The following is a 72,089-nucleotide window of genomic DNA, read 5'->3' as shown; positions in this document are numbered from 1 at the left end:
TTTTATATGAATGTGATTCATTGTTGTTAAATTTAATATAAATGAGATTTATATTAAATGTCATATAAAAGAAAAAAGAAACTATAGTTTATATTGTATGTGATACAATATTAAAACTATAGGTTATATGTTATATTTGATATAACATATAATTTAATATAAATATAATATGATAAGTTAGTTATCATATTTATTTATATATTATTATTATTATTATTTTATTAATATGGAAGGGAGTTACAACTCCATTCCTCATCTTTTCTCTCCACCCATTTTAGTGGGGGTGGTTATTCTTTTTGGCAAAAGGAGAATAAAAGAAAATCGTTTTCTTCTTCTCTGTGAACTTAATTGTTGTTGAACGATCGAGAGAAAGAAAAGACAAAAGTGTTATGTGTTTTCTTCTTCTTCCTCCACATTAAAGTTTCCCTATAAACCAAAATAGTCGAAGCCCACCAGTTCTTACCCTGAGAATACCAAGGTAACACTGTGGTAGTGTCCGAGATTTAGTTCGAGATTATCTTGAACAAGATGTTCAAGAAGTTCGTGATTTTGTTCGAGGAAGAAACACAAAGAAATGTTCTTAAAAAATGAGGTTTCTTAAAACTCACTTTCGTTTAAAGCATGTTATAATTTAATTGTAAATGCATATCTAGTTGTATATTTACTGTAAACTTTGTATTCAATAATTAATGGAATTTGGTCGATCTGCTTCTGCTCAAGGTTCTCCTCATACGAGTTCCTTCAATTATATCATATATAATATCATAAACTTAATTATATCATATATAATCAATTCCCTCAATTAATTTGAAAAATTCAAAGTAATCCAAAACTTGATTCTCATAAAATCCGATGAGCTACCAAGGGGACATCATGGACCTGTAGTTTGAAGCCCCAACGGTTCGTGAATAATTAATTAAACTCTTTAATTAAATTATTCATCATCAGTTAACTTTCGGGCACTCCAATAAAGACCGACAAGTGCACTATTCGCACTACAGGTATATTTCTGTGTCCATTGGATATGACCAATTCAAAGTACGATGACCATTCATAAATTGCTTGTAAGTACAGCTGGGCCAAACCATCGTTTTGCCCTTGTAGTTACATCTAACTTCTTAAGTATTGATTCCTCTAATAAACAATAAATGATAGTTCCACTATGACTATCCCCCTCTGGCCAGGAGAGGGTGTGGCACCACAATGTTCAAGCCCCAAAATCAGCCATTAAGGGAGCAATTTATTTACTTTTCTCAACATTGGGGAAAGAGTGAATTCCGTCTTGTGTAGCTGTGTTCCTTGCTCCCCAATCAGACGAATCCCCAAAATGGTAGACATGTTGAGTCAGCGATCTGGCCGCTCTCACCCATACAAATTAAAGGACCGCCTTCATGGGCAAGAGTTCACAACTCACTCAGGATTCAGGTCGTGTTACCTATGGTCATCCTGATGAAATGGAAGTCTGAGACTACTCATTTTGTGGTCCAGTCTTATACAAACTTCTTTGTATAGAATATCCTTGCTCACATGTCTCCACATGAATGATCAGGATCAGATGACTTGTAGCATGTTACAACAATTGTAACATCTACAAAGCAGGCCATACTCGTAGTGTCACCAAGATAAGATATCCAACCTTATCCATCTACTACAAACCATTTAGGTTATCACTTAAAACATGGTCCATCTGTATGTCTCTACATACATGTTTAAGTTATGAGATAACCATGGAACTTAGTTTATTGGTTTGTGATTAACGCAACAAAAATTGGAATAAAATATCATATATTTTATTAAATAAATAATGGGTTTGTACATAATATTTAGAAATTATAGAATCCTACGAGATTTAGGGCATCAAACCCAACAATCTCCTACTTGACCTAAAGCTAGTGGGGTGTACAATATAGTCAAAATACAAAGTACACAAATAATAAACTATGGCATAAACACGCGCCAAGTACAAAATCTCCTACTTGCCCTAGTCTAGACGTGGCCTGTCCTGTAGTCCCATACTCTAGAGGTGACCCTCAAACACCTTAGCCATGAGGGCCTTTGTAAATGGATCAACAATGTTGAACGAATGATACTTCCGCTCTATATGCTTCCCGAGCTTGTGACTTCTAAGCTCTCGGGAATTAGCCACACCACCACTATTATCACTATAAAGTGTGATGAGCTTCGACATGTCTGGAACGACTTTCAGATCAGTCAAGAACTTTCTAAGCCATGTAGCTTCCTTAGCAGCTTTACAACCCACTACATATTCAGCCTTCATGGTGGAGTTAACGATGCACCCTTGCTTGGTACTTCTCTAGACTACGGCTTCTCCATGAAGAGTGAACACCGATCCTGATGTAAATTTCTTAGAATCCTTATCAATTTCAAAATCAAAGTTCGTGTATCTTGTAAGGATTAAATCCTTTGAACCGTACATGTGTTGGGGTTGATGCCCTAAATCTCGTAGGGTTCTGTAATTTATAAATACTTGTATGAACAAACATTTTGTGATTTATAATATATGATATTTTATTCACTTCAGTCTATGAAATATGAGATATTTTAGTTGCATTAACCACAAACCAAGTTATCGTTGTAACTTAAGCATGTATGTGGAGACATACAAGTGGATCGTGCTTTAAGTGATAACCTAAATGGTCTGTAGTATATGGATAAGGAGAGATACCTTATCCTTGTGATATTACGAGTATGGCTCGCTTCGTAGGTGTTACAAATGTTGTAAAGTGCTACAAATGATCCAATCCTGATTATTCATGTATTAGACACGCAGGCGGGGATACTTTATACAAAGGAGTTTGTATAAGACTGGACCACAAAATGTTTAGTCTTGTTATATAACACCGTTCATAATTGAGACTTTCATTTCACTAAGAAGACTATAGGTAATATGACCTTAATCCTGAGTGAGTTGTGAACTTCTGCCTTTGAGGGTGGTCCTTTGATTTGCATGGGTGAGAGTGGCCAGATCGCCGACTCAACAAGCCACCATTTTGGAGATTCTTTTGATTGAGGAGCTGGGAACTCAGCTACACAAGATTGAATTCACTCCTTCCCCGAAGCAGAGGTAAGTAGATAAATTGCTCCCTTAAGGGCTGATTCCGGGGCTTGAACAATGTGGCGTCACACCTTTTCTTGGCCCAGGAAGGATTTAGTCATAGTGGAACTATGATCTATTGTTCATTAGAGGAATTAGTGATACTTAAGAAGTTAGATGTAACTATAGAGGCAACGGTAAATTGGCTTAGCTGTACTTACGAGCGATTTGTGAAGGGTCATCGTACTGTTGATTAGTTATATCAAATGGACATAAAAATATATCTGTATTGCGAAGAGTGCAACTGTCTATCTTTTGTGGAGTGCCCAACAGTTAACGAATGGTGGATATCATGATTAAAGAGTTTAGCCAGTTATTCATGTACCGTTGAAGCTTCAAGCTACAGGTTCATAAGGTCCCCTTGGTAGCTTAATGGATTCAAGTTGAGAATCGGTTTTTGGATTAGTTTGAAATGCTCAAATTAACAGGAGGGAATTTGATCATATATGATATAACTAAATTATATATGATATAATTGATACGATGTATTTGATACATTATTATTTGATTAGAGGAATTAATATAAATATGATTTATATTAAATGCCATAAAATAGAAAAAGAACAATGGTTTATATGTTGTATATGATGAAATATTAAAACTATAGGTTATAAATATAATATGATAAGTTAGTTATTATATTTATTTATAATTTATTTATTATGAGATAATTGATAATTCTTTTTCTCCAATAACCACCCTTAGTGGGTGTTGTACACAGTTATTATGGCAAAGTGGATAAAATGAAAAATAGTTTTTCAGATTCATTCTCCACGAAACAAGTTATCGTTTTCACCATCGAAAGACTAAACGATAGAGCATCGAGTTCACTATATGATAGTGCTTTTACTACACGATCAAACGTCGAGTCTATGTGATAGACTTCCATTTGTTATACGATCCTTCTGTCCAACACTCGATCGTTTACTCCTTCATTTCCTCCTTCCCTCTATCCAAAATCATACAAATCCTGGATTCTCACACTGAGAATACCAAGGTAATCGAGTGATGGTGTTTAGTTCTGTTGGAGGATCGAGTTTTACTCGCTGGTGATCGAGGAACTTCCAGTTGCTCGTTGTGTTCGTGCTGTTCAACGCGTTGGTGACTGATCGAGGGAAATACGTGAAGAAAGAGTTCTTCAAAGGTATTGTCACTCGATCCCTTGTCTTTATTTAAGAAGCATGTTTTAATTTATTTTTAATGCATTATCGTTTCTATATGATTATAAATGTATGTGTTCTTTCACAATGGAGTTTTGAACGATCCGTTTCCGCTTATAGGTTCTTCAGTTTTAGAGTTCCTTCAACACGAGTATGTAGTCCCTCATTCTCTGTAGATACTTGAGGATGTTCTTGACAGCGGTCTAGTAATCTAATCTTGGATTAGATCAATCTACTTACTATCCCTACTGCATAGCAGATATCAGGTCTAGTACATAACATTGCATACATCAGGCTGCCAATAGCCAATGCATAGGGGATCCGTCTCATTTCCTCAACTTCTTGAGGTGTCTTAGGACACTGTTCCTTAGACAATGTAACTCTGTGACTAAAAGGCAATACGCCACTCTTAGAGTTCTGCATCGAATATTTGACAAGCATCTTGTCAATATACGACGCTTGAGATAGAGCTAGCACTTTGTCCTTTCGATCCCTAAAGATCTTAATACCTAGAACAAATTGAACCTCTCCCAAATCTTTCATTTAGAATTGGGTCGCTAGCCAATTCTTAACCTCAGTTAGTAAACTTACATCACTTACAATGAGTAGGATATCATATACATATAATATTAGAAAAGCTATTGAACTGTTGATGATTTTCATGTAAACATAAGACTCGTCAATGTTTTGATCAAAGCCATAAGATTTGATATCTGTATCAAATATTATGTTCCAAGATCGAGATGTTTGTTTCAGTCCATAGATGGACCGATTAAGCTTGTAAACCTTTTGCTCTTGACCTTGGATTATGAATCTCTCGGGCTGCACTATGTAAATGATCTCTTTAAGATTGCCATTCAGAAAGGCAGTCTTGACATCCATTTGCCAAATCTCATAGCCCTAATATGAGGCAATGGACAGGAGTATCCGGATAGATTTGAGCATGGCAATAGGTGAGAAAGTCTCTTCATAGTCGACTCCCTCAACCTGGGTATAACCTTTTGCAGAATCTAGTCTTGAAGGTTTGTACCTTCCCATTAGCACCCAGTTTCCTCTTGTAGATCCATTTGCAACCTATAGCTTTAACCCTATCAGGTTGATCCACAAGATCTCATACTGAATTGAAGTACATAGACTCCATTCAAGATCCATTGCTTTGATCTAATCATCTCCATTAACATCCTGGCCTACTTGTATGACAATGGATCCTCAACTTCACCATCAGCTACCATAGTCAGGATTTTTGTTAAACCTATATAGAGAATAGGGGATGTTGCAACCCTTCCACTACGTCGAGGTTTCCTCAACACTTGAGGTGGATTTGACCTACTAGATGATTCTATTTCAACAACTCTTGTTGAGGTAATGGGTTCTTCAATAACTCTTGTTGAAGATTCAGTAGTTTCTTGGAAATTTTCATTCAACATGATTTTGATACGTGGCTTGTGCTCCTTTATGTGGTTTTCTTCCAAAAATTTAGTGTTTTTCGATACAAACACCTTGTTCTCTTTTGGATCAAAGAAAATACCACCTCTCATTCCTATAGGGTAGCCTAGAAACAGGCATAATCTTGAACGTGGTTCCAATTTATTACGATTAGCCTTAAGCACGTGTGTTGGGCAACCCCAGATTTTGAAATGACGTAAATTAACTTTACAACCATCCCATAATTCCGAAGGTGTTCTAGCAATACTCTTGGATGGAACACAGTTCAGGATATACGCTGCAGTCTCTACTGCATAACCCTAAAACGAGTCAGGTAAGGAAGCTTAACTTATCATAGATCGAACCATGTCCAACAAGGTTCAATTTCTTCTATAGATCCATAAACTCTCCACCTCGATTAGATCGAAATGTTTTAATCATTTTTTTTAATGCATTTTCAACTTCAACCTTGAATTCTTTAAACTTTTCAAAAGACCCAGACTTATGTTACATTGGAACGTCGCTCAAAAGTATGTCTATTTATAAGCCATCCTAAAGAGACAAAAGGTTGTTTCTTTTATGATCCTAAGGAAGATAAAGTATTTGTATCAAAAAATACAACATTCTTGAAGGAAGACCACATTAAAAATCATCAATCTCGCAGCAAGCTAGTATTAAGTGAAATGTTTAGGGAAACTATAGATAGATTAATAAGAGTTGTTGATCGAACAGGTCCTTCAACAAGAGTTGTTGATCGAGTAGGTCCTTCAGCAAGAGTTGTTGATGAAAATAATGAAGAAAATCAGATATGAGGATTTCCATGAGCAGCGGAATGATCGTTCTAAATTCCATTCGTATTTGAACATTGACAATTTCAATCAAGAAACGGAGACATACAGGCTATGTACAAAACAAAATTACAGCATGCTTATTCAAGAGATCAAGGGATAAAATACACACACATTTGAAGACTCATCTTCAACCTCCCTTGGTCATGAACGCTCGAACACTTCGACCATTACATTGCACGATCATAGTGACCACGAACACAGCGATCTCCAAAACCACGAACACAGTGAACAACCTCCGAAAACCTCGACTATGTTGAGTTGAGTACGACACCACCACAATGGCTAACTTGGTATTCTCGGTGTGAGAATCCAAAAGTGTGGGCTCTGTATGGACTTGGTTAGAGGATGAGACCAGAGGAAGAAGAATCGTGTAAACGATTGAGCAAGTGGGAGATGACAAGGTCTATCATATAGACGATGCCCAATGGTTTAGTAGAAGCTCCGCGATCGTTTAACAAAAGCTCCGTGATCGTTTAGCTATCGGCCAACTGAGTGAACTATCATATAGAATCATTCTATGATCATTTAGTCTATCTTCAGTTATCGTTTAGTGAATCTTATTCACTTGACAACCACCGTGAGTCTTTCCGAGAATAGAAACTCTCACACATCAACTACTAAATTTAGGAAAACATTTTTCTTTTTATCTCATGATCATATCATATATAATCAAATTACTTCTTATCAATTTGAATATTTCAAATCAACACCAAGAACTGTTCCTCAACTTGAATCTATTGAGCTACCAAGGGGACCTTATGGACCTGTAGCTCGAAGTTCCAACGGTATGTGAATAACTGACTAAACTCTTTAGTCACGGGATCCAACATCCGTTAACTGCCAGACACTCTACTAAAGATCGACAGCTGAACTCTCCTTACTACAGATATATTATGTGTCCATATCAACTAATTAGCAGTGCGATAACCTTTCACAGATCGCTCATAAGTACAACTGGGCCAATAACCGTTATGCCCATGTAGTTACATCTAACTTCTTAAGTACCACTAATCCCTCTAATGAACATAAGTCATAGTCCTACTATGACTGAGTCCTCTCTTCCAAAGAGAAGTTATGGCCATTATGTTCAAGCCCTGGAATCAGCCCTTAAGGGAGCAATCTATCTACTTACCCCTACGGGGAATGAGTGAATTCCATCTTGTGTAACTGAATTCCCAGCTCCCAAATCAGACAAGTCCCCAAAAAGGTAGGCATGTCGAGTTGGCAATCTGGCCACTCTCACCCATACTAATCAAAGGACCGCCCTCAAAGGCAGAAGTTTCCAAAACACTCAGGATTGAAATCATGTCACCTATGGTTGTTTAGGTGAGATGTAAGTCTCTAGATCAACGACGTTATACAGAGACTAGTCATTTCGTGGTTCGATCTTATACACTCTTTGTATAGGACACCCTCACTCGCTTGTCTCCACATGAATGGTCAGGATCTACCATCTGTAGTAGTTCACAACACTTGCATACCTCTACAAAACGGGTCGTATCCATAGTGTCACCAGGATCAGGTATCCCTTCTTAATCTTTATACTACAGACCTATTTAGGTTATCACTTAAGGCATTATCCACTTGTATATCTCATTTATATGCTTAAGTTTACATATAATAACCATGGAGCTTTGTTTATTGGATATGAGTAAATACCAAATAAAATAACTCTTATTTTATTCATAACAATGTGTATATATTACAAACTACGAGACTCCGGGAGAGTTAGGACACCAATCCCAACAAATAACACTTCACATCATTCTCAAGACTTGAGAAGAATGCCTCGACATAGTGGAAGGGTTTGTGCAACAGTCTGACTGGTACATGGGTTTAACCGTAACTCAGGTCGTCATACCTGATGATGACTTAGAGGATCCATTGACTTTTAAACAAGCAATAGATGATGTAGATAAGGACCAATGGATAAAAGGCATGGACCTCGAAATGGAGTCAATGTACTTCAATTAAGTATGGGATCTTGTAGATCAACCACAAACAATGGGTGATGTGGATAAGGACCAACGAATGATTTCTTGAACAATCTTGAGCACTACCATGAGAGTAACCTCGTTATTCTCTAGGATTCCAATAGAGGGATATGTGGTATCCAACTATTGGGAGAGGAAGTTGAGAGAAGGGTTTGGAAAGTAAAGAGGATTCTCTTGTGGCTTAGGAAAAATTTTGCATGATAACACCCATGTGTTGTGTGTTGTCAGTGTCTATATCTCTCAAATGGGCCATACAGATGTTTTTATATATAGAAGGGTCAAGCCCTTTTCCTAATCATTTTCCTATTTCCCTTTTCTACAATTAATTAATTAATTAACACTTATTTAATTAATTAGCACAATTAAATAATACTTATTTAATTTAATTTGTACATCAACTAAATAACTATTTATAAATTAAATTTAGTTTAATGTATATGTACTTAATTATCATAAACATCGTATATATATATATATATATATGCAATATCTCTCTATTAATTAATGTGAATTTAATTCACTTGAATTAATTAATGGAATCTTATTCAAACATTACTTTCCAAATTAATTTGAATTATATATCATATTCATAATCAATTATATATTAATCACATTAATATATGGTTTCCTCAAATTAGTTTGAACAATTTAAATCATCCCTCTCAAATATCCTCTAGTGACCTAACAAGGGGATCTGGTGGGCATGCAGATCAAAAGCTCCAACGATATGAGATTAATTGGCTACTCATTAACCAAGTAAATCAATATTCGTTAACTACGGGTACACTCCACTAAAGACCCACAGTTGCACTTTTCTCACTACAAATGTATTTTTGTGTCTACGAATATAGACCAATAACAACAAGTCAATTCTTCACGAGTGTTCGTAACTCCAACTGGGTCAAATTACCGTTTTACCCTGGGGTTACCTCTGATTTCGTAAATACTAGTGCTTCTATAATGAACAACCTGTTTATGGTCTAACTAATAAACAGAAACCCCTCTCGGACCAATGAGAGTGTAAGAGCCCTTTATTTAACTTAAATGGTGTCTTTGATTCTTGAACGAAGGGCCCTACCTTCTCATTGGCCCGAGAGGAATTTCTGTTTAATAGTCGGACCATAAACAGGTTGTTCATTCGAGGAGCACTGGTACTTAAGGATAAATAAATAACCTAGGAATAAAACGATAATTTTGACCCAGCTAGTGTTACGAATATTCATGAAAGACTAACTTGCTGTTATTAGTTTATATCCATGGATGCAAAAATATATCTAAAGTGAGAAGAGTGCAACTGTGAGTCTTTAGTATTGTGAACCTATGGTTAATGAATATTGATTAATGAGGTTAACGAGTTTAGCCAATTAATCTCATATCGTTGGAGCTTCTGATCTGTAGGTCCATGAGGTCCCCTTTCTAGCTCGTAAAGGGAATTGAGGTAATTATGTCTTGAATAGAGTTTGAAATATTTAAATTCACTTAGTATAATGTATAACGATACATTATAATATAAAGTTTTATTAGTTAAACTTTATAATATAAATTTAATTTTGGATATGATTCAAAATTAATTTATGAGAGAATTAAATAGTTGAAGAAGTTCAAATATTAAATTAATATAAATTTGATTCATTTTAAAACTATATGTTAAAATTAATGCATATTAGATGTACATTAAAACTATAGGTTATGAGAGAAATATAATTGAATATGATTGAAATATAGGCTAAATTAAATATTTGATATTTAAATTGGTGATTAATTAATGATTTTTTAAATAATGTTATTTTAATAAAAAAAATAGGGTTGGGTGGATAATATAACAAAAATATGTTTTTTAATCATGTACCTGGTACACGATTACGTTTAAATCGTGTACCCGGTACACGAGTTTAGGGTTGGCAACGAGGTTGGGGTGGGGCGGGGGAAGGTCCCCCGTCCCTGGCCCCGTGGGAGAAATTTCCCCCATCCCTGCCCCCGTCCTCACCATTTGAAGGCAGGGACGGGGGCGGGGATTCCCCGTCGGGGAAACGGGTCCCCGCGAGGCCCCATTCCCCGTTTCCCCTACTAATTCCCTGCGAGGAATCCCCTATTAGATCCCCGCGGGGATTCTCCATTTTTGCTTTTAATTTTTTAAGTTTGCGCTTGACTTTTAAACTTAAATTTAGAATTTATATATTCAATATTGGGTTCACAACACTATAAGTCTATAGTATACATTATAAATATACATATAAATAAGTTATTTTATATATTATAAATATATATTTATAAAATATTAAAAATATAACTATATAAAATCAGGGTCGGGATCGGGTGGGAATACCATCCTCGTCCCCACTCTGTCTTTGGACGGGGCCCCGAAAAAATTCTCCGGTTTGACCCCATCCCTAGTCAAACCGAGGATTCCCCACCCCGCGGGGAATTTTGCTAACTCTACACGAGTCCCTGTGATCTGGCAGACGCAGACTGCCAATGTGGCAGTCATGCAACATTGACTTCCAATCCACGATTACCCTAAGTCATGTACCCGATACACGACTTAGTGGTCCCGTAAATGCCGTAGCCCCTTCTTCTTCCCCCATCAAGACCTTTTTCTCCTTTCTTCCTCCCCACTATCGCCGGTTGCCAAATCCACTGTCGTCCACATCTTCATGATTACCTTTTTCTCCTCTCTTGTTGCTGTCATCGTGAGCCGATCTACCATCTACGCTGTCTCCAGTCTTTGTCATCGTCCACCTTAAGTAAAGTTTTTTCTTTATTTTTTTTCCTAATATATGTATTTGTTTATAAAAATGAAGATTGCTTCATATATATATATATCATTTTGTTTTTATTTGGACTAATTTAAATGTATGATTCATGGATATACTATTTTGTTTTTATTTGGGCTGCTTTAAATGTATAGTTTATGGATCTTAGATTTGAGTTGATTTAAATGTATAATCTTTAGATCTTATATGTTGAACATAGAAATTGGATTTTGTTGGGTTATTTTTTTGGATGATTTTATTGGGCTATTTGTTAGGTTGACTTAAGAAAATATTTGGATTTCTTAGGAAATAAATTTTGTTATGTGATGGACTTTGTTATGTAATGTAATTTGAACTTCTTAGGTAATGGAGCATGGTTCTTCTAATCATGTACAACTATATCAACAAAATACGCATCGTTCACAATCGATATGAGATAGTTCTTCTACCGTAGTTTTGGGTTATTGGAGAAGGGAGGCATCTGCACAACATACTATCCCATTTGATCAACGTATTATTCCTTATGTTGAACAGACAGGTTTTCTTGGGGTTGCACAGATCGAATTTATCCAACTTGATTGGCACCTCATTACTGCTTTAGTTTAGCATTGGAGACCAGATACCCACACATTTCACCTGCCTTGTAGAGAACGTACAATTACGTTTCGAGATGTTGCCATTCAGTTTGGGTTACGAATGGACGGAGAACCATTGACAGGTTCATTACAATATGATTGGAAGAATGTTTGGCATTCTACCAGATGACCTGAAAGGCTCCAGATTGAGTATCTCGTGGTTGACATCCCAGTTTCCAAAATTACCTCTTGATGCCAATGACATCAGCGTACGTAGGTATGCACGAGCATACATTATGCAACTTATTGGAGGACTTTTGTTCGCTGACAAGTCGAACACTCTAGTACATCTCATGTTTCTTCCGCTACTGTCTAATTTCAAGCATGCTGGTACGTACTCGTGGGGTGGTGCCTGTCTTGCATGGTTTAGAGAGAGCTTTGTCGGGCTACCAATGCACAAACGTTGGAAATAGCAGGGCCGCTGATACTACTAGGTATGGGCTTATGATAGATTTCCAATTATAGCATCACAAGTCCAGTTACAGGGCCCAGGTCATCGTCCACTTAGTGTCAGGTATTATTTCATTTATATATTTATTTTGTTATCATTTTATGTAAGAATATAAATTAATTGTATTTTTTATAATTTTAGATGGAGTGGTGTATTAGCTGCCTCTGAACAGTCAGCAAATATGTTGCTAGTATATCGAAAAATATTTGATAGACCGATGCACAATCAGGTAACAAATGTATATATAAATGAATATTTAAAACATTTTGGGTGTATAATTATCTCCCTTTTTTTGTTAGATTAATTAGATGCCATATACACAAGATATTTGGTCCTTACTACCTGATTACTATCGTGATGGTGAAGACATTTGGTTGACTGTTAGCACTCTTATATGCTTCCATATAGTAGAGTGGCATCATCGAAATCGTGTGTTGAGACAGTTTGGTCTGCGACAAACGATATCTTCGTTGTGCTATATACTCTCAGCACTACACCAGATTAATTTGAGAGGTAAGCACGACTAAGACTTGTTGGGAATGTCCTAGAACTTGCAGTTCGTAAATTTTGTGTTAAACATTCTATTTATCAATAAAATATTATTGAGTATGTTATTCAATAAAGTAGTTGATTTTGCATTATATTATGAAAATCCAATAAACATATTCATGGTTATAGTATGAATACTCTAACTTTATGTGGTGACATAAACGAGATCAAGTTAATAGTACATAGCCTAAGTGGTCTATAGGTATATGAATTAAATTGGATAACTCATCCTGGTAACACTATTGGATGCGGCCCATTTGATAATGGGCAGAAATGTACGTTATTACAGCGTAAAGTTGTAAAACAATGAAGGATTGCGATGGTAAAAATATATAAAATTGCGTTCAAAAGCATTAAGTTCATAACATTGCGATCGCATGTGTCCATCACATTAAAAACAACTAACTTATTTATTTTGTGCAGAAAATGCGTTGGCACAAGGCGGAATTGCGATCCAAAGAAATTAACGCTCAAGCACATTAAGAGATTGCAACCGCAAGGCTATGCGATCGTTTATGTTCACGAAAATATGCTCAAGAAGGTTGCCGCATAGAGCCGACGTATGATAGTGAAAGCTTAATAAATCACGATGGGACAGAAAATTGATGATGATCGATTCCGAATTAAGTTGACAAGCTATTAACGACATTATAGCAAGTACACTCAACTTTTCGGTGACAATTATTCGGCGCATCAGACAGAGAATTAATGACATCCCATCAGTGCAATCATTTGAGAGAAAAAGCTCTTCACCCTGAAGCTCTATAAATACCGAAGGCCACCTTCGTTGAAGGAGTTCGCTCAATTTGAAGAGTTCACCATATAGAAGATAGTTAGCCTTGTTCATAGTTTTCTTATACTTAGAAGGCGGAGGTGAAAGAAAAGAAAAGACGCCAAAAGATCGTCCTGGTCAGCTCGAGAGAGTGCCAGGGAGCGTGGAAAACAGAGAGAGGGCCGACTCTTACGAGAGCAAGAATATCTTTTGAGCAGAGTAAAGAAGAACAATGTAAAAGCCTTGGGAAGCAAGAAATTGCTACCAGGTTCCTTATCTTTCTTCCACATTGTCATTCTATATTTCGATTTCATATATAGAATGGAACTTGCATTTCTACATTTGTTCACTCTCTTTACAATACGCATGGGTAACTAAAATTTTGAATGGGTTGAGAAGTACTTAGCTAACGTGACCTAGGATCTTCATTGCATGCGATAATCTTGCCTTATGGTACGTCCATCACCCCTTTAGAGCTACTCGAGAGAGAGTCTAAAGAAAGAACCTAAGACTTGAGAGAGCTAGGTTAGAATCTATACTTGAGAAAGCAAGATTAGATCTGCATAAGCAAGAGATAGAGACTTAGAGATAAGCTCTGTTTGTCAACATGCATCGCATGCACCCTAGAAATAGGTTATGGTAGTATGCGGTCAGCTTGTGTATGTGTGTGCTATTCATCATCGCATAGACAAGAGTACAAGCTTAGACGTAAGTCCTATAGACATCATCACATACATTGCATGCATTCTAAAACTAGAAGCCATAGCATTTGCATTGAGCGATGACTTGTTGTTGTATGTAGTAGCATGATTGCATAACATGAACGCATTCTTAAGAAGTATTAGCTAAATCCTTTCTCAACCCATTCCCCCGCATATTCATCGCATCTTTTGTCTTATTAACTCTTTTCTCAACTCCACCGCATAAACTTTATACTTCAAACAACATATCAATCAACGCATTGTTTTAATTATCAATGCAAAGAAATCCGAAATTACCATCGCATACTGTTTCCTTAGTTCCTGTGTTCGATCCTGGGCTTACCAGGCAACTCAGTAGGATTTATACTTGGATCTTGCTGAGAAAACTTGCATGCACAACGCATATTCCACCATCGTATTCTACGCCATTATTTCATCGCATTAAGCACGCATCAAGTTTTTGGCACCGTTGCCGGGGATCGAAGGCCAGCTTCGTTGAAGGAGTTTGCTCAATTCGGAGAGTTCACCATATAAAAGATAGTTAGCTTTGTTCATAGTTTTCTTATACTTAGAAGGCGGAGGCGAGAGAAGAGAAAAGACGACGGAAGATCATCCTGGTCAGCTTGAGAGAGTGCTAGGGAGCGTGGAAAATAGAGAGAGGGCCGACTCTTGCGAGAGCAAGAATATCTTTTGAGCAAAGTAGAGAAGAACAGTGTAAAAACCTTGGGAAGCAGGAAATTGCTACCATGCTTCTTATCTTTATTCCACATTGTCATTCTGTATTTCAATTTCATATATAGATTGGAACTTGCATTTCTACATCTGTTCACTCTCTTTACAATACGCATGAGTAACTAAACTTTCGAATGGGTTGAGAAATACTTAGTTAACGTGACCTAGGATCTTCATTGCATGCGATCATCTTGCCTTATGTTGCGTCCATCACCCCTTTAGAGCTACTCGAGAGAGAGTCTAAAGAAAGAACCTAAGACTTGAGAGAGCTAGGTTAGAATCTAGACTTGAGAAAGCAAGATTAGATCTGTATAAGCAAGAGATAGAGACTTAGAGATAAGCTCTGTTTACCAACATGCATCGCATGCACCCTAGAAATAGGTTATGGTAGTATGCGGTCGCCTTGTGTATGTGTGTGCCATTCATCATCGCATACACAAGAGTAGAGGCTTAGACATAAGTCCTATAGACATCATCACATACATCGCATGCGTTCTAAAACTAGAAGCCATAGAATTTGCATTGAGAGGTAACTTGTTATTGTATGTATGTAGCATGATCGCATAACATGAATGCATTTTTAGGAAGTGTTAGCTAAATCCCTTCTCAACCCGTTCCGCCGCATACTCATCACATCTTTCGTATTTTTAACTCTTTTCTCAACTCCGCCGCATAAAATTTATACTTCAAACAACATACCAACCAACGCATTTTTTTAATTGTCAACGCAAAGAAATCCGAAATTACCATCGCATACTGTTTCCTTAGTCCCTGTGTTCGACCTTGGGCTTACCAAGAAACTCAGTAGGATTTATACTTGGATCTTGCTGAGAAAACTTGCATGCACAACGCATATTCCACCATCGCATTCTACACCATTATTTCATCGCATTAACCACGCATCAAGTTTTTGGCGCCATTGCTAGGGACTACGGTAATACATTGTGCTAACGGTAACTTTTTGGTTTTCTTTGCAGAATCTCCGTCTCTGTGCACTAAGGGAAGAAGCAAGCGTCGTATGAGCAAAGGACAAAATCCTGAGCCCGATTACGACCCAGAGATTGAGAGAACCTTCCGAAGAAGAAGAAGAAACAACCGCTAACAACAACAATAACAAGAGAAAGATCCAAACATGGTAGAACAACCAGAAAATGGAGCACCAAATGCAAATAATATCATGGCGAATCCCATGCTATTGGCGAACGACCGCAATAGGCCCATCTGGGACTATGCGTCGCCCAACCTCTATGATTTCTCACTAGGAATCATGAGGCCAGCTCTTGACGGATCGAGGTTTGAAATGAAATCGGTGATGTTGCAGATGATCCAAACTGCCGAACAGTTTGACGGTAGGCATGGCGAGGATCCGCACGCCCACCTCCAGAGTTTCATTGAGATCTGCAACCCGTTCATGTTCTTAAACATCTCCGCTGAGGAGGTTCAATTAACATTGTTTCCATTTTCGTTGTGTGACCAGGCATGAAAATGGGCTTATTCTCTCGAACCAGGGGAGATTATATCATGGGAACAAATAGTTAAGAAATTCATGAAGAAGTACTTCCCTTCGACGGAGAACGCCAGAAGGAGGAAGTGAACAGGATATTGACGAATCGCTCAGTGACACCTAGGCGAGGTTTAAGAGGCTGGTAAGAGATTGCCTGCATAACGGCCTACTAGATTGTTTACAGATAGAAATTTTCTACCACGGATTGAACCCTACATCGCAGATGGCTGCCAATGCAGAAGCAGCTGGTGGTCTACTCGACAAAACATATGACGAGGCGAAAAATATACTTGATCGCATTTCAAAAAATCACGAGGGCTGGAGAGAAAGCGATCAAAGATTGAGAATTAAAGATAGTGACGTAAATAATGGGGCCATCGCATCCCTACAAACCCAAATGAACGCGATGATGAATCTAATACAAGGCATCACAATCAATAGCACGGTAACGGATAAAGGGCAAGTCAACGCAATCGCTTAAACGACCACGAGTTGTGTCACCTGTGGAGGAGCACATTCGATTGAAGAATGCCCAAGGAATCCGCAATCAATATGCTTCATAAAGAATAACCCTTTCTCCGATACGTACAACCCCGAGTGGAGAAACCACCCTAATTTCACGTGGAAAAATACACAACAAAGCTATCAACCTATGGCGTAAAAGGAAGCCCCACTAAGATTTTTCGTGCGAGCAAACGCTCAACCGCAAAATCAAGCCACTAGTTCGCAGGCACCACAATCTTCATCTCTAGAGAGCTTGTGAAGTAGTATATTGAGAAGAATGAATCAATGCTTCGGAATCAAGCGACGTTCATCCGAAATCTTGAAATTTAGATAGGATAGATTGTGGGCGAACTCAAAAATAGACCGCAAGGAGTGTTCTCGAGCTCAACTGAGCTCCCTCGCAACTCTGGGGGTACAGAAAAGGAAAAATGCCTAGCAGTCTTCTTACTAAGTGAAAAAACGACATCGGAAGTCTAGGAAGAACCCATCATGACCAACTTGAATGAGGTAAAGACCAAGAACCCGTTGACATATGATGCAGAAGAGCTCGAGAAGATGAACCCAGAAGTTGTGCCCACCTAAAAGCCTCTAGAACATGAGATAGAAGAAGTACATCTACCACCATTCCCGCAAAGATTGAAAAAGAAACATAATAATGAAGAAAAGATCGTTGCAGTGGCAGTAATGCAAGGGTTACATATTATGGTCCCACAAAAACTGTGTGACCCAGGAAGCTTCACGATACCATGCTCAATTGAAGAAGTCTACATTGGTCAAGTACTATGCGATCTTGGGGCGAGTATAAAATTATTGCCACTATCAATCTTTAAATGATTGAATATGGGCAAACTAATACATCCCGAGGGAGAGTTGAAAGATGTCGTAGTCTCAATTGACAAATTCATTTTACCGGCAGATTTCATCATTCTAGACTATGAAGCGGATGAAGATGCGCCCATCATATTGAGACAACCATTCCTCTCGACCGGTCGCACTCAAATTGATGTGCACAAAGGGGAGATCATGATGAACGTCAATGAGGAAAAGCTTCAGATTGAGGCAATCAAGACCCCAGAAGATCGAGAAAAAAAGAGAAAGCCACCTTGGACGTAAAAAATCCCAGATTGAATAAGCAGTCCCTGCATTACTATGCGACTCAAACTCATCAGGGACGCAATTCTTTTGGAATATCCTTTTTCCTATCAGTGATTCATGAACTTTTGCTACCCTTCTTTTTTTCTGTTATCGTATATTTGCCTTTTTTCTTCTATAAAAAAAAAAAAGAAAAATTTGGTTAACTTTGTTTTTTATTTGACCCTCTCAGTGTTTTCTTTGCAACGATCGTAGTAAATGATTGCGGAGGAGCTACACGAAAGACGCAACTAGCTTAGTCCCCCACCGCAATCGAAAAGAGCAATTCGCCACAAAGAAGGATGCGTTCACAAATAATGCGGGTGACTGAGAAAATTTGGGGGTTGTATCTTTCCTTGACTTTGTTTATTCCAAATTTTGCTCTATCGCATCGCATTTTAACTTTGATAATTTTATCATTGCATCCTCTAGTCGGCGCAATCATATAACATTGATTAATTTAGTAAGTCACCGCATTATTTCTCTTTGCCAATTATGATTTCAATGATGAAACGTATGCCTCTATTTTTTCGTATGTACTAGCATCAACTTAATTTTAGGACAGTCAACTCATGGAATATTTCTAGAAGTTAGTGGTCTGCCAGCTTTCTTTCAAACTGATTTTTTACGAAACTTTCTAAGAGCGTCGCATGACTTCTTTCAATCTTTCAGCAATGAGGATATTGCTGCGTTTAAATTTGGGGGTGCGATATTCATTTTCAACCTTGCTATTTTTAGGCTCTACAAAAAAAAACCATAACGTTATAATCAGATCCTATTCGTAGTTGGATGTCCGCATGACACATGTGAAGGAAAGTCAAAGTCAAAACGAAGGTAGGAATCGTGATCAACACATAAATAAATGATCGCAACTCCACTGCCAAATGAGCATGAGTTTAAACTGAGAAAGAACACCTTGCTCGTAGTTAGATGTCCGCATGACACACGTGGGGACAAGCCAAAACGAAGGCTAGGCACTCGGATCAGCGCAAGGTCATAGAAAAAAATATATGTCTAAAATACGCAAGGATAAAAATCATTTAAAAATACCTCAGTTGAAAAAGGTTTTTTATATGAAATAAATCATGCGATGCCCTGTAAACAAGTAAAGTCTTTTTGAAAGTTAAACTTGCGGTCCCTAAATTTTAGAAATATTTTAAGAAGAGACCCGAATAAGAATTAAGGAGATTTTGGTACATAAGATTTGAATAAGGCAACCTTGAGAAATCTAGGAAAGAAGAAGGCGGTCGACTTTCTAGAGAAAATCTTTAGCTTATGCTTAAGGACAAGCATTGTTTTAAATTTTGGGGTGTGATAACGGTATAAATGCACATTATTACGGCGCAAAGTTATAAAACAATGAAGTATTGTGATGGTAAAAATATATAAAATTGCATACAAAAGCATTAAGTTCATAACATTGTGATCGCATGCGTCCATCGCATTAAAAACAACTAACTTATGTATTTTGTGCAGAAAATGCGTTGGCGCAAGGCGGAATTGCGATCCAAAGAAATTAACGCTCGAGCGCATTAAGAGATTGCGACCGCAAGGCTATGTGATTGTTTGCATTCGCGAAAATCTGCTCAAGAAGGTGGCCGCATAAAGCCGGTGCATCAAGGTGAAAACTTAATAAATCACGATGGGACAAAAAGCTGATGACGGTCGATTCTGAATTAAGTTAATAAGCCATTAGCGACATTGTAGCAAGTACACTCAACTTTTCGGTGACAATTATTTGGCATATCAGACAGAGAATTAATGACATCCCATCATTGCAATCATTTGAGAGAAACATATCTTCACTCTGAAGCTCTATAAATACCGAAGGCCACTTTCGTTGAAGTAGTTCACTCAGTTCGGAGAGTTCACTATATAGAAGATAGTTAGCCTTGTTCATAGTTTTCTTATACTTAGAAGGCGAAGGCGAGAAAAGAGAAAAGATGTCGGAAGATCATCCTGGTCAGCTCGTGAGCAAGAATATCTTTTGAGCAGAGTAGAATAGTGTAAAAGCCTTGGGAAGCAAGAAATTGCTACCAGGCTCCTTATCTTTATTTCACATTGTCATTCTGTATTTCGATCATTGCATGCGATCATCTTGCCTTATGTTACGTCGATCACCCCTTTAGAGGTACTCGAGAGAGTGTCTAAAGAAAGAACCTAAGACTTGAGAGAGCTAGGTTAGAATCTAGACTTGAGAAAGCAAGATTAGATCTGCATAAGCAAGAGATAGAGACTTAGAGATAAGCTCTGTTTGCCAATATGCATCGCATGCACCCTAGAAATAGGTTATGGTAGTATGCGGTCACCTTGTGTACGTGTGTGCCATTCATCATCACATAGACAAGAGTAGAGGCTTAGACGTAAGTCCTATAGACATCATCGCATACATTGAATGCGTTCTAAAACTAGAAGCCATAGCATTTGCATTGAGAGATGACTTGTTGTTGTATGTATGTAGCATGATCGCATAACATGAATGCATTCTTAGGAAGTGTTAGCTAAATCCCTTCTCAACTCATTCCCCCGCATACTCATCGTATCTTTCGTATTATTAACTCATTTCTCAACTCCACCGCATAAACTTTATACTTCAAACAACATACCAACCAACACATTGTTTTAATTGTCAACGTAAAGAAATCCGAAATTACCATCACATACTGTTTCCTTAGTCCCTATGTTCGACTCTGAGCTTACCAGGCAACTCAGTGGAATTTATACTTGGATCTTGCTGAGAAAACTTGCATGCACAACGCATATTCCACCATCACATTCTACACCATTATTTCATCGCATTAACCACGCATCAGTAATACAAATGATGTGATTCACAAATCATTCATGTAGAGACATGTGAGTGGAGGCATCCTATGTAATGAATTTGCATATAAACTGGACTACGAAATAGTCACTCTTCTTTATAACAACCGTTTATTAAAACTGACTATTTCATACTAAAGTAACCTAGGATAACTCGATCTTAATCTCGAGCTAGCTATGAACTCCCATTTATTCGAGATTATCATTTGATCTACATGGGTGAGAGTAGTCCAACAACACTGCTCAATAAGCCTTCCATTTTGGGGATAAGACCAGATGGATAGCTAGAGACATACTGCGAGATGGAATTCACTCCTACCCATTTTAGGGTTAGCAGATAGGTTGTTCTCTTAAGTGCTGATTTCAGGTCTTGAACAATCAGGGCCCTGCCTTCTCACGATAGAGAAGGACATGATTCATAAGTAGTATTATGAATCAAATTGTTCATTGGAGGGTCAATGAAAACTTAAGGAACAAGATGTATTTACAGGGATAAAATGGTAATTTTGACCCAACTGTAATTACGAACAACCTGTGAAGGATCAACTTACTGATTATGGTTTATATGGTATATCTACTGTGAGAAGAGTGCGACTATCGAATTATAGTGGTGTGTCTTGATAGTTAATGAATAGTAATTAATTTGATTAAAGAATTTAACAAATTAATTATAGATCGTTTGAGCTCATGATCTGTAGGTCCATTAGGTCCCTCTACTAGCTCATTAAATTGGAATAACAAATTGAGTATTGGTGTATGAAATTAGGGTTATGAATTTGAGATGTTCAAATTCAATTTTAGGGTTTTTGATTGATTGTATATGATACAATTAAAAACGTTTAATTTAATTGAAATTAAACAAAATTGGAAAATCAATTAATATTTAAATTATGATTTAAATATACAAATTGATTTATTGGCAAAATTGATATTTTATTGATTTAATACTAAGATATTAAATTAATATTATATCTATATTTTAATTAAAAAGTTTAATTAAAAAATTAATTAAAATTAGTTTTATTTAAATTAATTATTTTTAAATTAATTTTATAAAACTAATTTAATAAACAAATTAATATGATTTTTGAAATCATTTTTAAGTTAATGGGTTTTTTCAATTTTTGGGAAAAAACCCATTGACAAATATGATGGATTGTCACCAAAATCCATTTCATTTTTGTGATGATCTTCAAGCTGGAGCTACTCACCATGCAACCCTATATAATTGCATGAGTTCTTCCTATATATAGTAGCTCCATGCATAAAGATCAATAATGCAATATGAGTTTTACTTGCTGAAGTGAAAACCTGAAAACCCTACACATCCCTCACTAGTTCTTCATCAATTCAACTTGATTTAAGCGTTTTCACTACACGTTCTAGCTTGAGCATAGTGGAGAAGATCTCGGTGGTAGTCCTCTTGAAGATCAAGCTCTATCTTGGTGATTTTCAGCTGAATTCGTGGAGGAAATCTTCAAAGGTAATATGTGTTTCAAACCCTTCTATGAATATCATATGAACAACATGCTTAAAACTCAAATTTAATATAGTTTAAGTGCTTATTGATTTTGAAGTCTTCCGTTGCATGAATTATTACTCCTACAATACTGGCGTCGAATTCATGCAGAATATATGTCCTACTGGCATGCACGACATGATCGTTGTGCACAAGAAAAAATAACAAATAGGCCACCTGTATTAGATGACTACTTTTCCTGCTATGATTCAATCACGAAGCGATTTATCACACCTGATGGCGCTTACTATTACTGCATGGAGAGATTTAAAATCAGACATTTTTCAAATATATGATATGAATAATTTTTAATATTTATTTTTTTCATTGTACAGAATAATTTTATCGGAGATGTACAAGAATATTCAGTACAACACAATTTACCAGAGTTAGGTTCAATATGTCACCAAATATTGGTCAACGTAGAAAGTATTATTCAACAAATAAGACGACTTAATGTTGCTGACACTGATCGAAGACGTATTTGTTAGAGACAATGGCAACAAGGAGAAGCTAATTTAGAGGTACACGAAGACAACCCCCATGTGGAGTAAGGGCCAGGGTGGTCATCTTTAAATTTCACGTAAACTGCTATTTTCAAATTAAAGAACTAATTGCAAATCTTCTTTAGTATCATGACATCTTTTTTTTTTTTTTTTTTTTTTTTTTTTTTTTATAATATGAGTACAGAATAATTATGTTTTCATTGCATATTAAATATATAATTAAGTTTAATAATGAAGGAATTTGTTAGTTAAAAATTAGAAAAAAACACTTCAATTGATTTTTTTTAAAAAGGAAAAAAAAATCGTGGACTGGTAATCATGGACCTGGTCCACAAATCCCTCTACGTCTGGTCCATCAACTGAGCCGACGTGGTGCTGACTGGATTAAATGCAGGGTACACGATATCCTTTCAAACCAAAACTACCCTATTTTTGTCAATACTTTCCATTCTCACCTATTTTCAAAAATTCTTTCCCATGTACCCCATTTCTGTCAATAATTGTAAAATCCGCAATATTTTTTAACTTGATCCTTAATTAATTGGAGAATTAATTGAATCATTGATTTAATTTGATTTGATTTAATTAAATTAATTGTAACTATAATTTATATGAAAAATGTTTTATTTAAATATGATTTAAATGAAATTATTAATTAAATTAGATTTAGTTAATTATTAAATATTTTAAATTACTTAATTAAATTAAATATTTGATTTTGTTAAATCAAATACATAACTTCGACATAGGTGAGTTATCAGAAATGTGAGATGACTCCCACATTTCTGAAGAACGAAAGATTTTCTTCAAGAACGAAATTTTTGTAGAAAGGTTATGTGAAAGAAAAAAATTCTCTCATTCTTTCCCTAAATTTTGAGATTAGTTCCCACAAACCAATACCTAAATTCTTAGAGAATAGAGAGGTCTCCCAGTTGGTGGTGTTCGTGAAGTCCATACAAAAGAGAGTTGGAGTTTTTTTTTTCATCAACAAAAGTAAGTTTTGTTTCCCTTCCTCTTTCTAATTGAATCCCTATTTTAAAGCATGCTTAACCTAAAAATTTTATACTAGGTTTGATTTTTAAGCCTTTATGATATTTTTTTTCAGTGTCTTGGCATTTCAAATTTCTCACTTAAATTTCGAGTTAGTTCTAGATTTTTCCGTTGCGTTAGGGCTTTCATCTCTATAGATTTATGTTCATTAAATATTTTAACTATTTGGGTTGATGCCCTAAACCTCGTAGGGTCCTATAGTTTGTAAACACTTTATGAACAAACATTCTGTGATTTATAATATATGATATTTTATTCACATTATTTATGAAATATATGATATTTTAGTTGCATTAACCACAAACCAATAAACTAAGATCCATGATTATCGTTATAACTTAAACATGTATGTGGAGACATACAAGTGGATCGTGTTTAAGTGATAACCTAAATGGTCTGTAGTATATGGACAAGGCTGGATACCTTATCCTAGTAACACTACGAGTATGGCTGGTTTGTAGGTGTTACAAATGTTGTAAAGTGCTACAAATGATCTGATCCTAATCATTTATGTATTAGACATGCAAGTGGGATATTATATACAAAGAAGTTTGTATAAGACCAGACCACTAAATGTTTAGTCTCGTTATATAACATCGTTCATAATTGAGACTTTCATTTCACTAGGATGACCGAAGGTAACATGACCTTAATCCTAAGTGAGTTGTGAAATCCTCCCTATGAGGGTGGTCTGTTGATTTTCATGGCTAAGAGTAGCCAGATTGCCGACTCAACAAGCCTACCATTTTGGGGATTTGTCTAATTGGGGAGTTGGGAACTCAGCTACACAAGACTGAATTCACTTCTTCCCTGAAGCAGGGATGATTATGAGTCTTGAACAATGTGAGGCCACATCTTCTCTTGGCCCGAGAGGACGTTTAATCATAGTGGGGCTATGATATATTGTTCATTAGAGGGATCAGTTGTACTTAAGAAGTCAGATGTAACTAAAAGGGCAAAACGGTATTTTGGCCCAGCTGTACTTATGAGGGATTTATGAAGGGTCATCGTACTGTTGATTAGTTATATTCAATAGACATAGAAATATATCTATAGTGCGAAGAGTGCAATTGTTGGTCTTTAGTGGAGTGTTCAACAGTTAACGAATGGTGGATAATGTGATTAAAGAGTTTAATCAGTTATTCACTTACCATTGGAGCTTCAAGCTATAGGTCCATGAGGTCCCCTTGGTAGCTCAATGAATTTAAGTTGAGAATCAGTTTTTGGGTTAATTTGATGTTCAAATTAATAAGAGAAAATTTAATTATATATGATATAATTAAGTTAATTCAATTATATATGATATAATTGATGTATTGTATTTGATATATTATCGTTTAATTGGAGGAACTAATATTTGAATATGATTCAAATATATTTTCTATGAATAAGATTCATAGTTATTAAATTTAATAGAAATATGATTTATATTAAATACCATAAAATAGAAAAAAAGAACTAGAGTTTATATATTGTATATGATGCAATATTAAAACTATAAGTTATAAATATAATATGATAAGTTAGTTATCATATTTATTTATATTTATTAATTATTTGATAATTAAATTCTTTTTTCTCAATAACCACCCTTAGTGGGTAGTTGTTCGGTTTTATGGAAAAAGTGGGATAAATGAAAATCGTTTTCTAATTATTCTACTAGATATCAGAGACGCGATTAACAATCAAGTATCTATACGATTGCTTGAGAGACTATACGATAGCCTTATTATCTATACGATCGAGAGACTTGTCTATGAGATAGACTTGTTCGTTTACACGATAGTGTTGTTCGTCTACTTGATCATCTTCTTCATCCAAACTCCAAACTTTCCCTCTAACCAAAATTAGCCAGAGCCCACCATTCCTAAATTCTCGAGAATACCAAGGTCACCAAGTGGTAGTGTCCTGTTGGCTAGAGAACGCATGTGTTGAATGCAAAAGTGTCCATAGAGCTTATTCCTAAGTCTCTACTCTTTTCCTATGCGATGATTGAAGATGCACAAAGGCAAGGTGATCGCACACAATCATATTCTATCTCTAGGATGCATGGGATGCATTAATAGCAAACAGTGCTTATTCCTAAGCTTCTATCTCTTGATTATGCGTTCTAATTTGACACTCCCGAGCCAAGATTCTAATCTGACTTTTCCAAGCCTAGATCCTGTCCTTAGGCTACCCTCCCGAGTATCTCTAATGGACGAATGAAGCATACATAATACAAGATAATTGCATAGAATAAAGATCCCCAGTTGTGCTAGCTAAATGCTTCTCAACCCATTCAACAGATTTAGCTACTCATGCGTGATAAACAGAGAGTGAACAGATATAGAGAAGTATATTCCATTTCTATAAATGAGTTCGAATACACAATAACAGTGTAAGATAAAGGTAGAGAGTCTGGTAGTAATCTCTTGCTGCCCAGGGATTTTATACTGGCAACTCTATTTGGTTCAAAAGACATTCCTGCTTCCACAGGATTTGGCCCTCTCTCTGATTTTGAAGCTTCCGGTGCTCCCCATAAACTTACCGAAACAATCTGTTAGCACAACCTCCTTCTCTCGCGTCCGCCTTAAAGTAAAAAAAAAAAAAAAAAATCTACGAACAAGGCTAAACTATGAACAGAACTTCTGACTCGTGAGATGGTGAACTTCGAAACTTTCGAACCCCTTTTCTGAAGGATGCCTTTGGTATTTATAGAGCTTCGGGGTGAAGAGCGACTTCTCTCTTATGATTGCTCAGATGGGATGGCTTTAATTCCCCGACTGATGTGCCGAATATTTGTCACCGAAAAGCTGAATGTACTTGTTATCATTAGCGGCTGCCAACTTAATTCGGATTTGACCGTCATCAGCTTTCTGTCCCATCGTGATTAATTATGCCTTTCACTCAGATGCACCCACCAAGTTGCGTCGACTCTATGCGGAAATCCTTCTTGAGCAAATGTTTGCGAACAAAATCACCGCAAAGCCTTGCGATAATGCTGCGCTCAACCAATGATTTCCTGTTATCACTCTTTCTGCCTTTCGTCAACGCATATTCTGCATAAAAATACAAAAATCAACTATTTCTATGCGATGAATGCATGCAACCGCAATGTTATGAATTTAATGCTTTTTGGATGCAATCTAACATATTTTATCAACGAAGCCAGCATTGTTTAAGAACTTAGCACTGTAATAACGTGTATTTCTGCCCATTATCACCCAGTAGCCTAGATCATCTGAAACATTATCGGCTTCATTTCAAACCTCAATTCGTCTAACGTTGGCCTCATGATTCCTAGAGAGAAATCATAGAGGTTGGGCGACATAGAGTCCCAAATGGGTCTATTGCGGTCATTCGCCAGAAGGATGGGGTTGGCCATTATATTGTTCGCGTTCATGGCCCTTTCTGACGGTTGTTCCGCCATTCTTGGAGTTCTGTCTTATTGTTGGCAGTTGTCTCTCAATCTTCATCTGAACGTCCTCTCAATCTCCGGGTCGTAATTCTCTAGAGATTGAGAGTCTGCAAGGAAATCTGAAAAATTATCGTTAGCACACTATTTTGCCGAAGTCCCCGGCAATTGCACCAAAAACTTGATGCGTTATTTTATGATGTGAAATTATGGAGGAAATGCAGTGATGGAATTGTGTTGAGTACTCAAGTTTTCTCAATGGAATCCAAGTGTAAACCTCACTGAGTTCCTGGTAAGTTTAGGGTCGAACTCAGGGACTTGGGAAAACAGGTTGCGGTGGTAATTTTTAGAAAACTTTGCAGTAACCGGTAACTCAAATATTTGTTTGGTTTTGTTGATTGTGGTAATGAAAAATAAACAAATGCGGCGGATTTGAGAAAAGTCTGATTGTGTGATAGATGCACTGAGTATGCGGATGAACAGGTTAAGAAGGTCTTTAGCTAGTGTTACTTGGGAATGCATCAGACTATGCGACCATGCTACACCTATGCACAGCAAGTCATTTTCCAATGCAAATGCGGTGCTCCTAAGTCTAGGACGCATGTGTTGAATGCAAAAATTTCCATAGAGCTTACTCCTAAGTCTCTACTCTTTTCCTATGCGATGATGCAAGATGCACAAAGGCAAGATGACCACACATAATCATATTATATCTCTAGGATGCATGCGATGTGTTAATAACAAAGAATACTTATTCCTAAGTTCCTATCTGTTGATTATGGGTTCTAATCTGACTCTCCCGAGCCTAGATTCCAACCTGACTTTTTCAAGCCTAGATCCTATCCTTAGACTACCCTCCCGAGTATCTCTAATGGACGAATGAAGCATACATAATACAAGATAATCGCATAGAATGAAAATCCTCAGTTGTGCTAGCTAAATGCTTCTCAACCCATTCATCAGATTTAGCTACTCATGCGTGATAAATAGAGCGTGAACAGATATAGAGAAGTAAATTCAATTTCTATAAATGAGTTCGAATACATAATAACAATGGAAAATAAAGGTAGAGAGCCCAGTAGCAATCCCTTGCTGCCCAGGGCTTTTACATTGGCAACTCTATTTGGTTCAAAAGATATTCCTACTTATGCAGGAGTTAGCTCTTTCTCTGATTTTGAAGCTTCCGACGCTCTCCCAAGCTTACCGGAACGATTTTTCGGTACAACCTCCATTTCTCGTGTCTGCCTTAAAGTAAAAGAAAATCTAAGAACAAGGCTAAACTATAAACAAAACTTGTGACTCATGAGTTGGTGAACTTTGGAACTTTCGAACCCCCTTTCCAAAAGATGCCTTTGGTATTTATAAAGCTTCAGGGTGAAGGGCGGCTTCTCTCTTATGATTGCTCAGATGGGATGGCTTTAATTCCCTTACTGATGCACTGAATATTTGTCACCGAAAAGTTGAATGTACTTGTTATTGTTAGCGGCTGTCAACTTAATTTGGATTCGACCGTCATCAACTTTCTGTCCCATCGTGATTAATTATGCCTTTCACTCAGATGCGCCCACCAAGTTGCACCGATTCTATGCGACAATCCTTCTTGAGCAAATGTTTGCGAACACAATCACCGCAAATCCTTGGAGTAATGTTGCGCTCGACCAATGATTTTCTGTGATCGCTCTTTCTACCTTGCGTCAATGCATATTCTGCATAAAAATACAAAAATCAACTGTTTCTATACGATGAACGCATGCGACCGCAATGTTATGAGTTTATTGCTTTTTGGACGCAATCTAACATATTTTATCAACGAAAGCCAGCATTGTTTAAGAACTTAGCATTATAATAACATGCATTTCTGCCCGTTATCATTTAGCATTTCCTTTTCGATTTTTTTAGATAAACTATCTTGGTCCATTAATTTTTATTAAATGTGCATGTAATGTATGTTTATCTTATATGCCATAATGTATGTCATATAGTTTTAAAACCGACCATAGGTTATACAGTTTTATTCATACATCATCTTTATATTATAAGAGTTATAATATATTAGTTTGCATGATTAGATTTCTTAAAGCATGCTCATGCATCATATAATATAAAAATTATAATATATGCATGCATTATAGCATCTCCATGCATCATTTATATTATAAATGTTATAATATAAGGTTGTATGGTAGCATGGAATGTGTGCTTAATTCATTACTTGGATTATATAAAAGTTATATATATTTGTAATGAATAAACATTGTATGAAGCATGACACTTAGGTTTATTTATAAAAGTTATAAATACCTTATGTATATCTAGCTAGCAATGTAGAATGATTTTAGTTGTTTCATTTTTATAAGAGTTATAATTAATGAAATTAGAATTAGAACCAATAATAAAGAGTTGCATGCAAACCTTAGGCTTTAATCATGTTTTAAATTTTGATTAAGCTAAACCTAAGATCACGTTTCTAATAAGATTAGAAACCTAAGTTTAATCTTTTAATTTGGTTTAATAGAATTAAATTGATTAATAAAAGATTAAATATGTAACAAATGTTCTATATGGGACCTTTTGGCTAAGGCTGGTTCTGGCTAGCTGGGGTACTTAAGTTGGTGGAAACATCGCACCCCTACCTGGGAACCTACCTGGAAAAGTGAATTAGATAGATTTGTTACATGCATGCAATTTTGATGAAAGTCTATTAAAGCGTTTAGTAAGACTTGAATCAAACTTGTTTAATCATAAAAAACAAGTGTTTTTTTTTAGAAAATTAAACAAACCACTTAGTTAAAATCAGTAGCCAGATTTTCTAAGTTAATGAACCTTAGGTAGAACATTCAGTGGGTGGTAATTGGGGTATATGATACTTCACTTTACTTCTACACGTTCTCCCTTAAAAGTTCACATCGTGAGATCTATCTTCGGCCTCAAGGTACCTCTGGAGTGTTCTTCTATAGGTGGCATTTGGGTAGGTCAATAACAAGGTGAATGGAGAGAATGTTCATAGTAAATGGGAGCGGGACGTGTGACAACATATCCCTCAGTCTCTCTTATTAGGTTGGATAAAGTTTTAGTGTATCTCCTCGTGGCACCCTGGAAGTGTACCCTAAAGGATGGTTGTTTTGCACAACACTTTATTTGATCTCCATAAATGGATAGGGTTGCTTTAGTCTCTTGTCCTAATTGGCTTTTTCCTAAAGTTGACTCATTAGGCGGGACTCTAGGTCCTAAGATGGGGGGTTACACTTACACATAATTGTTAAGGATGTTAACAAATTACGAACTGAACACTAGTGAATGTTAGATTAAGTTACAATGAGTTGTTTCTGTCTAATGGTTGGGATTGTTTCATTCTAGTGAAGGGGAACTTGATCATCCTACGGTGACTTTTGTCCTGCTTCACTGAAGCATCATTGCAAAATAGATATCACTTAGGGTACACTAGAACTATTTTGCTAAAACTTGATTGGTTCTAAAAGTGGTTTAATGTAAGTAGACTTATTAAGTTTGTTCATTTTTCAGCATTTTTAAATTATGGCTACTGCTACTTTATCTTTACTTACCGTCGACAAACTGATTGACGAAAATTATGCTAGTTGGAAGAATACTATTAACACGATACTTATCGTCGATGACCTAAGGTTCGTCCTTATGGAGGAGTGTCCTCTTATTCCACCTCATAATGCTGCTCAAAACGTTCGAGACGGATATGAGCATTGGACACGAGCAAACGAAAAGGCCCGAGCATATATCTTGGCCAGCCTTAACGACGTTTTGGCCAAGAAGTATGAGCCCATGATCACTGCATGCGAGATTATAGAGTCCCTAAGGGGAATGTTCGGACATCCATCTATGTAGCTCAGGCATGACGCTCTGAAGTACATTTTCAACTCACAAATGAAGGAGGGAACAGTTGTTCGAAAACATGTTCTCAATATGATGGTCTACTTCAACGTGACAAAGATGAATGGGTTGAGCATCGATAAGGCCATCCAGGTTAGCATAATTCTGGAGTCATTACCAGAAAGCTTCCTTCACTTTGTAAGCAACTCTTTTCTGAACAGGGTTGATTACAACCTTACAACTCTACTCAATGAGTTGCAGAATTTCAAATATTTGTTAAAAAGCAAGGAAAAGAAGTTTAGTGAGGCAAATTTTACTTCATCATTAAAAAAGTTCCACAAAGGTTCGACCTCTGGAACTAAGTCTGCACCTTCTACTTCTGGCACTAGAAAGTGGAAGAAGAAAAAGGTGGTAAGGGGAAGGCGCCTGCTAACCCACAACCTGCTACTCCAAGGGGTAGGCAACCAATGATGGTTGACAAAGGAAAGTTTTTCCATTGCAACCAGAATGAGCACTGAAAGCGGAACTGCCCACGTTATTTGGCTGATAAGAAGAAGGCCAAATAAGGTAAATGCGATTTACTAGTTTTAGAAACTTGTTTAGTGGAGAATGATGATTTTTCCTAGATTATTGACTCTGGGACTATTAACCATATTTGTTCTTCATTTCAGGGAATAAGTCCCTGGCGGCATCTTGGTGCTGGTGAGATGACGATGCAAGTTGAAACCGGACACGTCGTCTCAACTGTGGTAGTGAGAGGTCTCTGGTTGACTTTACAGAATAGGTTTATCTTTTTAAATGATGTATATATAGTTCTCGAGTTAAAGAGGGACCTAATTTCTGTAAAGTACTCAAATATAATTATCAACTTAATTTTTTTTGTAAATAAAGTGTTTATTTCGAAAAATGGTATTGATATATGTTCGACTCAACTGAAAAATAATTTATATGTGCTAAGGTCGTTAGCAACAAATTCTCTCCATAACATAGAGATGTTTAAAACTGCCATAACTCAAATAAACAACTTAAAATTTCTCCTAAAGAAAAGGCCCAACTTTGGCACGTATAGGGCACATTAATCTCAATAGGATTGAGAGATTGGTGAAGAATGGACTTCTAAGCGAGTTAGAAGAAAATTCTTTACTTGTGTGCAAGTCATGCCTTGAAGGCAAAATCACTAAAAGACCTTTTCTGGAAAAGGTTATCGGGCCAAAGAGCCTCTAGAGCTAGTGCATTCAGACCTTTGTGGTCCAATGAATGTGTGAACTAGGGGAGGCTATGAATATTTCATAACTTTTACTAAGGATTATTCGAGGTATGGGTATGTTAATTTAATGCAACATAAGTCTAAGTCATTTGAAAAGTTCAAAGAGTTTAAGGCCGAAGTTCAAAATGCATTAAGTAAAACAATTAAAACACTTAGATCTGATCGTGGTAGAGAGTTTTTGGATTATGAGTTCCAGAACTATATGTAGAACATGGAATAGTTTCCCAACTCTCAGCACCTGGTACACCTCAGCAGAATGGTGTATCAAAGAGGAGAAATCGAACCCTGTTGGACATGGTTCAATCGATGATGAGCTACGCTTCCTTACCTGACTCGTTTTAGGGTTTTACAGTAGAGACTACAACTTATATCCTGAACTATGTTCCCTCCAAGAGTGTTGCCAGAACACCTTTGGAGTTGTGGAATGGTCGTAAACTAATTTACATCATTTCCATATTTGGGGTTGCCCAACACATGTGTTTGAGGTTAACCTTAAGAAATTGGAAACACATTCAAGGTTATGCCTATTTGTAGGCTACCCAAGGGAACGAGAGGATGTTATTTTTATGATCCTAAAGAGAAAAAAGTGTTTGTATCGACAAATGCTACTTTTCTTGATGAGGATCATATAAGGGAGCACAGATCTAGAAGAAAAATCGTGTTGAATGAGCTTTCCAAAGAAACTACTGAATCTTCAATAAGAGTTGTTGAAGAGCCTATTACCTCAACAAAAGTTGTTGATGTAGGTTCATCTAGTAGGGTAAATCCACCTCAAGTGTTGAGGGTGAAGGAAATCGTGCACGAGGATTTTCATGAGTAGTAGAAAGATCATTCCAAATTATAATCATATATGAACTTTACAATTACAGTCATAAAACGAAACATACGGTTATGCATTCATTACAGAAATTACAACATGATAATACAAATAATCAAGGAGAACGCTACACACATTTGTAGACTCATCACCACGCTCCTTGATTGTGAACGCTTGAACATAGTAACCTCGAACGCTCGTCCAACACAACCGCTACACTACACAAACACCGCGCACTCAAACTCAGCGATCGCCTTAGCACGAACACCCCAACAGCACGAACAACCTCCGCAGAACCTCGACAGTGTCGAGTTGAGTATGACACCACCAAGAAAGATACATTGGTATTCTCGGTATGAGAATCCAGAGGGTGGGCTCTGTGTGGATTTGGTTTGAGGCAGAAGACGGAGGAAACAACAATCGTGTAAACGATTGAGTAAATGGGAGATTTTAGAACCTATCGTATAGGTCGATGCCCAATCGTTTAGCAAAAACTAAGCGATTGTGTAGCAAAAGCTAAGCGATCGTTTAACTCATTGCTTAACTGCGTGTTTGTCGCCTACAAACACTACACGATCATTTAGCTCGCTCCAAATTGTCGCTTAGTAAATCATATTTACTTGACAACTTCCGTGAGATTATTTTCCGAAAGAAAAAAATCTCAAATTCACAAAATTTTAACATTACTAAAATTAGGAAAACAATTTTCCTTTTATCTCACGATTACCATGAAACTACCAATAACCTCCCATTCAATTGGTTATTAGAGAAAAAGAATTAATTATCCAATAATTAATATTATTATAAATATAAATGATAACCAACTTATCATACTATATTTATAACCTATAGTTTTAATATTTCATTTCATGAAACATATAAACCATAGTTTTTTTTTTTTTTCTATTCCATGGTACTTAATGTAAATCTCATTTACATTAATCCTCCACTAGATGTATCTCATACATCATACGGATCATATCATATATAATCGAATCACCTCTTGTCAATTTGAACATTTCAAATCAACACCAAGAACTGATCCTCAACTGAATCCATTGAGCTACTAAGGGGACCTTATGGACCTGTAGCTCGAAGCTCCAACGGTTCATGAATAACTTACTAAACTCTTTAGTCACGGGATCCACCATCCGTTAACTGCCAGGCATTCCACTAAAGACCGATAGCTAAACTCTTCTTACTATAGATATATTATTTGTCCATTTTAACCAATCAGCCATTCGACAACCCTTCATAGATCACTCGTAAGTATAGCTGAGCCAATAACCGTTATGCCCCTATAGTTACATCTAACTCCTTAAGTACCACTGATTCCTCTAATGAACATAAGTCATAGTCTTATTATGACTGAGTCCTCTCTTTCAAAGAGAAGTTGTGGCCACTATGTTCAAGCCCTGAAATCAGCTCTTAAGGGAGCAATCTCTCTACTTATCCCTGCTTCGGGAAAATAGTGAATTCCATCTTGTGGATTGAGTTCTCAGCTTCTAGGTCAGACAAGTCCCCAAAAAGATAGGCATGTTGAGTTGGCAATCTGGCCACTCTCACCCATACTAATCAAAGGATCTCCCTCAAAGGCAGGAGTTCCCAAAACACTCAGGATTGAGGTCATGTCACGTATGGTCGTTTAGGTGAGATGTAAGTCTCTAGTATCAATGACGTTATATACAAAGTCTAGTCATGTCGTGGTCCGGCCTTATACAAACTCTTTGTATAGGACATCCTTGCTCGCACGTCTCCACATGAATGGTTAGGATCTACCATCTGTAGTAGTTTACAATACTTGCAAACCTCTACAAAGCGGGTCGTATCCGTAGTATCACCAGGATCAGGTATCCCTCCTTAATCCTTATTCTACATAACTATTTAGTTTATCACTTAAGGTATGATCCACTTGTATATCACATATACATGCTTAAGTTCACATAAGATAACCAAGGAGTTTTGTTTATTGGATATGAGTAAATTCCAGAATGAAATAACAATTATTTTATTCATCAAACAATGTGTATCATTACAAACAACGAGACTCCGGGAGAATTAGGACACCAACCCAACAATCTCCCACTTGTCCTAATGACTCGGGAGACTAATGTACAATACAATAGAAAACATGTACATTGTACAATAAACTAGGGCATACCACAGTATCATCTTCCACTTGCCCTAGACAAGTTGTCGCATGTCTCGCAGACCCAGACTCCCCAGGTAACCCTCAAACACTTTAGCCGTGAGGGCCTTTGTAATGGGATCAGCAACGTTGTGCTCTGATGCGATCTTCATGACTATCACATCACTGCGATGCAAAATCTCCCTGATCAAGTGATATTTTTGTTCTATGTGCTTACCCCGACGGTGACTCTGAGGCTTCTTTGAATTTGCCACAACCCCGCTGTTATCACAATAAAGAGTGATAGGCAAATCAATATTTGGAACAACTTCCAAATCTAAAAGGAATTTCCTGAGCGAAACATCCTCCTTAGCCGTTTCACAAGCGACTTCATATCCGGCTTCCATAGTGGAGTCTGCGATGCATTCTTTCTTGATGCTTCGTCAGATAACAGCCCCTCCATTCAGAGTGAAAACTGACCCTGATGTCGATTTGCGAGAATTATCGGTCTGAAAGTCAGAGTCCGTGTATCCTATAAGGATCAGATCCTTATCTCTATACACGAGTAGTCCCTCGTTTTTCGAAGATACGAAACATGTCGAAAATGAACACGATTGGCAAAGGGGAAGAACTTATTATAAGACTAAAAGCAAAAGCAATCAAAATAGAGCTAGAAAAGAGACTGAAACACCCAAAATCGAGAGTAGAAGGTAGAATATGGGATGATTTCAGCTGAACCCTAAGGGTTCCTTTTATAGGCCAGCCGCAGCGTCGCAACGTTAGGGAGAGCGTTGCAATACTCGGTTGCACCGCGCGTGCTGAGGGGTTTGCATCAAACTTTGCAGCGTTGCAATGCTGATGCTTTTGTCTTACAGCGTCAGACTTCAGCGGGAGTGCTTTGCAACGTTGGTGTCCTTAAGTTTCTGAAGTGTTGCAAGGCTTGGGGGTAGCGTTGCAACGTTGCCCTGCGTCCAGGCATTCTTCCTTTTTTTTGGTCATTTAATCGATTTAGCTTCTAATTTTGTCATTTTAGCGACTTTAAGTCCCGAACGCTTGATCAAATTCACAATCAAATAGGTAATAAAAAATCATTCCATCATTTCATAAACAGTTTGAAAATTCGTTTTGAAAATTTTGTAATGCATGATTAAGCTCAAAGTTATTTATTTTGATCCGGAGCGAGCCTGAAATGACTTTATGAATCTTCCATTTATTTTCCCTCTACACTAGCTTGAAGGATCCTGACTTAGCTTTCCTGAATTCAAAGTGATAATGGCATAACATTGGATTCGTTAAAAATCTATTTACCATCGCCTTTTTTTTTCACATGCTATTACGTTTTTTTTTTCTTTCATATTTTGCAAATAACAACGGGAAACTTAATTCAGGAAATCGATTTTCATTTTGGTTTGCCCACACGGGGGTCATGCGAATCATCCAACTATGGGCCAATTTCCCTTCAAAAGTGTCTAAGCTTACTCATTCCTCTAGGATACTTTAGCTTAAAGGGAAACCACAGTTTTCATGGCCACCCCAGGTTAATCATACCCTTTGAAGAAGAGGAGTAGACCCTTAAACATGAATAACTGATTATTATTTTTTTTTCTGGCGACATTAATATCAATTGACTACATCTTAAGCATGCATTACTAAATTGGACCTTAAAAAGACTAATATCTATCACTAAGGCCTATCAGAGTGACAACAAACTTATGGTCTCATAATTCAATTCTAACCAAGCATATAAGGTCAAGATAGATATGAAAAGGGCTTGGAGATGTAATTAAAATTTTTAGCAGAATTTTCAAAAATATCATGAAAATTATGAACCCTTTCATTCGACCTATTCTCATGCAAAAATAATTCCTACAAGTGCGTCATAGACTAGTCATCATAAGGAACACAACAACAAGATAAACAAGCAAGCATTGTCTGAGCACACGCTCAAGGACCAAATAATATCATCAATAAAAAATGCAGCCCAAAAATTTGAAAAAATGGCCCAAAAATTCAAACACCCCACCTTCAACTTTTAAAATACACATTGTCCCCAATGTGATTAGAAATAGAGCACGAGGGATCAGAATACTTTCCTGAACAATGAGGTGAAGGAAGGATGTAGGGCACTCTGCTCAGCTATTTTTCTTCCCATAAATCCTACAAACAAGAATAATAGAAAGAATTAGGCTCAATAAATGAGAAAAATAAAAAAGAGAAAAATACTGAATGAAATCTATCCTAGAAAGCAAGTAAATTTAAATCCTGGTTGCCTCTAGGTAGCATAAATGTTTATGGTCGATTGCTCGACCGTGATTGCTCGTTTCAAATGTACACCAACGAGTCCAATCGGTAGGCAATGTCGAAGCAATCCAAAGACTCGCCATCATGGAAGACCTTTAACGAGTACCTTTTTCCCTACATCTTGTCATGAAATTCCTTCGCTCTTTGCTTATAAATCAAGGAATTATCAAAACATTATAACCTTAGCTCTTCCAATTCCTGAAGCTGTAAAAGTCTGGCCTCCCCAGCTGCCTCTAAGTCCCAATTGCACTTCTTGATAGCCCAATAAGCCTTGTGCTGGATTTCAACTGGAAGATGGCATGCCTTACCATAAACGATCCGGTAAGGGGACATTCCAATAGGAGTTTTGAAAGTTGTCTTGTAGGCCCATAGAGCGTCATAAAGTCGGAGGCTCCAGTCTTTTCTTCTTGAGTTGACCACATTTTCCAAAATTGTCTTTATTTCTCTATTGGACACCTCTGCCTGCCCATTGGTCTGAGGGTGGTATGGGGTGGCAATATGATGTTGGACACCGTACTTCTTCAACAGGGATGCAATGACTCTATTGCAAAAGTGTGATCCCGATCGTTGATGATTGCTTTAGGAAAGCCAAACCTGCTAAGAATGTTAGTCTTCAAAAAACCTACAACCACTTTAGCATCATCAGTAACTGTGGCCTTTGCTTCCACCCATTTAGAAACATAGTCCACTGCCAAGAAAATATATTTGTACCCACAAGAAGAAAGAAAAGGTCCCATAAAGTCAATCCCCTAAACATCAAATATCTCACAAAAAAGTATAGGGAATTGTGGTATCTCATTCCTACGGGACAACCCTCCAAATTTTTGACACCGCTCACAAGTTTTGCAAATAAAATATGCATCCCTAAATAGTGTGTCCCAATATAAACTAGAATCGAAGACTTTTTTGGCGGTTCTCTTGGGACTAAAGTGCCCTCCACATGCATGCTTATGAAAAAATTCAAGAACAGAAAAGAACTCACCATTAAGGACACACCTTTAACTACCTGATCTGAATAAAACTTCCACAGAATAGGATCCTCCCAAAAATAATATTTTGACTCACTTTTAATTTTATCTTGCCTAATTTGTTCATACCAGGCGGGAACTTACCAGTGGTCAAGTAATTCACAATGTCAGCATATCGGGGAGTCATAGAAATACCATATGCCTGCATCAAAGTGTGGTCAGAGAAGTTTCCATTAGAACTGAGGCAACCTCCCTCTGCTACAATTCTACTCATGTGATCGACAATGACATTCTCGCATCCTTTTCTGTCTTAGAGTTTTAGGTTGAACTCCCGAAGGAGAAGAACCCACCTCAACAATCTAGGATTGGACTCCTTCTTTGACATCAGGCAGTGTAGAGCTGCATGGTCAGAAAAACCAGTAACTTCAGATCCCAAAATATAAGAGCGAAATTTTTCTAAAGAAAAAATAACAGCTAAAAGTTCCTTTTCCGTCGTGGTGTAGCTGCACTGAGCTGGGTTAAGGGTCTTCGAAGAATAGTAGATGACGTGATGTTTCTTATCGATCATCTGCCCCAACACGGTCCCACAACATGGTCACTCGCATCGCACATGATCTCAAAGGGAAGGTCCCCACGAGGATCCTGAATAACTGGAGTGCATGACATGGTGTTCTTTAGCACATAAAATTTTTTCCTACATTCATCATTAAAATCAAAGGCCACGCCTTTTTTGAGAAGGGAGGTCATCGACTGAGCAATCTTACTGAAATCTTTAATGAGCCTGCGATAGAAACCTACATGACCAAGAAACGAACGACCCTTCTCACATCTGTGGGGTAAGAGAGCTTAGCAATACCATCAATTTTAATAGGATTTACCTCTATGCCATGCTCAGATACTATATGTCCTAAAACTATGCCATGCGAGGCCATGAAATGATACTTTTCAAAATTCAGAACAAGGTTAGACTCAATGCATTTTTCTATCATCCTAGACAAATTAGACAGACAATTAGCAAATGAGTCTCCATATACTGTAAAGTCATCCATAAAAACCTCCATGCATTTTTTAATATTCTCAGAAAATATGGACATCATACATCACTGAAAGGTTCCGGGAGCATTACATAGTCCTAATGGCATTTTTCTGAAAGCGAAGGTGCCATAAGGACATGTAAATATCGTCTTCTGTTGGTTCTCTTGATTCATTAGGATCTGATAGAAACCCGAAAAACCATCAAGAAAATAGAATAAGGGCTTTCCAGAAAGGCTTTCGAGCATCTGATCAATAAACGGAATGGGGAAGTGGTCCTTTCTAGTTACATCATTTAATTTCCTAAAATCTATACACATCCTCCACCCATTCTAGACCCTAACAGGAATCAAACTACCCTCATCATTTTTAATCACAGTAATACCCGTTTTCTTAGGCACTACATGAATAGGACTGACCCACTTACTATCAGGGATAGGATAGATAATACCTGCATCCAAGAGTTTGAAGACCTCTACATTAACTACCTCATTCAAGATAGGATTCAAACGTCATTGGGGCTGTCGACAAGGCTTGGTTCCATTTTCCAAAGAGATTCGATCCATGCACACAGATGGACTAATACCTTTAATGTCGGCCAACATCCATCCAATGGCCATTTTATATTTCCATAATACCTCAACCAGCTGCTTTTCTTGTTCCTCAGTTAGGTGCTTGGAGATAATAATAGGCAAGGTCTAAACTTCCCCCAGATAGGTGTACTTTAAGTGGTCTGGAAGCTCATTCAGCTCCAATTTAGGTGGCTGCAAAATAGAAGAAAGCACCTTGTCAGAAGATTCATCATCAGAACATGAGGTCATACTTATCGGCTCTGTCATGGACAAGGTGACAAGCTTTCCAAGGGGGATTAAATCTCCGAATCACCTTCATTGTCGTCATAGACATCCCATATAACCTCCTGCTCAAGAGAGTTAAACACATCAATCTGGCACAAAGAATGTACTTGCCTTAGGGTGGAAGTTTTCATAGCATCGAAAATATTAAACTTGATAAACTCACCATCGAACTCCACAGACAAAGTGCCCTCATCTACATCAATTAGTCTTGGCCATCTTCATAAAAGGCCGCTCAAGCAAGATTGATACAGATGATATGGATGTGGGCTCTTCCATCTTAAGAACATAGAAATCGGCAGGAAAAAACAACTCATTGACTTGAACTAGGACATCCTCTATGACTCCTAATGAGTGAATAAAGGACCTATATGCTAATTGTATGACAACTTCAATGTCAGTTAAGTCCTTTAATTATAATTCTTGATAAATTGAATAAGGAATAACATTTGTTGATGCACCCAAATCTAGCATGGCCTTATCAATTTTCTTTTTGCCTATGATGCAAGGGAGAGAAAACATACCTGGATCCTTCTGTTTTTCTGTAGGATTGCAGATACGGAGTGATTTATCACCATTCTCTCTTTTTCCTTGGCTTGTCTTTTCCTCGTGCAAAGCTCCTTAAAAAATTTGGCATATTTGGGGATTTGCTTGACGACATCGAGGAGAGGAATATTTATCTCAACCCTTCTAAACAGCTCCAAAAGCTCCTTGTCCTTGTCTGTAACTGCTTCCTTTGGCCTAGCAAGCCTGGAAGGAAAAGGGGCTTTAGGTACATATGCATCTAAATGGGGATAAGCGTGAGAAGATACTCCCTGTTTATTTTGTGGTGGCAAAACGATCTGATCTGAAGAAGGAATTTCTAATTTCTCCAGTTCTGGCTATTTTATTAACTCAACAGGTGGCTCCAACTCCTTGCCACTTCTCAATGTTATTGCACTAACATTCTCTCTGAGCAATGACTTAGGTTGGGATGGAAGTTTGCCATATTGTCTTTCCAATTTGCTCATAGAGGTGGCTAGTTGTGAGACTTGGGTTCCTAAAGCTTTAGTGGCTTTCCTTGTATCTTGCTAAAAATATTGTGTATCCTGTTGAAATTTAAAAGAGTTGTCAGCAAGACTTTTAACAATGTCTTTCAAGGACATACCTGAACCAGACGGAGCTCCATGATTAGACTGGGCATGCTCATTATGTCCTCCCCATTTGAAGTTTGGGTGGTCTCTACCCAGGATTGTAGACCTGACTAAATGGGTCCCACCATTTGTTTTGCCCATTATAATTGTAGTCTCCAACGACATTCACCTTAGGAATTGCTCCTTGTAGAGCACTTGAGCAAACGTCAGCTGAATGGCTAGTTCCATGAAATACTTGGCAATTGGTCGTGCGCTATCCAATCTCCACTTTTGCCAACTGTTTCACAACAAAAACTAAGTCAGATATTTCTTTCTTAAGTTCACTAACCTCATTGGCGGAATTTTCACTAACTGCAGCTCTAGTTCCAAACTGTTGAGAATTTGCTGCCATGGTAGCTATCAAGTTCATTGCCTCAGTCGAGGTTTTATTGACTAAGGCTCCTCCTGCAGCTACATCTATGCTACTTCTGTCAGTCTACATCAATCCCTGATAAAAGTATGGATCAAGAGTTAGTTTGAGATCTGATGATGGAGGAACTTGGCATAGGTCTTTTTGAATCGTTCCCAATACTCATGAAGGGTCTATCCATCGAACCACATGATGTTGTAAATTTCCTTTTTGATGCTAGCAGCTCAAGATGTTGGAAAGAATTTCTCCAAGAACTGCCTCTGTAGTTCTTCCCAAGACGCGATACTTCCAGGCAGAAGAATATAGAACCATTCCTTGACATCTCCCTTCAATGAAAAGGGGAATGCCCTAATATTTTTCTGCTCCTGAGTCATCCTACTGGTTTCATTCCATTGCACACGACATACAATTCCTTCAAATGTTTGTGCGGGTCTTCGCCCTACAGACCAGAAAAGGCAAGCAGTAAGTGAATTAAGCCACATTTAAGTTCAAAGTTACTTGTTGTCTCAAGATAGGCAATGCACAAGGGTTAGGGGTTACAAGCTTCTTGAGGGTCTTTTCTCGTTCGGCCATTACTGGGAAATTTCTAGGGACGTCTCCTTTAAATGTGTCTTCAACATGAATCTCACTGGCACGAGCAGTTTGCTGTCTCCTTTCTCTTCTGATTCTCCACTCTTCCCTAGAGATCTCTACAAAATACAATTGTCCATAAAATAAAATTAATTATGGATCCTCAACCAATCAATTAACTAACAAGATTTAAGCTTTAGGGCGACACTAAGCCAATTAATTGGTTTCCATCATCTAATCGATTAATTGAGGAAATTTATCTAAGTTAGAAAGTAAATGCTTGTCAATTGGGATCCTAAATTAACACAACAAACTGACTTAACTTTTGCTTATAGCCAATCAAAGTAGTCAATTAAATGTGCATAGTTAATTTGTCAGATTATCCCATAAACGAAAACTGAAAATATACTCAAGAAAATTCCATGAAGTCAAAATAATACTCACAGAATTACAAAACGAGTCTCAAGAATTATATTGGAATGAAATTAAACTAACTAACTCAAGCTAAGTTCTTATCCTTTAGCCACGAAACATGTCGAAAATCAACACGATTGGCAAAGGAGAACTTATTACAAGACTAAAAGAAAAATCAATAATAATAATAATAAAAGAGCTAGAAAAGAGACTAAAATTCCCAAAATTGGAGTAGAAAGTAGAAGATGGGATGATTTCGGCTGAACCCTAAGGGTTCCTTTTATAGGCTAGCTGCAGTGTCGCGCGTGTTGAGGGGTTCGCGTCAAACTTTGCAGTGTTGAAACGCTGATGCTTCTGTCTTACAGCGTCAGGCTTTAGCGTTGGAGTGTGTTACAACGCTGGCGTCCTTGAGTTTCCAAAGCATTGCAACATTGCCCTGCGTCCAGGTATTCTTCCTTTTTTTGGTCATTTGATCGATTTAGTTTCTAATTTTGTTATTTTAGCGTCTTTAAGTACCGAACGCTTGATCCAACCGCTTGTACACTCGAGTCCTACAAAATAAGCAATTAAACCAAATTAAGCAGCTAAACAACCTTGAGTTAAGCAGAAGAAAATAGCACATTTCAAGTGCTATTAGACCGAAACAGGCATCTTGATCTTGGAATATAAGGTTTCCTACTGCGATCAAACCTTATGGCTTTGATCAGAATGTTGATGAGTCTTGTGTCTACAAGAAAATTATCAACAATTCAGTAGTTTTCCTAGTGTTATATGTAGATGATATCCTACTCATTGGGAATGATGTAGGCTTACTAACTTTAGTTAAGAACTGGCTAGCAGCCCAATTCCAAATGAAAGATTTGGGAGAGGCTCAGTTTGTTCTTAGGATTTAGATCTTTTGGGATCGAAAGAACAAAATCCTAGCACTGTCTTATGCATCATAAATTGACAAGATATTGATCAAGTACTCGATGCAAAATTTCAAGAAGGGTCTATTGCCTTTCAGGCACGAAGTTACTTTGTCTAAGGAATAGTGTCCTAAGACACCTCAAAAAGTTGAGAAAATGAAATGGGTCCCCTATGCATATGCCTTGGGCAGTTTGATGTATGCGATGTTATGTACTAGACCTGACATCTGCTACGCAGTGGGGATAGTCAGTAGATATCAATCTAATCTAGGATATGATCACTGGACAACCGTCAAGAACATCCTCAAGTATCTTTCGAGAACGAGGGACTACATGCTTGTGTATGGTTTTAAGGATTAGATCCTTATAGGATACATTGACTCTGATTTTCAGACTGATAGGAATTCTTGAAAATCTACTTCAAGATCTCACTCTTAATAGAGGAGTTGTATTTTAGCAAAGCACCAAGAAGGGGTGCATCGCGGATTCCACTGTGGAGGTTGAGTATGTAGCGGCTTATGAAGCTGCTAAGGAGGCCGTTTGGCTCAGGAAATTCCTAACTGATCTGGAAGTTGTTCCAGACATGTCTAAGCTATCACACTTTATTGTGATAATAGTGGTGTTGTGGCGAATTCTCGTGAGCCTCAGAGTCATAAGCGTGACAAGCATATTTAGCCAAAATACCATCTCATCTGAAAGATTGTGCATCGATGAGACGTGATTGTCACGAAGATAGCTTCGGAGCACAACGTTGTTGATCTGTTTATGAAGGCCCTCACAGCTACATTGTTTGAGGGTCACCTGCAGAGTATGGTTCTATGGGACAGGCTACAGCTAGACTAGGGCAAGTGGGATATCTTGTACTAGGCTTGTTGGGCCCTAGTTTATTACTTTGTGTACTTGTAATTTGATTATCTTGTACACCCCTCTAGCTTTAGAACATGTGGGAGATTGTTGGGGTTGATGCCCTAAATCAAACACTTGTATGAATAAACATTCTGTGATTGATCTGGAAGTTGTTCCAGACATGTCTAAGCTATCACACTTTATTGTGATAATAGTGGTGTTGTGGCGAATTCTCGTGAGCCTCAGAGTCATAAGCGTGACAAGCACATTTAGCCAAAATACCATCTCATCTGAAAGATTGTGCATCGATGAGACGTGATTGTCACGAAGATAGCTTCGGAGCACAACGTTGTTGATCTGTTTATGAAGGCCCTCACAGCTACATTGTTTGAGGGTCACCTGCAGAGTATGGTTCTATGGGACAGGCTACAGCTAGACTAGGGCAAGTGGGATATCTTGTACTAGGCTTGTTGGGCCCTAGTTTATTACTTTGTGTACTTGTAATTTGATTATCTTGTACACCCCTCTAGCTTTAGAACATGTGGGAGATTGTTGGGGTTGATGCCCTAAATCAAACACTTGTATGAATAAACATTCTGTGATTTATAATATATGATATTTCATTCACATTGTCTATGAAATATATGATATTTTAGTTACATTAACCACAAACCAATAAATTAAGATCCATGGTTATCGTTGTAACTTAAACACGTATGTGGAGACATACAAGTGGATTGTGTTTAAGTGATAACCTAAATGGTCTGAAGTATATGAATAAGGCTGGGTACTTTATCCTTGTAACACTACGAGTATGGCCTGCTTTGTAGGTGTTACAAATGTTGTAAAGTACTACAAATGATCTGATCTTGATTATTCATTTATTAGACATACAAGCGGAAATATTCTATACAAAAGAGTTTGTATAAGATCAGACCACGAAATGTTTAGTCTCATTATATAATGCCATTCATAATTGAGACTTTCATTTCACTAGGATGACCATAGGTAACATGACCTTAATCCTGAGTGAGTTATGAACTCCTGCCTATAAGGGTGGTTCTTTGATTTGCATGGGTGGGAGTGGTCAGATCGCTGACTCAACAAGCCTACCATTTTGAGGATTCGTCTGATTGGGGAGCTGGAAACTCAGCTACACAAGATAGAATTCACTCCTTCCCCGAAGTAGGGGTAAGTAGATAAATTGCTCCCTTAAGGGCTGATTCCAGGTCTTGAACAGTGTGACGCCATACCCTCTCTTGGCCCGTGAGGGTTTTAGTCATAGTGGGACTATGATATATTGTTCATTAGAGGGATCAGTGGTATTTAAGGAGTTAGATGTAACTACAGGGGCAAAATGGTATATGGACTCAACTGTACTTACAACGATTTGTGAAGGGTCATCATACTATTGATTGGTTATATCCAATGGACACAGAAATATATCTGTAGTGCGAAGAGTGCAATTGTCGGTCTTTAGTGGAGTGTCCGACAGTTAACTGATGGTGGATAATGTGATTAAAGAGTTTAATCAGTTATTCACGTACCGTTGGAGCTCAAGCTACAAGTCCATGAGGTCCCCTTGGTAGCTCAATGGATTTAAGTTGAGAATCAGTTTTTGGGTTAATTTGAAATGTTCAAATTAATAAGAGGAAATTTGATTATATATGATATAATTAAGTTAATTCAATTATATATGATATAATTGATATAATATATTTAATACATTATTGTTTAATTGGAGGAACTAATATTTGAATATGATTCAAATATATTTTCTATGAATAAGATTCATAGTTATTAATATTAATATAAATATGATTTATATTAAATGCCATAAAATAGAGAAAAATAACTATCTTTTAAATATTGTATATGATGCAATATTAAATTATAAGTTATAAATATAATATGATAAGTTAGTTATCATATTTATTCATATTTATTAATTATTTGATAATTAAATTCTTTTTTCTCAATAACCACCCTTAGTGGGTACTTATTTAGTTTTATGGAAAAAGTGGGATAAATGAAAATCGTTTTCTCATTATTCTACTAGATATCAGAGATGCGATTAACAATCGAGTATCTACACGATTGCTTGAGAGACTATACAATAGCCTTATTATCTATACGATCGAGAGACTTGTTTATGCAATAGACTTGTTCGTTTACACGATAGTGTTGTTCGTTTACTCGATCGTCTTCTTCCTCCAACCTCTAAATTTTAAACTTTCCGTCTAACCAAAATTAGCCAGAGCCCAACACTCATGGATTCTCACACCAAGAATACTAAGGTCACTAAGTGGTAGTGTCCTGTTGGTTCGAGGATCGAGTTTTTGCTTGTTGCTTGTTCGAGGAGTGTTTGAGTTGTTCAACACGTTCATGAACGAGTTAGATCGAGGGATTACTTGAATAACAATTCTTCAAGGGTATAGTCTTTTGATCCTTTGTTTTTATTTTGAAGCATGCTGTAATTTAAGATTTATGCATAATCTATTCTTGTATGACAGTAAATATATACGTTCAATCATAATTGGATTTTGACGATCCACTTCTACTCAAAGGTTATCTGTAAATAGAGTTCCTTCATTAACAAACATGAATAATTCATTGCATGCTTGTAACAAAAATCTATTTAATTCATCTTCCAGGTCATTTCTCGGGGAAGTTCCATTTCCATCAGCTTAAACACCCCATCCTAGATAGAACTGTCCTTAGACAAAAGAAAGTTTCTTATAGATACATTTGTTATAAATTTAATCTCTTATTCGAAATCAATTTAATCCTATTAAACTGAATTAAAAGATTAAACCTAGTTCTAATCGAATTAGAAAAATATTAAACATAGGTCTAATATGAAATCAATTTTAAACTATTTAGAAATGATTTAGCCTATGTTAGCATGCAATTACTTTTTCATTATATTACATACATAACGATTATATATAAAAGTAATATATATATATATATACACATACATCTAAACTGGGAAAATTAAAAGGATATTGTCCTTTTTGAAACTATTTAGGAAAATATTGTTGTTTTCAAATTTTGAATCCTCGACCTTTCTTTCTTGTACGTCGAACTTTGAACCCTCGACCTTGCCCTTCCTAACATGATTATTGAGTCTGTTTAATTATCATTTCGGAGACCTTTCTCTATCAAAAGATCGTATTTCTAAATTTTCATAAGGTCCCTGGAATTCCTTCCAAAGCTTATTGAATAATTTTTACGGATTCTGTCATCTCAGCAAGTCTGGCTAAATAACGAGCTAATGAATCTCCTTCTTTTTGCAACTGAACTTCCCAATCAAATTCGAGAGTGAGATTATGAGAGAGAGCGAGATTTTGAAAGAGCGAGAGTTTGAGAGAGTGAGATTTTGATAGAGAGCGAGAATACTGTACAAATTTCCCTTTTTTTCCTTTTTAATTATTACACATTCCATCTTCTTATTTCTAATTTTTTTTTTTAATTTTCCATTTCATAAAAAAAAATTCTAAATTTTTTTATTATTTTATTTAAACTCTAAAAAGAATAAATTAAAAAAAAATAATAACTCATAAAAATAAAAAAATGTAAATTAAATATCTCATTTATATAAAAATAATTACAAAAATCAATGTGTCCCACAAGGCGAACGTCGTCGATTTCGAGCTGGTTGTCGTCATCGACTTCGAACTTGAGGTTGCTCGGGTTTTTCTTGATGTTGCTCTGGTACCTCTGCAGGCGCTTCATAATATAAATATTCATTATGCTCTCCACGACCTCGACCATGTCCATGCACGTATGAAGACGAAGGACCAGCCTCTGAGTCATAATGTCCTGAACCAAATGCTAGCATCATCATCATCAGACTAACATAATCAGTTTGACTCTGCGTCTGTGTCATAGGGGGCAACTCTTCCACATTATGTGCAACCTCATCAAACTCATCCTCTTCCCGAACAGGTCCTCTATTTCTAGGAGCTGGTGGAGGAACAATAGGTATATCGTACATATAATGAATTTCCTCCATATAGCTTTGGTTGTCACTACATATAGCAAGAACCTGGTTCGGATCATTCGCAACCTCACGGAGTCTACTATTGTTCGATCTCTGTGAATTATAAAACAATTAGACAATATTTAAAATAAATTTAAATTAAAAAAATAGATATATTCGTTCATTTACCAGATGACCCACAGCTGCTCCCGGGCGAGTGATGTAGCGTCTTGTGATATTATTATACCAATGAATATATTCTGGAGTGACATCTGTGTCAAACTATTCAAGAGAAACCCCCACTGTAATAAACCTTGCATGATAGTGCCATCGCACTACCAAATGTGCAACTTTTTCGGACCAATCTCCAGTCCTTAGGTCAATATCATGCAGTACGGGTTCAATATTACAAGGCGATGGGACATCCTGCTGAAAGCCGAATTGTCTCATCACCCTGTCAGGAAGATGCCACTCACCAATGTGAAAACATATGAGAGGACTTATCGTCCACCATATGGTTTGACCATTCGTACAAAAATTAGGCAAAGTATGCACAATAATTTTGTACGGCTCCCAAATAAACTGAAACACAAAATATTATATTAGAGAATATTAAAGACAAATGCAATAAAAATGGGAATAAAATAATCAATTAGGTTTAGTGTAATGTACATGTTCAGGTTGAAGCAGATCAAACATATATCTATACTGGTTGACTACATGTGTGGCTGTCCTAGTCACACAAAATTTGTCTCTCCACCTAAATTTTTAAATTGATAATTTAGAATTTAAATTAACTAGATCAGTGATATAAAAATTAAATTGAATTAAAACAACATACCGAGAACCGTAGACTCGTCCAACTAACTGGGCGTTATTTACATGATGTAGCTGTGGAGCCATTGTTGGAAATTGCTCCCAAGCCCATAGTTGCAAAAGTATGAGAGGCCTAGCTATCTCTCGAACCTCAAGTCTTGTTGCTTTTCATAGTTTTCTATACAACCATGCCAAGCATGCTCCACCCTACGAATACCACCCCGCATCATGGAGGTTAGCTAATAGTGGCAGGAACATCAAGTAAACAAAATGACTTGATTTATCTGAAAACAGACTACCACCTATCATTTGTAGTATATATGCTCGCACATATCTTATGACGGTTTCCTCGTCTGCATCATCTGTGAGCTCACGAAATTGTGTTCCTAACCATATTAAACTTAACCTCGATCCTTTAATCTTGTCGGCAGGTGGGGTCGCACCGAGGTACAGTTGACAAACTTCAAACCAGTCATCATACATCACTCCGGTGACCGGCTCACTGTCAACAGGTAATCCTAACAACACTTCTATGTCTTGTAGAGTGATAGTGCACTCTCCAACAGACATATGGAATGTATGCATCTCGGGCCTCCATCTCTCGACCAAGGCTGTGATCAGATGATTGAGGAGAGTAACATTCAACATACGTTGACAATTTGTAGAGTGATAGTGTACTGTTCATGTAACAAGTGACAAACATTCAACATTCCATGCTCGCTTTTTATGGCCGTTTGCTCACATTTTAACATGAACTACGAAGATTTTATTGAAGATTACTACAAATTGTCAACGTATGCTGAATGTTACTCTCCTCAATTTCAACCTGTACCGCATGAAGATTACTGGATCACGCACCCTAATATGCCCGTCTTACATCCTGATCCATCGTTGTTGAGAAGACCTGGTAGACCGAAAAGTTCACGTTATCACAACGAGATGGATTGGACAGAACCAGCCACTCGACAACGATGTGGATTTTGTAACCAGTTAGGACATAATCGAAGGAAGTGTCCTTCGTTACTAAGACGGGCTCCAGATAGTTAGGGATTGAATAATAAATAATTTTTTTTATTATATATTCATTTTATTGTATATTCAATTTTTTTATTATAATTTATTGTATATTCAATTTTTTTATAATAATCTACTGTATATTCAATTTTTTTTTTTTTTTTGTAATCAATAAAGTTTTACATTATAATAATCTAATATATTCAATTTATAGTATAATAATCTAATATATTCAATTTATTGTCTAATGATTATTCTAATATATTCAATTTGTTGTCTAATGATTATTCAATTATAGTATAATAATCTAATATATTCAATTTGTTGTCTAATGATTATTCAATTATAGTATAATAATCTAATATATTCAATTTATTGTCTAATGATTATTCAATTATAATATAATAATCTAATATATTCAATTATAGTCTAATGATTATTCAATTATAGTATGATTATTAGCTCTTTTTTTTCTTTTTTTATATATATTTCTATGGAAAGTTCAAATAAAGTGAAGACTCTCGCTCTCTCTTATCTCGCTCTCTCATTCTCGCTCTCTCCTAAGATCTCGCTCTCTTAGTCTTGCTCTCTCCTAAGATCTCGCTCTCTTTTATCTTGCTCTCTCACTCCCGCTCTCTTCTAAGATCTTGCTCTCTCCTAAGATCTCGCTCTCTCGCTTTCGCTCTCTCCTAAGATCTCGCTCCTCACTCTCGTTCTCTTTCAATATCACGCTCTTTGTTATTGTTGTTATTTTTCCATTAATGATTACTAGCTTTCATTTCTTTTGGAACAATCACAAACACTTTTTTGATTATGGATCTACTACCAGAAACTCAATGCTTAATCTTAGCATTCAATGTGTATCCTGAATAATCTCATTTTTCAATTATTCAACCATTTCATTTTACCAAGTTCAATGTTAGTCAGATTAGTCAATATAAACTAAATCTCGCTCTCTCCAACATTCTCACTTTGAATCTCGCTCTCTCCTAAAATCTCGCTTTGAATCTCGCTCTCTCTTAAAATCTCGTTCAACATCTCGCTCTCTCCTACTATCTCGCTTTGAATCTTGCTCTCTCCTTAATCTGCTTCAGCCCACTTATCTCCTTAATCGCTTTGAAGTTTCGACATGTGTGTAACCTTCGACAACCTAATATACAAAATTTTGTTCGTAGACAAAGCTAATTCGGAATTGTCTTTCATTCCAAGGCATAACTTGTATCCATGCGCTTCATATTCGCCTGGAGTTCGCTCCCAGAAATATAGCCATCCCCACCCCTCACGTCAATCCCACAAGCCTCCGTCTAATTCGAAATGATAACAAAATGCATAGGTTGTTAGAAGCAGCTCGAGTACACAGATACATATAGTATACCATCTCATAACTTTATTTCCTCTATGAGGGAAAAAGAAAAGTAATAAATCTGCAATCTCGAGGGTGGATATGTGTCGAAACTTCAACCTTTGACAACCTAAGCGAAATTCGCGAGATTTCCCTTGTCGAGGGTTGAAGTTTCGGCCTATGTATTATTTCCAAGTTTTTCTTTGTTTGTCGAGTTCTCAACGTTTGACCTCTAGCCTCGAACTCCCAAAACAACAATATTTCTCTAATAAGTTTTGAAAACAACAATATTAATATTAAAGGTCCCATCTAAACTATATATTATAAAAATTATATTATAAATAATGCATGAACATGCTTAATTTATCAAGCAATTTTATAATATAACATTTATATTAAAAAAGGATGAATGAACATATGTATATCCTATGGTGGGATTTTTCTATATGACATACATTGACATATATTAAAAGAAAACATACATCAAATGCATAAATAAAAGCATCAAATTGAACCGGGTTTGACTTCCTAAACCTTTAATTAAATTAATATAACTATTATATTAATTAAATGAAAACAATTAAAAAGATAAAATATTACAAAAAAAAAAAAACTGAAGAAAACTGCTTGAACTAAACTACCAGGGAGCCAGATCGTCAGATTGGAAGTTGAAACATGCGCGCCTCTTCAAATCCGAAGTGTCGTAACATTCTTCACCAAATAACATTTCTTGAGAATAATAAAGGAAGGGAAAATGTTATCAAATAACTTATTTTCTCTAATTACAAAATTATTTATTTAGACAAAAACTAATTTTTCTTTAAATAATATACAAATATAAATTATTAAAAAAATATTCTCTCATTAATTCAACAGTATTTAATATGAATTAAATTGATATTAATTTTGTTATTTGAACCATATTTAAATAAACATTTTCTCTCAAGTTACTTCTCATATAATTAATTCACTTTATCCATTTGAACAATTCAAATTAATCTAGATTAATTCGATTCTCATTTATCCCAATTGAGCTAACGAGGGGATCTTATAGATCTATAAATTGAAGCTCCAATGGTACTTGATTAATTAATTAAACTCTTTTAATTAAATTAATCAACTTTCACTAACTGTCGGTCACTCCACTACAGATCGGCAGCTGTACTATTCGCACTACGAATATATTTATGTGTTCATTGGACATAACTAATCAACGGTGCGTTGACCCTTCACAAATTGCTCGTAAGTACAGCTAGGCAAAAATTACTTTTTTACTCCTGTAGTTATATGTAATTCCTTAAGTACCATTAATCTCTCTAATGAACAATAAGTTATAGTCCAATTATAACCTAATCCCTTTCGAACTAGGAGAGGGTGTGGCGTCACATTGTTTAAGCCTCAGAATCAGCCCTTAATAGAACAATTTCTCTACTTACTCTAACTATAGAGAATGAGTGAATTCCTTCTTGTGTAGCTGTGTTCCCAGCTCTCAATCAGACGAATCCCCAAAATGGTAGGTATATTGAGTCGGCGAAACTGGCGACTCTCACCCATGCAAATCAAAAGATCCCCTTTGTAGGCAGGAGTTCACAACCCACTCAGGATTCAGGTTAAGTCACCTATGACATCTTGGTGAAATGTATGTCTCATCTATCAATGGTGTTATATAGAGAGACTATGCATTTTGTGACCCATCTTATACAAACTATTTGTATAAAATACCCCCACTCACATGTCTCTACATGAATGATCAGGATTGGATCATTTGTAGCATTTTACTACAATTGTAATAACTACAAAGCGGGTCACATTCATAGTGTCACAAGAATAAGATACCTAATCTTATCCATCTACTACAGACCATTTAGATTATCACTTAAACGTGATCACCTATATGTTTCTACATACAGGTTTAAGTTACAGAAGATAACCCTAGATTATAATTTATTGGTTTTTGTGGGTTATTGCTACTAAATGTTAAATAAAATTCCTCTTTATTTTATAAGATAAATAAAATGTTTGTACAATACAATTACAAACTATGAGACCCACGAGATTTAGGGCATCAGCCCCAACAAAGACGACATTGGATCCAAAAGGAAAGAGGATGACAACCAGATCCAAGGATGAAGTGGAAGATGGCCGGCGATGAGTGCAATCGGGTTGTTAATGGCAGAGGAAGTCGTGATGAAAGAGGAAGAAGACGAGCAAAGGCCTGACAAATGGGGACCGCTGACATGTCAAAGTTTGATGGTAAAGGCGGTTAAAGGAAGAAAGAAACACCAACTCTAATGTTATGGAACTTACATCTTTGGTTGGACTTGGTCTAAATGAAACTGTGGATGCCCATTATTTTGCTTGGATGAAAGAGGTGGGGCCGATGGTTGGAAAGAATCACATTATAGATTTTGTGTTGATTTTTAGGTTGGGATTGCAAGCCCAATTCTTTTTGCTTGAGGATAACAAAATTAGTAGGGAGGAGGTGTTATACACATGTAAAGAAGAAAAAGAAAAGGAGTTATGGAAATGGGCTAGGGCTATCGATTGTTCTCTCGTGGATCATGGGTTTCAAATGTCTCAAACAGGCTCAATTCATCAACCAAGACATTCGGGCCCCTAGAATGGACAAAATTGTAGCAAGGATCTGGGCTTGGTTATGGGTTGGAATTGTTGGAAGCTCATTGTTACTCTTCAGGAAGACAATGATTTATAGGCCAATTGTTATATTCTGATGGAAAATGGAAAATGGAAAAGGAATCTGGCATTGATGAAAATGAGAGGAAAATGATAAGTTCCTTAGTGCCTTCCACGTGTCAACCAGTTGGGTGTTAGAGGAATGGAATCACGGCCTTAATCCTTGGTTAATGGGACTACAATAAAAATATGGAAGGTAAGGTCCATTTGCAGCCAACCGAGAAAAACTTGGGCACAAATGTTGGGATGGATTCAAATCTACTAATGGGATGTTAAAACCCTATCTAGTTGTTAAGGATTTAAGGTATGTGGGAAGAGAAAAGGACCATGGGTCAGTTGGGCAAGGCTTAATTAAAACTCTATCTGGTTGCTGTCTTCTGATAGGGTTGTTTTGTCAACCCACCTTGACGAAAAGGTGTCTTCAGAGGGTAGAGTATTGTAAGGCTTCCAGTTAGAATTATATGAGGATAATTAGTATGATTAGTAGGAAGAGTATTCTAATAATTAAACATTAAGTTTGTTAGATTTTTTGGTTATAAATAATATGGCTAGAGGTGTGAAGAATTTTGTGGAATTTCCTAATTTGGGAATTTAGGAGAGGATTTCCAGCCCTCTAGAATGTCCTGAGGTTTATTGTAATTTTTCATTAATATTCCAATATAATTCTATCTTTTAGCTTTCTTGTTTGTTCTTTGTGTTCTCGAGTTCTATTGTTAGGAGGTATCCTAACAAAAGCATCTTATCCTTACTTGACCTAAATTGGTCATTGTTGTAACATCCCCAATTTTACTACTTTCTTTAACTTCAAATAGAGAGCATATATGCCAATGTGAGTATAGCTCAATTGGTATCCAAGTATGATAGTAACCACAAGATCTGTGGTTTGGATCTCCCTACCCCAATTGTTGTCCTAGAAAAAAAATTGAGAGTATATACATACTATTTTAACTTTGTTTTTTCAACCTATTGATATTTACTATTTTTCTTGTCGTTCTCAATATATGATTTATCTAGTTGCATTTAAGAATATATACTACTTTATCTACTTGTAGTTTCCACGCTTTATCTACTATATTTTTTAGCATATACTGCCTAGAACATCGTTTTAATCAATTTTACTTATCTAGGTGCATTTCACAATAATATATTATATGGAATTTCATTATTTTTATTTGCCAATTTTATAACGTAATTTATAGTTAGGAATTTACTAGACGTTTATTTATTAAAAAATCGAAACAAGTTTATATTAAGCTTTAGATTTTTTTCGTGGTTAACGATTTTTAACTTTTTTTCTTAACCTTTATCATTTTTCAATATAATAAGAGTTGTAAGATTCGAACTACCAATTTTGTGGTCACTAACACATATAAATGTTATCTTTCTTTGGCAACTTATATCCTATAAGCATTACTATTACATTTTTCTTATTTTTTAAAATTGTATTTCTTAATATATCCCAGTATGTATATACTACTCATAAGTTTTTCAATATATACCACTTAAATTGTCTTTTATGAGAAAAAAATGAAATGATAATTGCAATGTTTGTTATAATTTTAAATTAGTTATATTATTTGTTAAAACTAGGGGTGAATATAGAAAAATTCCCGAAAACTTGCATAACTACAAAACTTTTTTCAAAATAGAATTCAACTATATGAGTAAAAAATGCTTTTTGTTTCGAGGTTTTTTTAAGGTTTTAGATCTAGTTTCTATTTAATTCATAGAATTCAAATCTTACCCTTGAATTTGATTTTAATTTTGTCCTTAAATTTAAAAACGTAATTTTATTTTAATGAAATAGGTTGCAAGAATAATAAGAAAACATTCTTAAATCTACAAATTTAGTGATAACTTTTCAAAATTGGCAAATATGGCAAAAAAAAAAAAAAAAATTAAAGCTTATTTCCATTTTTTGTTATTCCAAGTCAACTAATATACTTTATATTTGGTATATCAATTGACTAATATGTCAATTATAAAGTATATAAGTTATGTAATTGATGTATCCAAATTACCATTCATATGTCATATTTATCGGTCAACAAGTGCTTGTGCATTTTGCTATTATTCATAGAATTAATTTGAATTCTTATTCATTTGTTTTAGAGTAATGTTTTTCTAGTACATTATCATCAACCTAAAATGATTTGTCATGTTGGTAACTATTCAAAATGAATCTTGAGAAACTATTGATACACCAATGTTACATTTTACATTGAATCTTGAACATGTGTTGATATACTACTGATATACTCGAACACATATTTTTTAAGAAATACTATTATATTGATAATACAATAATATTATACTTAAAATGAAGTCAATGTTGATGATACTGATACACCGATATTATATTTGAAATTTCATTTAGAATGGTTGTTGATGTATAATAAACTTAATGATATATAGGGTTGGCAAAAATTCTCGCGGGTACTCACCCCGATTGGGGTGGGGAATCCCCAGTTTGATTGGAGATGGGATCAAACTAGAGATACAAAACCGACCGAGGTGAGGATGGGGAGGGTATCCCGTCCCATCCCAGTCTCAAATATTTTTTTTATTACTTAATATATATATATATATATATATATATATATATATAACAACAGTACCTAGCTAATGTTATTGCAAAATTTTATATAACAGTAGTGCTTTATTAGTTTTTCTTGTTTTCTTAATTTTTTACCATAATATAATTAACTTTAACTTTATATTAAATTTATAGTAAATATATATATAATATGTTTTAATTATTAATTTAAATACATAAAATAATAATAATACTAATTTGTTGTACTTTAAGAATCATTTTAAATGATGTACTTCATATTTGACATATCAACGATATCATTGATATGTTTTCTTCCTCTATCTAAATAATATATATCAATCGATTGTTATATGATATATGAAATATATATGGAATTGATACGTGCCATGAAATGTATGCTTGTGGCTTATATTTTTATACTTTTACTTAGGAAAAACGGTGTTCTGCATGTACTTTCCTCATCACCAGTCTTAAATTGATAAAATGATCTTACAAGGGTCCTATTTGTCTCAAAAGTTGATATTTACTGATTTTAGCTGATTTTGTGAACTTCGGTAGGCAACTTTAATTGATTTGCAAAAATTTGTTCAATGCGGTCGCATTGCCAGATTTTACCATGGCCATATCAAGGAGTCCTAATTTTTCAGAACTTTACCCAGTCACTGGAAGTAACGATTTTCTTGTTCCAATCGATTATTCAACCCCATAATCACTTGGTAAACCCTGAGAACGTGAATCTTGATCTTCCTTAACCAATTTGAAGACTATAAAAGGAAGGGAGACCTCCCATTTAAAAAACAACTCTCCATCCACGATTCATCTACACTTCACTCATGCTTTTGTCATTGGTTCAGTCATCCTTAGATGAGTTCTCATAGTTGTAGTCAACAACTTCAAGAGCGAAAATTCCTTTGAAGCTTGAGCACTCTAGGTTATTCTCATTCTATGAAAATGTGTCGTGAGAGAAGATTCGTCCTTGAAAGGGGAGAATCACCCTAGGGAAAGACTAGGAAAGTGAGAATTTGCCACAAGCCACCTTTGAGTCGTATTACTTGTATTGCTTAGTTTATTTTTCTGTATTTCTCTATTTCATTTTTATTCTCGTTGAACATCATCTCGCAGCTATGATTTTTTATGTGATGAAGTTCATTCTTTTATCTTTAGTCATGAGCTAAATTCTGTTAGAGGTTCAACAATGTGGATACCCTATGGTTTTTATGGTTGAGCAATGCGTGCAGTTCATACAACTTGTCTGACACATTTCATTTGTGGAATTTAAAGATAAAATTGTTAAGTTAAATTGGCCATCTAATTTAGCAATATAGTGAAATCTTAATGTTGAGAATGTTGGGATATAAACGGATGTCAAGGCACAACACCCAATCAATTGAAACATTGTTACACCCCTGTTCATCAATCCTTGTTTACTATTTTTTTAAAAGTTAATTTTCTACTTATTCACCATCCAATCATTCAATTGGTTACCTCCGTTTTCATTGGTCCATTGTCTTAATCAAATTAAAAGTTAGTCTAATCCCGTGGGATTCGACATTTGGAATACTCCAAAAATTATTACTTCATCGATAGTGTATGCTTGCACTTGGACCTCATTTAGCTTTATTTTTGTCACTGATACAAGTTTGGTCAATTAGTTATACAATTGATATACCAAGTTAAATGTAACTTATATACCATCAAAATCATATCAGACTTTCAAAAATATAACAAATTAACTGGTATAATTTATATTTGGTATATCAATTTATAAAAGTAATGTAATTAAGATATACTATGAAATCTAATTTAGATAACATAATACAACTTATGCCAAAACCTAAATCAAACCATCAAAATTGAACTAATCAAATGAAAATAACTCTACATCAAAATGAGGGGGAAAAAACCAATTATGCACCCCAAACACAAACTTTCTAATACCACAAACATATTAACTACAGACTTAAAAAATCAATCTCAGTGCCCCAAATAATCCATTAAAGTCATGGTATATTAGTTGTTTAACTGATATACTTTGTGTAAAGTATTTAGTTTATTGATATATCAAATATGAAGCATAGTAATTGATTGTTATACCAAAATATAAAGGGGCTATTTAGGGCCCCAACATGAGATGGTATATCATGGATTGATATATCATCTCAGTGTTTGGAGGCCCATTATCCTATCTCACCGATTTTTATTGTTTGTGGGCCCATTTTTGGAACGTGTTTCGTATCTCACCGTCATTTTCCTTCTGTGTATCGTATATCATCTCAGTGCTCGAACATACTCGATCGTTCATACTCGATCATGCTTGAACATACTCGATTATACTCAACCGTTCATACTCAATCATGCTTCATACTCGATCATATTCGATCATGCTTGAACATACTCGATCATACTCGATTATGCTCGAACATACTCGATCGTTCATACTCGATCATGGTTGATCATACTCGATCATTCATACTTGACCATGCTTGAACATACTCAAGCATACTCGCGTATTTTGCACGTTTTCAATATTATGAATTATTATTTAACCCATTTATTAAACTGTCTACCAACTTTAGTAATAATTGTTCTGATTGTTTGCTGATTTTATTAATGACTGTTCTGATTGTTTGATGTTTTTATTCCACTTGCGTATTTTCACTACCTATTCAACCACTTCATTCATGACTCAACCAATTTATTAATTGGGTTTGAGTTCATTCATGATGTAAACTTAATATTCTGAGGCTGGTCATACTTTTTTTTTTTTTTTTTTTTAAATATTTGTTGGGATTGTTATTGATATTCAACAACCACCCCTCTCCCTTCACTTTTCCTATATAACAACATTGATCCTTCTCCACTTGCTGAGAGTCTTGACTATCTAAGATTTATTTTGTCAATCCGGTGAGTTGTTTAACTTCGGTTTCTTCTTCTCCACTTTCTAATGTTTGGTTAGGTTATTTTCATATCATTAAATTTCTAACTTCTGGTTGTTTAGTGGGTGGTAGGGTGCCTCATTGTGTTTTGATCCAACAACTCGTGGACTCCATCCGTATCGTACTTCATAGAAGTAACATAGGTACTTTTCTATTCGAACTAGTTCTATTCCTACATTACAAGTATTTTTAGATTTTTTCTAACTTCTTTTTATTGTCTTGTTATGCAGCCAAAACTTATACGAAATATTCAATTAGTTTGAGGTTGGTGTGTTACTTTTTTGTATTCCCTTATATTCCATTTCAGTTGTATTTTTTGGTGTTATTAATTTTAGTGTGTTACTTATACAATGGATATATTACACGGTCTGTTTGACATTTTTTTATGTTATTAATTTTTAAATTTTTTTATGAGAATTTTCATTGTCTTCATTTATTTTTAATGTTTACATGCTTCTTAATATTGAAGTTACCTAAATTATCTTGCAAAAGTGTGAGATTTTTATTTTTGGAAGATTGAACAATAAAAATATAGCTTAATTAATTAATAAATATAAATATATTACTTAAACTTAATAAACTTCAGTAATTAATATACTCATTTTTAATTATTTTAATATAAATTATCAATATAATTATTTTTAATTATTTTAATATAAAATTGAATTGTATACCCTATCTTGAGATTGGAAATAATAATAAAAAAAATGCAATCAATGTCTTATTCCAAATAGGATGGATACAATAATTAGATTATAAGATTTAAAAAGAAAAATAATGCTTATATGGACAAATTATTATAGAGTACAAAAACTGAATCAGATAGTACTGACATAATAGTTTTGTACACCCAGACACAGACATAACAACTCTGCACACTCAAACACAGACATCAGAACTTCCACATCCTATATCATCTCAGAACCCCAAACAACCCCAAAGTATATTAGATATACCATTGATAAGAGTAAAATCCGAATAATAGAAAAAAACGAAATTTAATTTTATTTAAGGGGCACTTGCAAAAAGGGAAAAACAAAAACATTAATTAGGCCCATAACCCACATGTTTGTTTCTTGCAAAAATGGCAAAAACGAAGTCCGACCCAAACAACCCTAATCCCCACATCCTATATTATCTCAGCACCCCAAACAACCCCAAAGTATATTAGATATACCATTGATAAGAGTAAAATCCAAATAATAAAAAAAAAAACGAAATTTAAGTTTATTTAAGGGGCACTTACAAAAAGGGAAAAAACAAAAACATCAATTAGGCCCATAACCCACATGTTTGTTTCTTGCAAAAATGACAAAAATGAAGCCCGACTCACATATAAAAGATGTAAAATGTTGGAAACGTCCTCGCTACTGATATACACTTGATACACTCGACTGGTGTAGTTAATATATTTGATAATGATGCGCTTGACTGATATACCTAATAATGATGTACTAGACTGATCAATTGCTGATAAACTTGTCAACTCATTTATACTGCCAGCTAAAGTTGATACACTTGACTTATTTAATAAAGATACAATTGACTGGTATACTGTTAATAAACTTGATAATGATTACTCTTTTATAATACTTATATACTTAACTGATATACTGTTAATACATTTGATTGATATACTGTTGATAAATTTGATAATGATGCATTTAACTGAGTTGATATGCTTTGTAATGATACACTTAGATTTAAAAAAATTGAACTTCTTTTTCTTCGCAACAAACAACCTTCCTCCCTCATCTATTTCACCAACTAGCATTCCTCCACACCATCTAGCATCGACTATTGCTCTATCTCCCTATCGCGTACCTCCATCGATTGTGACACGTTTGGTCGTTGTCGTCGCTCTCTCTCTCTCCCCTCTAGTATCAATCTTTCACCAACTAACACTGCTCCACACCATCTGTCGCCAGCCACAACTCTACCTCCCCTGTCGCTTATCTCCATCGACCACCACATGTCATGTCGTCGCTTTTCTCGCTCTCTATCTTTCTCTCTCTCTCCATCAATTGATTGTTTAGGACAAATATGGAATGAAAGATTGTTAGAAATACGGGTTTGAAATTTTTGCCATATTTACAAAATATCAAATATGAGTGACAAACCTATAAAATAGCATATTCAAATTACCACCCATTACAATTTTCCTTTATTTATTTATTTTTATTGTATTTACCATTTTAGAAAACTATTGCTAAATTTGTGAAGGTCTCTCTCGCTATATTACTTTTTGCTAATATCACAGTTCCCTACTTTAATTTGGTCCCATATATTGGCATCTCAAATATAAAAAGATTAGATTTCTACCTCCATAATCATTTGGAATTTAAACTTTAGAATAAACATTCTCTTTTGACAAAATTTTCTCGAGAATTTGCACGAACGATCCAAAAAGTGGGTCAAAATGTCAAATGACCTGAATTTTCAAAAAAATGTCAAATGATCATTTGTTGATGTCAAATTCAGGTGAAATAACCAAAAAGAACCTCGCGTACACGGAATGACCTCTCGCTCTCTTGCTCTATCACACTCTTGCTCCATCTTTCCTCTTTTACACCGCTCTCCTCCCTTAAGATTTGTTGTTTTGTATGATCTTGCTCACACTTTTGTTTGGTCTCGCTCTCCATGGTCTTCTCTACTTGAAATTGGTCACGTCAGAGTTGTCTGCGTGGTGTAGTGTCGGAGAAAGTGTGGTCGTCTTCGATCTAGAATAAGAAAAAGAAGACGAAATAGAAGAAGAAGAGGAGTATAAAGAAAAGAAGGAAAAAAAAGAAGAAGAAGAAAAAAAAAAGGAGATGCAATCTGGAGAAGAAAGAAAAGAAAAGTAAAAAACAAATTAAATGAAATGAAGGACAATAATGTAATTTTACTTATCACATTTTTTGTGTGCTTTTTACCCATGAAGCCCTCATAAGACCTATATTTCATTAATATTCAAATTTTTATTTATTTACAAGAATATCTAAATGGGAGTTTTTTTTTATAATTATTATTATTATTTAGATTTTATGTATTATGATATATACACATTTTGATTTGTTGAGATTTTTTACTACATAAATGATATATATGACATATATATTGTGATGTAAAAAAAATTTATGATGTATACTATGAATTATGTCGAACATTAAGCCAATATGTAGTTTATAATACATTTCATATATTGGTTTATACTATGATTTATGTCAAGTATTGGGTCAAATTCCGATTTATATATTGTGGTATATTTCATATATTGGTTAGGATATTTTCAAATACCTAACAAAATGTTTTAAGGTGTATTTAAAATAACCACGAAATTGCTAGATAAACCAATAAGTTGATACATGAAACTAACATAAATGTAAAATAAAATTTTATTAATTACATTTTCTCTCTCCAATTAAACAAAAGAAATAAAATCAGAACAAATAAATGCATTTTCTCTCTCACACGTGTGCTTTATCAATATGGATTTTTTTTTTCAATGCCACATTCTCTCCAACCATCCACTACACTCAAGAATATTTTAGTCCAAAAAATCCATTAAATCTTATATATAAAAATATAAAAAAGTTTGAATATTTATGAAAATAAGTTTTGTAAAAGAATTAAATCTATAATATATATATTTTATATATATATATATATATTTAAAATTTGGACCATTTTACATTTTTGGCTCAATTTTTAAGTCATCACTACAATTATTTCAATTTTCTCCTTTATTTATCGAATCTTTCTTTGATTAATGGGTTGAAGTTTCGACAACTGCCCATATTGCGAAGGCAAAATTTGGGCAGCAAATTCTCACTGCACTCTCCCGCGCTTTGCCCCAAAACCTCACACTCTCTCAATCATCTGCTACTATTCTACTTTCTTCTTTCTTTGATGGATTTGCCCGTGATCGATCTTGCCCCATATCTGAAGGCCTCGTCGGAACTCGCCGGCGGCTCTCCGATCGACTTTGCGCCCCAACTCACCGCTCTGTGCGAGGAAGTCAGTCGGACTCTGAAAGAAACCGGCGCACTTCTGGTAAAGGATCCGAGATGCTCTGCCGAGGATAACGATCGATTCATTGATATGATGGAAAGGTTCTTTGAAAAGCCAACTGAGTTCAAGCGTCTGCACGCGAGGCCTAATTTGCATTACCAGGTAAAATTGCAAATTGATTTGTCTATGAGCGAGATGTTGTTTGATCACTGTCAAAATGTAGGTCGATCGGAAGCTAGATCTTCGAAGCATGATTTCTTGTCTGTGTTTTGGCTTATTTTCAAAGCATTTGAGATGATTTTTTGTCCTCCAATATTTCTGCGGATTCGTTAATTGGCGTAGAGTACTTCTTTTCAGTGTCAGTCTCACCAACTCTATTCTTTTCTAAAGTGCTAGAGATCCATTGATGCTTCACCACGCATACTAACTAAATTCACACAGTGCAGAATTGAATAAAAGAAACGAGGAAAATGAACGATAGAGTAAAGGTGAACAAGAAAGAAAAGAGAACAACAAATCGAATATATTCTTGCTTGATATCATCAGTTTTGAACTATTGTGATGTTGAGTTGATTAAGCGATGAAAAATAATGCCGTCAGAAGGAAAATAAGCTTCTTAAATGAAGAAATGGAAATTTAGGTTTCGTTGTTCTGAGATGAAGTATCAACTTTGATTCTAATTCTAAATTTTCGAATGGAGATAATACCAGGTTGGGGTAACGCCAGAAGGTGTGGAAGTCCCAAAAAGCCTGGTCGATGAAGAAATGCAGGAAAAGATAAGAGCAATGCCCAAGGAGTTCCAACCATTACTTCCCAGGGGGCCGGATCCCAAGTGGCGATACATGTGGAGAGTGGGTCCTCGCCCATCAAACACCCGATTTAAGGTTTTATCATCTCTTTTACCCTCTTGTTTCTCGTTAGTTTTGTCTTTCTCCTTGGAATTTTTTTGTATTTTCTGCAGGAACTCAATGCTGAGCCGGTTATCCCTGAGGGTTTTCCTGAATGGAAGGATACCATGGATTCTTGGGGTTTCAAAATGATAGCAGCCATAGAGGCAAGTAATTGGATGAGGTTTCCTCCATTGTACTACACTGCTTTTGTGAACATAATTTTAAATCTTCTTTATCCTCAGGCTGTTGCGGAAATGGCAGCAATTGGGTTTGGCTTGCCCAGGGATGCATTCACTTCTCTGATGAAGCTGGTATCTTCTGTTTCTAGTATGACATGTTCTATCAGTAATTTTCTGTTTACTTTTAGATCTCCTTCCCGCTGCAATTTTCTTAAAATTGGATATTTCATATTTTATATTAGATAAATGGACACTGTTCACATCTTATATTCTATAGGTTCTATTTTGCTCCATTGGAACCCTTTCCTTTAGGGAGCTTCCTTTTAAGGGTTTGTTGACCTTGTATTCTTTCATTTATTCTCAATGAAAGTTGTTTCATTAAAAAAAAAATTCAATATACATCTAGAAAGGAACCGGTTTATAATTAAGAGAGGGATGCAGTGTTGTTTTGATTAGAAAGAATGATACTAAAATATTATTCTTCTCTGACAAAATATGAAAGGGGGATTGTTATTTATATGTGGCTACTAGCCTAATATTTATTATGAATTTCTCCAATTGGAATGAAGAACCAGGGGTGTTTATATAGTTTAAGGCCATTATTTCTTAAGGAATTTCTTTTCACAGTGTTAGAGGGTTAGTGCATCCAATTCTTTGTTGCTGAAGGGACGTTGACACTGAGGGTGCTAAGTATCACTACGTCACGTGCAATGTAGCATTTAGAGTACTTCCACCATCTAAGTTTGCACTTAAGAATGTTTTTACCGTTGAAGGGCCTGCTGAACCTGCCCAACCCCTCCAATATATGGTCTTTCCTACGTTTTATTTATCATATCATTTACTTTGCAAGAGTAAGACGACTCATTTACTTGCTTAAAGAAAAAATCTCATTCGTTTCATGAGGATTCTTGGCTGTAGAGACTAGAGAGTAGGATTGTTTTCTTGGATATTTGATTATTTTTCTGGATATTCTGTTATGAATGCTATCAAAAATCCCATTTTTTTAGTTTTTTTTTTTTTTCAGTGTGCCAGAAAAAAACATGTCTTCCTTAATAGTAATACCCTATATCGACTTTGTTTCATCCTAAAAGTTATTTTCCTACCTGAAATCTCAGGGACCTCATCTTCTTGCTCCAACAGGAAGCGACCTTCATCGTTTTGGCCAGGAGGGTACCGTCTTTGCTGGGTATCACTATGATCTTAATTTTCTGACAATCCATGGCCGAAGCAGATTTCCTGGGCTATATATTTGGCTTAGAAATGGGCAAAAAGTTGAAGTCAAGGTTCCTATTGGATGTCTTCTAATACAGACGGGAAAACAGGTAAGATAGTCATGGTGAAGATTAGGACCTATAATCAATGATATATTATCTATCATTTGCAAGACTATTGCTATAAGCGAATGCTCAGTTGACTTTCAACGAATAAAATTTAAAGTTAAAAGATTGCTGATTCTTTCTCAACAATCAATGTGCAATCAGCTTGTGTTTTAAACTGGCATTATAGCCTGAATAATCTGCTTTTATCACGGAGTTGGGAGGTTTCACTTATTACGGGAATGGTAGGACATAACATGATAAAATGAGTAAATTATTCTCCTTTAGTTTACTGAATTCTGATATAGTCAAAATTATGATTAATCTTCCGAGAGAAGTTGACCTTTTACAAATGTCTTCATTGTAGACCATTCTCTATTTTCCTTTACCTTGCGTCCCTAGCTTGTAGAATACTATCTAATTGATTAACTTTTATTTCATGCTACTTCCATAAATGTTAGGGAACCGTTGAGTCATGTTAATTACTGCATGTTTTATAGAGATGCAATTTCCGGCAATGGTATGCACTCTTAACTCCATTACGCTTGAGCAGATTGAGTGGCTGACTGCTGGTGACTGCATAGCTGGCATGCATGAAGTTGTTGTCACAAAAAGGACTAAGGATGCAATTAAGCTTGCATCAGAGCAAAATCGCAGCCTTTGGAGAGTCTCTTCAACTGTAAGTATCCGGTTATGTTATCATAGTTTCTTTTATGTTCTGAGCAAACTGAACTTAGTTTCATACATATTCTGGAAGACTAAGTATTTGTTTCGTTGGATGTAGTTATTTGCCCATATAGCATCTGACGCTGTCTTGAAGCCTCTTGGCCACTTTGCTGAATCCCCACATGCCAACAAGTATCCGTCTATGTTGGCAGGAGAGTATGTCGAGAAAGAGCTTGCAGTGATTAATCTAAAAGGACAAAAAGGAGAAACTTTGTAATCAAACTCTATATTCTTGTTATACCACAGATGCCGTTAGCCATTACAGATTGATCAAAAGGAATCGAGAGAGAAATTTCAGCTATTACATTTTTACAGTGCTCTGTAAATTGGGTCTAATTTATATGGATCCTCCATTCACTCAAGTGTATTTTATGTTTCAACGAAAGCTTGTAAGGACAGTATGGTTAGAATACTCCATTGTTTTATGTGCTTTACATTAACAGCCAAATTGATTCTTGAACTAACAGCGTTTCACTTGGTGCATATTTAAACTGCACTCAGCTTGGAGAAGAGTTTACTTTCATTAATTTTTTAACTGTCATAAAGTTGGGAGATTTGATTATTTTGTAGGATCACATTGATGTAAAGATGACCAACATCCTTCCTAATCCTTGCAGGCTTAAAGGAGTCACAAGTGATAGATGTTTTATAACAATTATAGTGCAGATAAATCATCACTTCTGTATGTTGGGGAATAGAGACAAATCAGCACCAGAGGGAGACCTAAACTAGCAATGGACGCGTGATCGTGGGTTAGGATGGAGGTGCAGAATGGTTACGAACAACAATCTCTTATAAATTCAATTCTAAATGTCCATATTTTCGTAGTACAAAGTTGGAGCCTTGGAGGGTCATTTTATTATTGAGTGTGAAAAAATGGGGTATCTAAGCATGAAATTTCTGTCAGTTTGGGTGTTTTTATTGGCGACAACAAGTTTGGCCGAACAAAGCAAAGGCGAAACTTGTAGTTTCACCTTCTTTTCTTCCCTTGTTAGGCTGATGCCTTGCAGGCCATCGGTTGCTCCATTCCGCCCCATTCCGCCGACCGTGGCCTGTTGCAATGCTGTCAAAACTCTCGGCCAGCCTTGCTTGTGTGTGCTTGTCAATGGCCCTCCTATTGCCGGCGTTGATCGTGACTTGGCCATGCTGTTGCCGGAGAAGTGCACTGCCAATTTTGATCCATGTACACTCAATCTCTCTCCTAGTTATTTGTGTTTTTGTTTTTGGAATTTAAGAAGTTAGATTAAAACAAACTACAAAATATACGTCACTGTGCCAAAGTTAGTTTAGTTTAATGGTTATTGACATGACATTCATTCTTAGATATTGAAGGTCCGATACCCATTATTGAGTTATTGTACTAAAAAAATGTGTTAAATGGATAAGTTACTTAATACCGTTGTCTAGAGTGATGGATTGAACTCCGCCACCATAGTGGTTAAATTAAAAAAGTTAAAAAGAAAAAAACCTCGTTTGATAATCATTTGATTTTTTATTTTTAGTTTTTAAAAATTAAATTATTTTAATTGAATTTCTTATAATGATCTATGTAACCTTCTAAAATATAAAAGTTGAATTTTTAGTTAAATTCTGAAAACAAAAACAAGTTTTTAAAAATTACTTGTTTTAGTTTTCAAATTTGGCTTGATTTTTGAAACAATTGGAATGAAGCAGGTAGATATATTGTTATAAACTTAATTTTAGAAAATTAAAAATGAATGGTTATCAAACAGCGCTAAATTTTAAATTAAGGGATGAGCATAATTCAATTGGTTTAGGTATTAGTGTAACATCTTTGGAAGATAAGAGGTTTGGACTTCTAGTGCTACAAGAATCTAATAGTAAAGAAATTATGAATAATTATAAAAGTTTAGGGTTCGATGGATGTGCAATTTGAGTTATATTTTATGTTTCCAAGTTCACTTGGACATATTCCTTTTACAGATTCTTTTTCAAAACTATTTTTAGATTATGTGGTTCAAACTAAAGATATGTTAAATTTTTTTTTTTTGTTTTCAATCTATTTAGATTTTAAAAGAAAAAATTACATTAAAAAAATAAAATCTTTGACAAATATTAGTATTTTATGTTATAAATTTATTTCAATTTTATTAATACTAAAATGTGTATTAATACATTTTAAAATGTTACAGCGTAAAATTTATAAAATTAAACAAGTTAATAAATTAATTATGTATAATTGTCAAAACAAATATAACTCAACTGACCTATAAGCGTGTTAATGGTCAAAAGATTCATGGTCCAAATCTCCATACTCCCAATAGTATTAAAAGATAATAATAATAAAATAATTAATTGTTAATGATTCAATGTTGGTTTAAGAAGATTGAAATATGAAATACAACTAATTATCAAAACAGTATTTTTTTAATGTATAAAAGACTTGTATTCTTGCCCATTAGTGATTTATGTGTTGATGGAATCGTCCAAAACTAAATTACCAATTCACAAACATTGAACAAAAATTGAAAAATTACTACTGCAATAAACTTCAATTTCGAACTTTTATGATGTAATATTCAACGAAAAAACAAAGATATTTTAGAAATAAAGTAAAACATAGGTCTTCTAATACAATTTCCCTCTTTTCTTTTTTCTCTGTTAATTCATATTGCTTCTGTTTGTAATTGTGCAGGTGAAATCATGAAATAAAAAGAAGACATTATGAGTTCAATAATAAGATGATACGTGCAGGAAATGAGGTCTATTAAGCATTAATGTTAATGGTCCACCTAAATGTTTTACTTTCTTTTCTTCTATACTAGCTTTGATCTGTAATATCTAAAGTGATTGTACTTTTTTTTTTGGGGGATAAATAAAATATCTATAATATGAGTAATTTAATCTTTGAAAATTAATATTTTACATCAACAATGGAAATTAAAATACCCACAAAATAGATTTGAAGTATTTTTCCGTATTTCATTTTTATTTTTTAAATAGCAAAATGGCATAGAAGTAAGGGTCTATTAGTAATTAAGATTTCAAATGTAGGTTTTGGGATTTGGATGTGATGCCGCAAGACCAAAGTGTAAATTGGATCTTATCCCAGGGTTTTGGTACGGAAGAACTTTTTTAAGGGTCCAAATGAAAATTGGTCCAAGATTCAAATTTGTTTGTAAAATGGTGTTCTACTGCAAAATTATTATCTCGTCTCGAGATTGTTCGTAATTAAAGTGTGGGGTGAGGAAATTGAACCTCTAATTTGAAGGCTGATAGTACAACCACTACACTAATTGAGCTACGCTCTTATTGACGTTTTTTTGTACTTTGTTCAGATTCTTCCTCTCGCTTCTTACTACCATCTCTTGCTTCTCGCTCCTACCTCTCGCTTCTCACTCCCACCTCTCGTTTCTTGATCATACCTCTAATTTCTCACTTCTTGTTCCTTTTTCTTGTTCTCATTGAGCACAATTGTAAATTTTTTTCGATTTTTTTCTTTATTCAGATTCTCGCTCTTTCCTCTTGTTCCTCTTCAAATACAATTGCAATTTTTTTCTTTGAAAAAAATGCAGAACGAAGAAAAAAAGGAAAAAATTTAGACAATGAAGAAGAAGAAAAGTTAGGAGAAAAAGAAGAAGATGATGAAGAAGAAAAAGAAGAAGGCGGCAGAAGAAGAAATAGGTGAGAGAAGAATGTGAAAAAAAAAGCTGGAAAATGAAGATGAAGGAAGAAGAGTTCACTAGGGGATAAAGTAGTAATTTCACAATTAGATAATGTAAGCAAAAAACCATTTTTCATTTGTTTTCAAAATTAAGAAAGAAATTTCACATGGACTTTTTATTTTGGATCATCCATCCAAAAAAATTTAAACATAGGGATACGTATATATTCCCTATTACATCATTGGTTCAATTAACATATTGTTTTAGTTCATCAATGATGAGAATGCAAATGAGATCTAACCATTAATCTTTAAAATAATAATTAAAGATTCATCTATTATTGTATCCTTGCATTGACAATAAAACAAGGACTTGTTAAGATATTGTTTGGTTCATTACTTTGAACGGGTATTGATTAAAATATTTACCTTCTTTTTCTTTTCGAAATATCGACCAACGATTAATGTGAGACTTTTATGTCATCTCCAACAAGTTAAATGTGTTGAAGTTCTTCAAAAATAAAAACTCAACTAGCACAATTTACTTGTTCACTCCCTCTTTTGAGATCTTCACACTCGCATTCCTATATTAATTGTATATTAATTAATAATAACTAGGGTTCTTTATCAACCAGATAACAAAATAGGCATCTCGAATAAATAAAATACAATTTAAAGATGATTTACGAGGTTTAACAAATCTATAAGGATCAAATCAAAATTTCTAAAATCATAGAGACCAACTACTCGAAACTAATTAAGTATAAAGTATAAAAATTAAATTGAAATTTTAAACCATACATACACACAACCAATCATCCCACATATAGGTAACTTATGGAACAAAAAATTGTTGCTTCAACCCCATCAAGTCAATAATAACACAAACTTAACTTCTAAACTTCCAAATTAAAATATTTTGAATAAGAATAGAAATAAACAGAAAGAGTTGAAAAA

General features: G+C 35.5%; 2 protein-coding genes and 1 pseudogene across 3 annotated transcripts; 2 read left to right on the top strand and 1 right to left on the bottom strand.

Annotated features, from left to right (window-relative positions):
- Window positions 1–38,102: 38,102 nt before the first annotated feature.
- Window positions 38,103–42,897, bottom strand: LOC150032699 (uncharacterized; annotated as a pseudogene).
- Window positions 42,898–64,082: 21,185 nt separating this feature from the next.
- Window positions 64,083–67,971, top strand: LOC120089913 (2-oxoglutarate (2OG) and Fe(II)-dependent oxygenase superfamily protein). 2 transcript variants are annotated; one of them, XM_039047355.2, is made up of 7 exons: window positions 64,083–64,558; window positions 65,107–65,280; window positions 65,358–65,450; window positions 65,529–65,597; window positions 66,581–66,787; window positions 67,335–67,460; window positions 67,566–67,971. In XM_039047355.2, the coding sequence occupies exons 1-7, from the start codon at window positions 64,295–64,297 to the stop codon at window positions 67,722–67,724; spliced, it is 1,092 nt and encodes a 363-aa protein (XP_038903283.1). In that variant the 5' UTR covers window positions 64,083–64,294; the 3' UTR covers window positions 67,725–67,971. The 2 variants fall into 2 exon arrangements, with proteins under 2 accessions (XP_038903283.1, XP_090163726.1); XM_090307600.1 differs by having other exon boundaries at window positions 64,149–64,558; window positions 65,529–65,613; window positions 66,606–66,787.
- Window positions 67,972–68,240: 269 nt separating this feature from the next.
- On the top strand, window positions 68,241–70,308 carry LOC120089914 (Bifunctional inhibitor/lipid-transfer protein/seed storage 2S albumin superfamily protein). Its single transcript, XM_039047357.2, has 2 exons — window positions 68,241–68,690; window positions 70,164–70,308. The coding sequence occupies exons 1-2, from the start codon at window positions 68,384–68,386 to the stop codon at window positions 70,178–70,180; spliced, it is 324 nt and encodes a 107-aa protein (XP_038903285.1). The 5' UTR covers window positions 68,241–68,383; the 3' UTR covers window positions 70,181–70,308.
- Window positions 70,309–72,089: the final 1,781 nt, after the last annotated feature.

Source organism: Benincasa hispida, chromosome 11 (genome assembly GCF_027475165.1).
Source record: "Benincasa hispida cultivar pf3 chromosome 11, pf3_genome.v1.1, whole genome shotgun sequence".
In the NCBI taxonomy this organism is placed as follows: domain Eukaryota; kingdom Viridiplantae; phylum Streptophyta; class Magnoliopsida; order Cucurbitales; family Cucurbitaceae; genus Benincasa; species Benincasa hispida.
The sequence above is the reverse complement of the archived record's forward strand: the minus strand, read 5'-3'. Positions and strand labels throughout refer to the sequence as shown.

What these genes read in the sequence shown, in the direction of transcription:
- LOC120089913 (XM_039047355.2), top strand. Translation starts at nt 64,295, where the DNA reads ATGGATTTGCCCGTGATCGATCTTGCCCCATATCTGAAGGCCTCGTCG. An exon ending in GGCCTAATTTGCATTACCAG is followed by an intron (nt 64,559 to 65,106) that starts GTAAAATTGCAA and finishes AGATAATACCAG; the next exon opens with GTTGGGGTAACGCCAGAAGG. An exon ending in TTTGGAGAGTCTCTTCAACT is followed by an intron (nt 67,461 to 67,565) that starts GTAAGTATCCGG and finishes CGTTGGATGTAG; the next exon opens with TTATTTGCCCATATAGCATC.
- LOC120089914 (XM_039047357.2), top strand. Translation starts at nt 68,384, where the DNA reads ATGGGGTATCTAAGCATGAAATTTCTGTCAGTTTGGGTGTTTTTATTG.